We start from the raw sequence: 72,089 nt of genomic DNA on the forward strand, positions 1-72,089 counted from the left end.
GTGTCTGTTCAACTAGTATAGAATAGAATGCATTTTATTGTCACTATGCGCATGTACAATGACTTTAAAAGCAGCTCCTTCTCTAGTGCAGACATGCAATAGAAAACCGAATAAAATAATTTAGAAAATTAATAAAAATAGTGCAAATAGATAAATAAGGGAATACATAATATTAGGTGCATTGTTGACTATGTACATGTGCAAAAATGTAAGAATGGCAGTGTGGATTAGTTCACATTTTATAATACCTATAAATATTTTACAGATGGAGTGGTTTACAGCAGTGCTTCTCAAATATTTTCTGTTACGCACCCCTAGGAAGAAGAAAATATTTCGCCAAAGGGTGGCTACCAAATTTAATAAATATTCATACTGACCTCTTTCAAGTTGCACAAGCATTGATAGCACAGTAAAAAAGTAACAGCTTAGTCGGCAAAATTTTACTGTAAAAATAACAGTGGTACTGTTTTTCAATTTGCAGCAATGCAATATAAAACAAATGGCCAAAGATTTTACGGGAAAAAATTGGTAGCTCAGTCACCATATTTTATTGTAAAAATGTATAGATTTTGTTTTCACAGGCTAACTAGTTGCATCTGAATTTGAAACAACTGCTGTATGGTAAAGTTGTGAATTTATGACGCTCTGTAGAGAAGGATAATCTTGGTCGCCATGCTTCAGCCACGTCCTATAACGAAAACCTAAAAGCTTCGAAATGTAACGTCCTCCATATGTTTAATCTGTGCAGGTAAAGTTTGAAAGCAAATGGATTAAATATCTAGGATGAACTGGTTCTAGAACAACACCTGGACGTGGTGAAAATCTGCAGAAAATGACCTTTTTGATTGTTTTTTAGGTTTAAAATGTACATAAAAATGCAGAGCTGCATGTTAACTGAATTATGTAACAGTCTCTACTACCTTATATTCATATATGGCAGTATGAGGCTAAGCGCTTCACTCGTGGTGCTGTTGAATGACAAAAATTGCTGTTTGGCCCGAGGACTATTAGCACATTTTCACTTTGGCCTTTTGGGCACCCGTGGTTTGGAGAGTGGATAATATAACAACTGTTGGTGTGTCAGTATTGAAGAGGAGGGCTGCTTGATCCATAATTTGGTGGTGTCGATACCAAGGGTAGTATCAGTATATTATTGATACTAGAGTGATTAGGTCCATCTTTTTATTTTCTCAAAATCTTTTTTTTTGTTTTTGTTATTGTTTACAAACTCAGACTTTGAAGGCAAAAAACAAAGGAGTAGGTAAAATATATATTTTTTAACTTTTAGTTAGTAATTGCGTATTTTTGACTTTGTTTTGCTCAAACAATTGTATGTAATAAAAGAACATAAGGAACTAATTTATATATTGTGTTGATATTGTTAAACTGCGATAGCACTCACCATAAATACATTAAAAAAAACAATGTTATCACGCGTGATCGATGTTGGTATCAGCCGATCTTACTCATGGATGATCAGAATTGTCAGCATTAGTATGGACATTATTGCATTATAATATTTAAGATATAATGATATTTGACTGTAGAATCACAAAACAATGCAAAAAAAATCCCATTATTTTTACTTAATCATGACAAATGTGTGACGTATTCTATAGAGTCTAAAAAAACATACAGTACATAATTTTAAAAATGGCCACTTAGACACAGTAATCTTATATAACAACAAGTGAAGTGAAGTGAATTATACTTATATAGCGCTTTTCTCTAGTGACTCAAAGCGCTTTACATAGTGAAACCCAATATCTAAGTTACATTTAAACCAGTGTGGGTGGCACTGGGAACAGGTGGGTAAAGTGTCTTGCCCAAGGACACAACGGCAGTGACTAGGATGGCGGAAGCGGGAATCGAACCTGGAACCCTGAAGTTGCTGGCACGGCCACTCTACCAACCGAGCTATATTTGTTCTAACATGCCAGAGGCTGTTCACCTTGGAGACCTGCTGCTAACAAAAACTAAAACCTTCAAAGTGATGTTAATGTCCTATTTAAACCAGTAATTGTGATTTCCAGATTTTAGGTCTAACTTGTTTGAACCATGATGTGAAAGGGGAGATGTATTGATCATTTGAAATGTCAAAATCAAGTTTATTGCAACAATAACTTCAATAACAGAGAGGTCTCTGTCAGTGACGCTCCTGTACCTTGAATAGGCTGCCAGATAGCGACTGATGCTCCTTGGTCATGATGATGCCTGCCTGTTTTTCCCAGGTATGTCCGAGGAGGCCATCATGGAGCTGAACCTGCCTACTGGTATCCCCATCGTGTACGAGTTGGACAAAAACCTGAAACCCATAGGAAGCATGCAGTTTCTGGGAGACGAGGAGACAGTGCAGAAGGCCATGGCGGCTGTGGCTGCTCAGGGCAAAGTCAAGAAATAAAGTAGAGCAGGTTTGTGTGTTGTTTCCATCAACCCCGTGCTGTGCAGTTCCAAAAAGAAAACTAGTCTACAGGCCAGTTTAGCGTTGTCATCCTAACATACCTAACTCATGCACACACACACTGCACTTTTTTAAGTCATCTATATTTTTGGACGTAGCAAGATTTTAAAGCATGAATATTCATGATGTATGTATTGACCAAACAGCAGAACCTTGTAGGTAACTTCATTGAAAGTGTATGACTCACCATATTGTAACACACAAGACCAAGTTGATTATTTGTGTATTTTCTTTTTGCTGTGACACTGAACTGAATAATAAATGTTGTACGAGCTATTATGTGTCGCAAACCTATTTCAGTGTCACTTTCCTCCGCTATGAGTCTGTCAAAAAATCATACAAGAAATATTTATTTAACTTCTAACAGCATTTTCCTATTGAGAAATGCCTTCATGGATCAAATGTCTTCCTCCTAAATATATTTTTATAAAATACAGAAATGTAATAAATAAAGACACTGGTACAAGTATGGATAATAAAAAAATGCAGAATATTTAAGATACCACTGGGTGTAAAAAGCACTATAAAAAACATAGGGTCTGATTTACTAAGATCCAAATACCATGTGCTAAAAAGTGTGTGCAATCTATCCATTCATCCATTTTCTACCGTTTGTCCCTTTTGGGGTGGCGGGGGGTGCTGGAGCCTATCTCAGCTGCATTCGGGCAGAAGGCGGCGTACACCCTGGACAAGTCGCCACCTCATCACAGGGCCAATCACAGACAGACAACATTCACACTCACATTCACACACTAGGGCCAATTTAGTGTTGCCAATCAACCTATTCCCAGGTGCATGTCTTTGGAGGTGGGAGGAAGCCAGAGTACCCGGAGGGAACCCACGCAGTCACGGGGAGAACATGCAAACTCCACACAGAAAGATCCCGAGCTCGGATTGAACTCAGAACTACTCAGGACCTTCATATTGTGAGGCACATGCACTAACCCCTGTGCCATATCTATATAATCATTGGAGAGAGGCTGCACTTTCTCCACTCAAAACGCAAAAAATGCATAGTTAAACTTTTTTTTTTGTCATACAACAAAAGTGTTCATAATATTGTAACCTATTTTTATGGACTTGCCTCTTTGTGATGTTAAATTCCTGTTATAAGCTGTCATACAGTATATGCCATGAGCTCTTATTTTGAAGGCGCTAAGAGCGGAAATGGTGTGACACGTTGTGATGGAGTGGAGTTTTTGGAAGCGAAAGGCGACTGCTATAAACCCTCGGTTACAATATATACCGGTATTTTATGTTAAAAAAGCAAACGAAATACTAAAGGACACCAAAACAGTTTTATTGAGCTCCTTGGCCATGTGTGGATCTGTCAGTTTGCATGTCCTTCTGACACGTGATATATAAAAGGCAAAAATAGTGCTCGAAAATGGTGGTGAGTGATGATAAAATCACATTTCGCGTGCTAAATAATTATTGTTATATAATTATTATATAATATGTTTTTTGTATTTTTGGGCCAATATGGCTCTTTCAACGTTCTGGATTAGTCCCTCAACAGAGACGGCGGTCTTAATTTTACTTGCTTCCGGGGTAAATACCAACCAATCAGAATTAATCAAATCGCTTAGTCATAGGTTTATAACCATGCTTCCGGGTAAAACCAACCAATAGGAATGAGCCTCATCCTTTCGTCATAGCCAATCGTCTGACGACGAGCCCTTCTCCAAACATGTCGCCCATGAAGCTGTGTGTTCCTGGTGAGTGTCTTACATATGTTGGCGTTTAATGTTAGAATTTGATGCATAATCCTCCTTAAATAGTATACAAATTGTATTTTAAGAAGTTACGACTTTCGTGGATCTCCAAAACCGACACTGTAGATGTACGCCACGATAACTTGCTACCACCACGCGTGAGCTAGTTTTGCTTTTACGTAGTTTAAGAATTCTGCCAAACAACAATTGACGTTTATTGAGCGTGGTTACGATATTTACACGGAATACAACTTAGTCATTTTGTATTACCACTCCGGGTGTAAAGTGTTGACTTAATTTTAACAAGGGGTTTCCTCAGCAGCAGCAGCCCTGCCCATCGCTCCAGGCAGGATAACAACATTCCTTTCTCAATATTGTGGACTCTATTTGCAAATCATTGCAAGTACTGTACATACAAATATGCGTTACTAATACACTACTACATTGCTTCTCAAACGTTTTTCAACCAAGTACCACCTCCAGAAAAAACGTGGCTCTCCAAGTACCATTATAATGGCCAACGTTAAGATACAGTAGCGTTGTAGGCCCAAGTATTCATTTAAAACAAGGCAGAAGTATGTTTAATACTTTTGGCCACTGCAACATTGCACACGGTTTGAACAGTAACACTGTGTATAGGAAAATAAAACACTGCACTTTAATCAAGTAATTCTTTGGTGTACCACTAGATCAGTGCTTCTTAACCTGGGTACGTACGATCGAACCCTAGGGGTTCGGTGAGTCGGCCTCGGGGGTTCGGCGGAGGTCAAGACACACCCGACTCATCGTATAAATAAAACCTCTCCCTATCGGCGTATTATGGATAGCCCCAAGTAAGGCTGGGCGATATGGCCTTTTATTAATATCTCAATATTTTTAGGCCATGTCACGATACACAATATATATCTCAATATTTTGTCTTAGCCTTAATTTAACACTTGATGCATATAATCACAGCAGTATGATGATTCTGGTTCATACTGCATTAATATATGCTCATTTTGAACTTTCATGCAGAGAGGGAAATCACAACTAAGTCAATTGACCAAAACTGTATTTATTAAACAGTTATTAAGCAGTGGCACAAACATTCATGTCATTTCAAAACAGAAAGTGCAGGATTGTCAGAGACATTTTAAAACAAGCTATTAGTGCACTTTTGTGCAAGATGTCACTAAGATGACATATCAAAACAACACTAAATTAAAGTGCACTTTTTGTACAGAACGCCACTACAATAGTTTTAAAACAAATAAAGTGCACTTTTGTGCATGATGTCACACAAGATATTTCAAAAACTTTAAACTAAAAATTAACTGCATAATAGGAAATCAAATTGGGTATGTCCCTCGCTATGTGGTAGGTTCCTGCGAACGTTATCTCCTTCTGTTGTTGATTATTTTTTTCATACGGTGTTGATCTGGAAATGGAAGACGCCAGGCTTAATTGGGTCAGTGCTGGTTTCTTTGGCATTTTGTTGGGTGTGGCACCGGCCGGAGATGTTGACATGCAGAGTTTCAAGCGCTCCTTATTCTCTAGCGGATGACTTTTCAAATGATGCTACAAATTATTAGTGCTGCTACTTTTTGTAGCAACGCTTTTGCCACATACTTGACGTATCACGGTTGTCTGTTCAACATCTTCCCGCTTGAAGCCAAACCACCGCCAGACGATGGACCCTGTGCTGTTTTTGAGCATTCAGTGGAGCACATGTGAGCAACATCAGACGTGCACACTATGGCCACACCAGCAGCACAAATGTCCCAAACCTGACTAAATAACAAGTTAAATGTTTTATTATTATAATGAAATGACAGCAGTCATTTCCATGAGATTATTTTCTAATATAAGTGTGTTGGCCCACTTACAATGACAATAACAAAAAATATAGTTTTTCATGAGCTGTGTACTAGTAATGTATGTCTGGGTGGGGTTCCTGCTTTGGAAATAATTTGTACCCCTCTCAGATATCGCATTTAGTTCCCACTAAAACATTCACATGTTGCACAATAAGATGTAAGCATGAGACCATGTGTACATTCCTGTAACTTTTCTGTTTGTAAAATATATATTTATTAATATTTCTATAATATAATAACATAATTTAATGACTAATATTTCTAAATTAAGATTCTTAATAAATGACACTAGAATAAGCACACATTTGAATGGTAAAACTTAGTGTAATGACCTGGAATTACACATTATGTGCGGTGTTGAAGTTAACCGACTTTTTGTGTGGCTGTAAACGCATCACTGGTAATGTGCAAGTGAGAAAGAGATAGCGGCTGCTGTTGATATGACAGATGACAAAGTTGTTTTTGGTCTGGTTTGTACGGAAGAAAAATGACCAGTTTTGCTCGATAGAAATTGTTTACCAATTTTTTGGTCATGTGTTTATGGCCGACAATAAAGAGTTTTGCTCCATAAAGTGATCGATGGAATTCATGTCCTCATTAAAGCGTCTCAACAGACGTTACAATAATTGAACAGTGATGACGAAAACTGGTTTCTGTGTCGTGGCCGCGTGTCGTCAGTTACATTGAAAATTGTTACCTGAACTGGTCTCTCAAAGGCAACAGCAGAAGTCACACTGATTTGCAGGTGTGTAATTTGTTGTGAGTTCATGCCCTGTGTTGGTTTTGTTCTTTGAACAAGGTGATGTTCATGCATGGTTCATTTTGTGCACCAGTAAAAAAAACATATAACTTTGTCTTGAATTTGAAAATGTTTTATTTTTGATTTTTCACTAAAGAGTGGTTTGGTGAATGCGCAAATGAAACTAGTGGGGTTCGGTACCTCCAACAAGGTTAAGAACCACTGCACTAGATGAAGCCGGTACGCGTACCACAGTTTGAGAATCACAGCACTACTAGATTGTTGTCGTATTTCAGATTACTACGAAATACTTGTATGTTTTTACCAGTTGCCTTGATACAACAAAGTCACTTCAACACCATCTAGTAAGAAACCTTAGTCTTTGTGTGGTAGTAGTTTTCCACCTCTTCATTGGCTGCTGACACGTCGAGGCTGCTCTAGACTTCATGTAGAATTTAGCACCATACTTGTCCAATTGCAAATCTGTTTTCCCTTCCTTCTGACACATACTTTATATTTAACACAGTTACTCTCTGTCCAGAGACGTAACTGATAAATGTAATTTATTTCAATTTCTTCCTGTCTTTCCTTCTCTTGTTTGAGTTCAGGTGACAAACTGTGCAGTGTAGAAGACTGCACTCCTGGCACAGGTGTGTACCTGCGGCATGGCTACATCTACTCCTCGCTCGCAGGCTATGTGCTCAAGAAGAACGAGGGCGAGGAGGTGAGTGATGTGTGGAGGTGGAGAAAGCTGCAGAGGCATTCACACGTGTGGGAGTGTTTCATGCCATTGCGGAAAGTGGAGCTTGGGATGGAACAAGCATCACTGTTGGAGTGGCAGGTCTTCATCCTCTTAAACAGAAATACAGTGGTACCTCAACTTAGGAGTGTTTAAGATAAGCGCTGTCTCTCAGCTAATTGGTATTCTTCAAGTTGCAAGCAAAAATTGGAGTTACAATTATCCGCGCCATATTTGGCGTAGCAAGGGCCATTGTGAACCCCGTAACATCCGCCCAAAACATCTGGTCTTACTTGCTAGTATTAGCTTTTAGCCATTGTTCCTCAATGGTAGGAAGAAAGAGAGTGTGAAGGACAGTGCTGAGAAGAAGAAGCGGATGATATTTATTGAGTCAAAGAAAGATATCATCAAAAAAATGAACAACTTAGTGAAGCAATTTAGGCGTGATACTTGTCTGCACAATACTGAAGCGGAATGAGTCTAATGCCAGCCAAGAATGTTAAAATATTATCTAAACGGTGGACATTTATCTATGAAAATGTGGAAAAGCTGCTGATGGTGTGTATCACGGTGAATCAGTTTGAAGGAGATACCGTAGAAGTCCACTCTCCAAGCTCTCTGCTGTACATCAGTGGTGTTTAAAATGTTTTCGTTGTTGGCCACATCAGAGTTATGACTGCCATCACGGTGACGTTTGTAACAGTGAATAATGTATGAATACCGGTATATATGTAGAAGGATTTACTTCATGATATCGTTACACAATTGCCTATGCATTTGGTTATCACATATATTTTTACATACACTAAAACTGTAGATTTTGCGGTAAAACAGGCAGCTTAGTCGTCAGAATTTTACAGTAAAATGTATACGTTTTTGTAGCATATTACTGTAAATGGACAAGAAATAGCCCCGCTGTTTTTTATGGTAAATTTCCGGCGACTGAGCTGCCGGTATTTTACCGTAAAATCTGTTGTCGTTTTTACAGTGTACAATTTGATAGATAACTTGCTTTGAAATCATAAGTCAAGCGGATATTCAGGTATTTATTTTCATTTTAACAAAAAATGTTTGGAATGTTTGATAATATAATATTTGTTTTCTAATTTCTTTATTCATATTTTGCAATATTAGCATTTGACAGATATGCAACTGCATAAAGTACATGTATTTATTTCTTTTAATCAAAATTGAGATAGATAAATAGAAAAGTACTTTATTGACTCATATTATTTCTCGGCTTTTGCAAGCCATATAAAATGATGGCCCCCCCCGGGCCTTGAGTTTCACATCTGGGGTCTACATTTTTATTACATTACTTCATAAAACCATTATAGTTGTTGGTACATTCCATTGTGATGTTTTTCATACAATACTTCTTATTTATCCATCCATCCATTTTCTACCGCTTGTCCCTCTCGGGGTGGCTAGAGTTAGTTATTCCTTATAAAAGGCATGTAACATGTTAAAATTGTGATGTTTGGGTGGCCTGAATCAAATTGATTTCAGTTCATTTCAGTGGGATAAGTGGGACAAGTGATTTAAAAGCTGCGTCACAGAACCAATTGAGCTCATAAGTTTGCGTGCTGCTGTAAATGGTATCATCAATCAATGGATTGCAGACCGAGTCCAAACCCAGGCGCTGTTCTATACAGTCCTAGACATATAGTCCAGAAATTATTGAAGTATTTTAAGATTTAACAGGACGCTTCTATTTTGACTGGTGCATCTATTATAGCCTTTACGGTACTGATTGATTGGATCATGAAGTCCACTGACCAATTGCATACGAGTTAAGCCATCCCAGGTGGTGCTACTCAGCCAATCAAATTGGTGCATTTCAGGTGCTGAAAATACAGAAAGTGCAAAGCGAAGTGAGTGACACGGAAGAGAAAGAGTGAGCGTGGCCAATATGGTTAAAAGGAAAAACAGACATCATGAAAAAAAATATACAGATGCTGTCTTAAGAAGAGAAAAATGGACAAAGCCTTGAAGGGAAACGGCGTGGCTCAGTTGAAAGAGCGGCTGTGCCAGCAACGTGAAGGTTTCAGGTTTGATTCCTGCTTCCGCCTTCCTAGTCACTGCTGTTGTGTGACACTCTACCTACCTACTCCCAGTGCCACCCACACTGGTTTGAATGTAGCTTAAAGATGTAGATAATGGCTTCCACTATGTACAGCGTTTTGAGTCACCAAAAAGCGCTATATAAATGTAATTCACGTCACACTTTAAAAAGAAATTGCCTATCATTCACAATTCTTATGTAAGAAAATAACACTTTTTTTATGCATTCTAACTTGTAAATAAATGGAGCCTACAGAAGTCACTCTATTCTGCCTATAAAGTGCTTAAAACAATCCAAACACCTTCATTAAGGGTAATGCTGTAAATCTACGTAATGTAGTAACAGGGACATTCATAATATTTTGTAGTATTTTGCTCATTTTAAACATATGGTGGCGCATTAATTTCATAAACGCATCACATCGTTCGCTTTTTCCCCGCCAGTACATCACTGATTGTTACTCACTGCAGACTTCATGACAGATAATAAAAGATCACTTACCGTACAATGTCTGCTGTCATTAGGATGCTGACTGATTCTTTGCAAAGAAAAAAGGGGGGTGAAACCAAGCGCAGACCAAGCAACTCTTTGTGACTTTCTCGCCATTTCCAGGTCTCAATTGGATGCCAAAATTGACCTACTCAACCTGTCGAATTAAGAATAAACCTAACGAGGAAGCAGTTCACCAGGTACACCCTGGACAAGTCGCCACTTCATCACAGGGCCCGATGATGTCAACATAGCCTCATAAGCTAGTTAGCTCTCTGTGACAAGGTCCTGCTAAAATAGTTCTTATAATAACAGTATCTTGGTTCATTTTCAAGTCATGAAATGTAAATGGAGTATTGTTGGCACTTTTTGGATGCTTTTATGGGCGGAACGAAGTACCTCCCCATGGCTCCATTGTTGGCTGACTTTTATTTACGAGTTGGGATGTATTAAAAAAATATATTCGTCATGTCTCTTATAATGATCGTGAACGATAGGCAAATTTCCCAAAAAGAGTGCAGTTCCCTTTTAAAGCCAGAGGAGACAGACTTCTCTAAGTGTATGACACGTCGGGCCTTTAAAATAAAAACATTGCACAGTACATCCTGTCCGACTGCACTGAACAAAATAAGGGTCTCAGAAAAGTAACTTGCACCATTTTTATCTCATATGAAGTGGTAAAGTGTCAGTTGAATACGACTGACTTAAACGGTTTGTTTTTTATATTTTCTTCCAGCTACCAGTCATTTCCGTCGTGAGAGAAACAGAAACCCAACTACTGCCTGATGTCGGAGCAATAGTCACTTGTAAGGTAATAATCACCCGCTGTTTTTAAAAATACTCAAAGTTTTTGCGGTAGTACTTAAATAAGCAGCAGAGGCAATGCATCTATTATAGAGACAATATTTCAGCATTAGGCCAGCAAAGACACTTTGTCAAATATTGTATTGCTTTAATCAGCATTAGCTAACCAAAATGTGTGTATGCACCACTCATAGTAAGAGTATTGCTGGGTTGCAATCACGTGACCTAGAAGCACATCCAGGCACTTCTGGGTTTCAGGCGATGGTCGAGAGCCCTATTAGGCTACTGTTTTATTTACCTGCATCAGTGCAGATTTTGGCGTATTTTGAAAGGTTTAGATGCAAAGGTATAAGCGATCATGAAAAAAATATTTAAAATGGGATGGAGTGGATTTATACACTCTTAAGAAAAAAAAAATATATACTGTACATAAAAAAAGAAAGATCATAACCATTTATCACCAAGAGGTTACTGCTACCTCACTTCACTTGACAAAATATTTAGAGAAGAAGAGATTGTGTTTACATCTGGAGGGGTCCACAAATTAAGCATTAATCAGTGAAAAGACAATGTCGGACTTATTCGTGCATCAGTAAGTAACGTATTTGATTGACATAACGAGTGCTGTGCTGCTGTGATCGAGATGCTAAGACAATGGATACGTTTGTTTGCAGTTGATTTCCTGCTACAAATATTAGTCTGTCATCTACAATTCATGTCTGCAGTTGTTTTTATAGAAACATGACGAAGTTCATAATTTTTCTAATTATTTAGCTATAGATGTATCATGTCCCTGTTGTTCAAGCAGTGTTTGCTATGGTATCAAGATTCAGTATATGCGGTTGAGCCTACGACATATGTATTCAGTTAAATTAATGCTATTAAGGATATTTTCTTGATGCTAACAAATATCACCAAAGACGCTATAATGTGGTCATCCGTGTCGAATAAAGTACAACAACTAGGCTTTCAGTTTCTGTTACGAAAATGGACAATGAAAATACGGTGGATTGGACCACAATCACAATATTTATTACTAGGAATTAACATGAGGTTAGTTTATTTGCACAAGCAGGTCTGCGTAGTTATATTTAGGCATAGCAATCACAAAAGAACACAAACTAATGCGATCTCTTGTCCTTTTGTTACATTTAGTTCTGCTCTCAAACACTGCTAATATAGTAGAGAATAAACTCGATTGCATCACAGAAAGTTTCTCAAACAAATCAAATGTTCAAACAAACGTTTTACAAAGTGATCACTGCAGACACAAGGATGGTCCGATTGTATTCCACAAAATAACCAAAGTGATATTTTTAAGAGCCATTTCCTTCGACGCACTTTCTTTTTTTCCTGGCTTTATTACCTTTATGAACCACTTCTTTCGGGATTCTATGAAAGCTCTTTCCTATCTCTATTTGAACGACTGGAACACCCAAGAACAGAACAGCAATACGACATTTGTTTTGATGCTACGCTCAAGATGCTTAACCATCATGTGAAATAAGCCGTGAAGAAGAAAAACGGATGTGACGTCATATGCAACCTGGCAATTCAAAGCTATCAAAAAATTATCAAATAGATATAAAACAAATACTGCTTCTTTTGTTCAACTGGGATATATTTTCAATAACTGTATATATGAGAAAATGGAAAATGAAGGAAATCAGTCAGTTTATACGCTTCAGTCCTTTCATTTCTAAAAGATTAGCTCTTGCCAAATACAGTGGTACCTCGCTTTTTGTACACACCACATTTAATGTGTTTCAGCCTTTAATGAAAATTCTGTCCCGGTTTTTGTATACTGTCTTGGTTGTCATGCGGCCGACCATTGCGCATAACAAAATAGTCTGTTGGCCAGTCTATCATTTTCACAGAATCAAGTACACAACAAAGAACTTCAAACGTTGGTGACTCTGTGTCTGTACTTTTTTTTATTGAGTACAACTGCAAAAATAAGCCACCATTTTGCCAAATAGAGTTGCAAGTGCTAGCATTTTGATAAAGGAGGTGAGAAACACTATTGAATTCAAGAAATAACTTGTAGAAAAAAACAAATGTGGCCTCAGTGTAGCTTTTCCCACCTGTTAGCTCCAACAAGGGTCTTCAATAAATGTCAATTCTCATTTATCCATTCTGTTGATAAGTATTTTACATTATTTTCTGCATGTAAAACTATATTTACTCTCTATAAAATGTGTTTTGTGTTCATATTTTTGAGGTTTGGATTAATGGGATTTATGTAATTTTTTTATGGGTAAAAAATGTAATGTATTTTTGTGCATGTCGGTCTTTGTCTGAATTTTTTGGAATGGATGACAACAAAAACTAAATGTATTAGTCGATGGATTTACATATTGAAACGTGATTTGTAAAATCCAGAGTTACGTCACCTTGTTGTTTGATGGTACAGGTAACCAGCATAAACCCCAGGTTTGCTAAGGTTCACATCCTTTATGTTGGCTCCACCCCGCTGAAGGATCGCTTCAGAGGAACTATCAGGTACATCTTACCTCGTTATTCCAGGGTTTCCGCGGGTCATTGAAAAGCAATAAAAGTCATTGAAGGCTTTAAATTTCATTAAAAAGGATAAATTCGATGTCTACAAAATTTAATGACGTAAAATCACAAATGCTATGAGCTAATTAAAGGCAGGCAGCAGTTAACGGAACTACAGAAAAATGATTTAATTGAATTAAATTCTCAGATTAAACAGTTCAGTGAGAAAATTCGAATTCGCTAAAGAGTAACAGTTAATGTAAACCTTTCAACTGATTATCATTATCAAATGCTTACAATTTTTTTCATAATGGCAGTTGTATGGTTTACATTACATATAATAACTATCTTCAGTTGGATCTGAGCAATAAATCTGTTTTAAGTGGCCTTAAAAAGCATTACCGTATTTTTCGTAGTATAGGGCACACTGGATTATAAAGTGCATTAAAATGGTTATTATGATTTTTCCCCCCACATTTAAAACACTTCCTTGTGGTCTACATAACATAATGGTGGTTTTTAGCGTTTCCTACTGACAGATATAAGCTACATTGATTTAGAAATGGCAACCGCGAAGGATGAATGCAGCACAACAAGAGGATAGAGAAAAAGAAGGAGCTTATTGACTACATCAGGGGTGCCCACGCTTTTTCCGCAGGCGAGTTACTTTTCAAATGACCTTTCTTTCATGAAGACAAAAATACAAGTTGGTGTATTACCTGATTTTGATGACTTGCTTTGATTGGAATCAGACAGCAAAAAAAGTCTTCCTTTCTGTACAATACCACATAAACGCGTTGGTTTTTGCCATCTTCAATATTGTTTTTACCGGTATACACTTTACAAGAAACACATAGATGGTAAATCCCTAGCTTGCTAGCTTGTGTGTGCTGGCTTTCTGAGACTCTTATTTTGTTACGAGGGCAGGATAGAGCAGCACTTTTATTGTGAAGACAGGAACTGTGCGGTCGGTCTCTAAGCTTTTGACGCCAGCTACGGCGCAAGAGTCTGTTGAAATAAAAAGTGATGAACTTGACATAGTGATGATCGCTAATTTTAGGTCTATTTTTTTTTATGCCTGGTTGGCGATCGAATGACACCCGCCGCAATCGACTGGTAGCTCACGATCGACGTAATGGGCACCCCTGGACTAAATTGACGGGCTACAACGGCGGCTCTGCACAAAGCACTTTGGGTAAAGCTTTACCATATATGGATAATCCGCAGGCGTCATCCTGCAGTCCACACATCTGTGTGACTGCCATCTATTGGTCACACTCATTATACCTAGACCAGGGGATGTCAAATGTACGGCCTGCGGGCCTGAACAGGTTTTATCCGGCCCGCGGGATGAGTTTGCTAAGTATAAAAATGAGCCGAAATGTTTGAATGAAAGAAACCGCTGTTCTAAATGTGTCCACTAGATGTAGACAATAGCGATTCTTTGTATCTTTGTAGATGATGCTACATATGTACAAAATAAACCACATGATGGTAGTGCACCAGTCGAGGAAAATGAGCAAACTACATAAATAACGTCCTGTAATCTGATTTTGATAATTTTTTCATCTTGATAGATTGAAAATGAACACCAATGAGTTGAGTTATTCAGAAAATGACAAATAAAGAAAGAATACTATTAACCGCAACATGTAAGTGTAAAAAAACCCAACAACATTATGGTTTGTACATTTTCAGAATGTGCTTTTTCTATTTTTTAACAAAACAATCTGAAGTTGTCTTTATTTTTAAGTTATCGCGCCGTGATTTTTTTTCCAGAGCGGCCCACTTGGGAGTAGATTTTTCTCCATGTGGCCCCCGATCTAAAATGAGTTTGACACCCCTGGCCTAGACGAAATAAAATTTTCGAGATGGGTAAACACGAGCAGAATTACAATTGCACTGTCATTTTTTGGTGAAAATAAAAGGATTGTAATTGTGCCTTATAGTCCGAAACATACGGCAAATTAGATTTGCTGATTCCCACAGAAACCCTGCATTTACTGTGTAATAATATAATAATACAACTCATTATTGTGTGAATCTGTAGGAAAGAAGATGTGCGAGCGACCGAGAAAGACAAGGTTTGCTTTGCTACTTTGTGTTATACAATATCATGTAAAATGTCATTTTATTTAAGATATGTGTCTGTCTCAACCTGACAGGTGGAGACGTACAAAAGTTTCAGACCTGGAGACATTGTCCTGGCCAAAGTGGTATCCTTTGTTGTCTTGTGTGTGCTCTAATGCAGTGGTGTGCCGTCAGGGCCAGCAAGGCCTTCTCTGCTGGCCTAACATAAATCATGATCATAAATTAATACAAGTTCATTTGATTTGTTATTTACTTTTCATAAATATAGAAAAGTATTCATCATATTCTCTTCATGTCATATTAGGCTCCAGTGTTGCTTTTTTTAAGTTAGAGTAGCTAGTTGCCAGCGCTGTTTGAATTCTGAACCAACATTAGCGGCGGCTGTGTAGTTTAACGAACGGAGGACATTCAGTTAACAGACAGTTGCGATAGCCGATCAGATCACAAGTTGTTGACAGTAGCCTTACGTTGAGCGTGACTGTGATTGGACACTCACTTGTCACTTCAAAATAACCAATCACAAGTTGTGATTTACGAAAGCAGAAAGTGGCACCGGAGCCATACCCGGCCAGCGGAGAAATCAGCGGTACTCACTTTTTTAACCAACAAAGAATTAGAGCAAAACGTTGATTAGGTGGCAGATATATATTTGCAAGGGCTTTTCCAAGAATGATATTTAAAGAGAAACTAAATCTTGTGAAACAAGGTTGGCCGTCCCCGGAAACAAGTCAAGCTGTCCTGGCAGTGAAATGGTTTTCCTGCCACTTCCACTCGAATCAACCAACTACGAGCGGTACCAACGGCTTATACGGCATCAAATAGCCGTTACAAATTGTGAGTTTAAATATATTTTTTCACATTCAATATTTTTTTTTTTTACAATTATTTTTGTTTTGAAAGTACCACGTCCGATACGGGTGTATTGATTTTTAAATGTGCCCAAAAATAGCCCGTTTTGTACACTGGTGACAAATTGAGGTGATTCAATACGCAGTAGTGCGCAAGTGTGTTTCTGTATAGTATTTTTCAAGCCGTGGTCATGTGGCAACATAAATTATGGTATTCATTGAAGTAGGACTAAGTAGGACATCACTGAAGGCCTAGGTGGGAAACGCACGGCTCGCCACTGCTCTAATATGTTTGTGAAATCATACATTTTTAGTGACTACTAAATATAGTGCTGATGTATTGTTGATGAACTTTGTGAGATGCTGTACCGTTGTGTGTGTTGTCCTTTACCCGGGCCGTGACAGATCTCACTGGGTGACGTGCAGTCCAACTACCTGCTGACCACAGCTGAGAACGAGCTGGGAGTAGTGGTGGCCCACAGTGAAGCAGGTAGACTTTTACATGCTTTTTCAAAACTCATTTCAAACACACTCAAGTAAGATTAGTGACTTTTCGACAACAGTTTCAAAGCCAACTCTTTTGTCAAGTCGGATTATATAGTTTAAGCAACATTTGTAACTGTGCAGTCAGTGGTTTAGAACTGATTCATACTAATACCTCCCCATTGAAGTAGGTCATGAGTGACTACATTATAGAAACACCTTAGAGCAGTTTTACATGCATGGTAATGCATACCAATATGTGGTTCATTTGATCTTATTGGCCCTGTGTTCCAATCATTACACTAGCGCTTGAAGTAAGTGTCCAGCCAAAATGGTCCCATTTATTGTGCAAAAGTGTGAATCAAAGAGATTCTATCCAGATGGGCATTCTTTGGTGGCAAGTTGGATGGATTCGGTTTTGGGTGGAGGTATGATAGACGGTGGCAACATACAACACCTGAACAGCGTGCAGTCAAGAGTATTGTTAGTGGTAAAAACTGTCTTACCTCCTGTTACCAGTACTGCTATATTGGGACCCCAAGCAAAATAAAGTAGACCATCCATCCATCCGTTTTCTACCGCTTGTCCCTTTCGGGGTCGTGGGGGGTGCCAGAGCCTATCCGAGCTGCATTCGGGCGGAAGGCGGGGTACACCCTGGTGGTTCTCAAACTTTTTTCACCAAGTACCACCTCAGAAAACGTAATAGCCAACATTAAAATACAATAGTAGAATCCATTTCATTAAAACAAGGCAGTGGTTTTATTTAACAAGTATATTACAACATTTTGGCCGCTGTAACATTGCACAGTTTGAACAGTAATATTCAAGTGATTTTTTTGGCGTACCACTAGATAGGCTCCGCGTACAACAGTTTGAGAGTCACTGAACTAGACACAAACAAAGCATAAATGGCTCCTCCAGCAGTTTAAGTCACTTGATTTAAAAAAAACAACCCAAAATGAGTCTGTTTCTATCTTGTCCTTATAAAATCATTTTTTACTCTACAAACTGTTTTAAGTTACATCATTTTGGGGGGGTCTCCAAATGTCACCATTGTCTAATTGGCCTTATTTATTTAATTTTTTAAGATAAAACTAGTTAACTCTTTTATTTAAAGACACATCTTCGTTATCAGCATCAATATTTAATGTTGTTGTTGTTACATGATAGTCAATATGTATTTAAATGTATAATCACCTTATCACACAATTGCCTATGTTTTTAATTGCTATTTTCACGTAAAATATGGTAGATAACTTTCTTTTAGCTCATAAGTCTAGCAGATATTTAAGTTTCCGTATTTTAACAGAAAAACGTTTGAAGTACCGTATTTTCCGCACTATAAGGCGCACCGGATTATAAAGCGCACCTTCAATGAATGGCCTATTTTATAACTTTGTTCATATATAAGGCGCATAGAATAGACGCTACAGTAGAGGCTGGGGTTACGTTATGCATCCATTAGATGGAGCTGCGTCAACAAAACAAATAGTGATTGTACTGACACTTCTACTTGCTGCTCTCGGTTCAACAACCCACTGTTCGAGTTTGTCCTCCAACTGTAGCCATCTCGCTTTGTTCCCTCGGAAACTCTGTTTAGTCTTTTTTACTTGGCGCAGGTCATCACGTTGCGTCCTCCATTTCCGCACCATTGATTCGTTAATGTTAAATTCTCTCGCTGCTGCTCTATTCCCGTGTTCTACTGCGTGACTGATCGCCACTCTGCGTCGTAAGCGTGTGCATTTTTGGGTCTTTACATAAAGTTCAGGTCTCGCAACTACGGGACTTCATTTTCCCCCGTAGAAGAAGCGCTTCTTCAACGGTAAGCAGCCGCCGACTTCATTTTACCGTATATACCATATATATATATATCATACCGTTGCGAGACCTGTTGTGGCTCAATATTGGTCCATATATAAGGTGCACCGAATTATAAGGCGCACTGTCAGCTTTTGAGGAAATTGGAGGTTTTTAGGTGCGCCTTATAGTGCGGAAAATAAGGTATATGATAAGACTAATGCAATGGATGCCGAGTAGATGCGGCTAACAATGTGAGTCCAGCCCAAGGGGAGGTCATCAGTGGGATCCTATTGCATGTAGATGTCATGAACTGATGCATAGAGGAGTGGTCTACCCCTGGTCCCCACTTGGAACAGCTTGCCGCGGAAACTGATCCGTGGCCACCTGATCTGGCACCCAGGTTGCTCTTATTTTTAATTTTCGTCTTTTTTTGTTTGCTGCACATCATAATTGGCTTACATCTATACTTCAGACACCTGTGGTTTGCGAAGTGTTAACTTACTAGACAACCAAAGAGTCTCCAAGCTGTCTTTTTAGCATTATGCTAGTCATGACTCCCGCTAGTTAAAGGCTGGGCCGCCCTAGTGGAACCGTGCCGCATACGACAGTACATGTGGAGTTATGTACTCAACAAAAAAAGGTGAAATAATTGAAAACATGTTTTATATTCTAGTTTTTTCAAAAAAGCCACCCTTTGCGCTGCACACTCTTGGCATTCTCTCGATGAGCTTCAAGAGGTAGTCACCTGAAATGGTTTTCACTGCACATGTGTGCTTGAAGCTCATCGAGAGAATGCCAAGTGTGCAAAGCAGTAATCAGAGCAAAGGGTGGCTATTTTTTGTTAAGTACATAACTCCACATGTGTTCATTCAGTTTTGATGCCTTCAGTGACAATCTACAATGTAAATAGTCATGAAAATAAAGAAAACCGAATGTGTGTCCAAACTTTTGGCCTGTACTGTACATACCACACCATTCAGGGCTGACAAGTAGCACCACATCTATTTGGGGCCGCCACAAATAAATTAATGTAAGGCAATTGCTAAATTGTACTAAGCAACCTAAATAAGTTTTATCACTTTCAGGTCCATTTCCAGTACCATCTTGATGGCAGTTTATACTGTTTGCACTTCAAAGGCATATTTTTCCAAGTTCAAAAAGGTGTATTCTCAGTAGTGGTATTGTAAGAAGTGTTTCCCTCTACACCAGGTGCACAGATGATTCCCATCAGCTGGTGCGAGATGCAGTGTCCTCTGACACATGCAAAAGAGTTCCGCAAAGTGGCGCGGGTCCAGCCGGAGTATCTGCAGGCCTAAAAGCTCTTATGGACGTCTTTCCCCTCCACAAGGAACACACAGCTTCCCTTCTCCTCATCCCTGGGTGACCAAGGAGGTTTCCTCTTTAAGATGAGACTGAATGACGAGTGTTCAGACACTGATACAACCTTACAACCAAACACGTTGGTCAAGAGCTTGTTTCCAGCTTATCAATTATGTTGCAGTCTAGTGTTGAATACTACATTTTTTATTTTTGTACCCCACCAATCAGGTAGATTGCACCAAAAAAACCATACTCTTATCTTGCGGTCTGGACTGCAACATAAAACCTTTTTAGGGGCGTCTCAGATTGTACTTTGGAATTTCTGGTGCTCCTTTTTCCCCCACAACATCCATTGATTCTATTTTTTAGGTGAAGTCACAAAAATTTGGCATAAAAAATAAAAGTAAATATTTTTCAGCACATTATGAGCCTATGACAAATGAGCAGAATTGTTTTAAGAATAAAATGAAGAACACTTGTAACTTTGCTGCAGATGTCTGCAAGAGTGAAATAAAATGGAAAAAGTTTTAAGTTCTTTGGCCCTTTTTTGTGTATTTAGCAAATGGTCAGCGTCCATAATTGTCTGTCAAACAAAGAGCTTATGAATTGTACAGTGTGTATATTTACAAGCAAGGTTTATTCAATCAATCTATTTTCTACCGCTTGTCCTTTGACATAAAATACTGCAAAGTTAAAACAATATTGAGAAGACCTACACAGCAGCGCTCAGTCATCAAAGTGGACTGACCGACGTGTGCTAATGTCAATATAGAATTTTTTATTGAACGGTGCACTAAACCCAAGTCCTGCACCTCTGCTGTTATGGTCCATTCTGCGCGAGTGGGCACGCTCAAACTCTTGCACCAGTCCTTGCTGTAAATGCTCCTGCGTGTCCTTACACAGTGCCATATTTGTTTTGGCTGTGCTGGTAGTGGCAGGAGGGGGCTTCTTGAAGCCTCCCATCAACCTGAGGAACTTCTGCTGCTGTTGGGAGCTTTCAAACTGGGCGGTGCCCCACTGACCAAACCCCTGTGGAAAGAAGATTTGGGATTAGAACGTTCTGCAATTACTGTATTTTCCAGACTAAAGAGCGCACCGGCATATAAACTGCACCCACTTAATTTAAAAAAAGAAAAATATATTTGCATGTATTAGCAGGCTCCGGACTATAAGCAGCATATATATGCGTTGTGAAATGAGTTATTTACTCAGAAAAAAATTGTACCGTATTTTTCGGACTATAAATCGCAGTTTTTTTTCATAGTTTGGTTGGGGGCGCGACTTATACTCAGGAGTGACTTATGTGTGAAATTAACACATTACCGTAAAATATCAAATATTATTTAGCTCATTCACGTAAGAGACAAGACGTATAAGATTTCATGGGATTTAGCGATTAGGAGTGACAGATTGTTTGGTAAACGTATTGCATGTTCTATATGTTATAGTTATTCGAATGACTCTTACCATATGTTTCGTTAACATACCAGGCACGTTCTCAGTTGGTTATTTATGCGTCATATAACGTACACTTATTCAGCCTGTTGTTCACTATTCTTTATTTATTTTAAATTGCCTTTCAAATGTCTATTCTTGGTGTTGGGTTTTATCAAATAAATTTCCCCCAAAAATGCGACTTACATAAAGACGAAACGGCACTTCTACTTACGGTTGTAAACTCTAAACAGAAAGGCCCTGCAGTTAGTAAACTCATCCAAAAGATGGCACAATAGCACACACAAACACGTTTTCAGTGTCTTTTCTTTGGAAAAAAAATTAAAAATAGCTTTATTTCCGTCAGTGAAGAAAAATCCATAAATTAGCTGCACCGTTTTATAAGCTGCAGGTTTCAAAGCAAAGGAAAAGAGTAGTAGTCTGGAATTTATGGTAAATGGGTTGTGATAATCAAACCAAAAGTTAAGAAAAATATGTCTTACCGATGGCTGGTCCACTGGTTCAGGCTGTGAGGCCTTGTCAATCTCCATCTGTAAAGCCTGTCGTCTTTCCTGTGACAAAGCACACAGCCATTACACCTGGCTGGCTATCAATAATCATGAGCCCACAGAATCATCCTGGTAGTAAACACCATCCAACCACGTTTATCCCATTGGGTTGAGTTTCTTCTTGCTCTGATGTGGGATCTGAGCCGAGGATGTCGTTGTGGCTTTGAGACACTCGTGATTTTGGGCTATATAAGTAAACATTGATTGATTATATTTACAAACTACTTAAAGTATGTTTCCATGCACTAAATTAATCTAACTTGTCAAATAAGTCGTTTTTTCCTATTTTCATACGCATACGTGTAGTCCCAGTTAACGTACTGCATCTCTAATTCAAATGTTGGCATACGCTGTGTTAGGGGGCGATTGTGGTCATTTCAGCTTGTTTAGCTATGTGGGATTGTGGGTAGAAGAAGAGAATGCTACTTGCTAAAAATAAGATAGTAGCTGTCACCAGCAGAATCTCTGGGATCTAACAAAGAACTATAACTATTCTGTGTTGTCGGCAGTGTTGGGTTAGTTACTGAAAACCAGTTACTAGTTACAGTTACTAGTTACTTTATTTAAAAAGTAACTCAGTTACTTACACCAAAAAGTAATGCGTTACTGTGAAAAGTAACTATTTAGTTACTTTTATTTTCTTATTTTTTTAAGGCTCTCATTAATGGCCTTTTAGCCTTCATTTCAGTACTGTTATTGCACTGGAGAATAATACAATGTGTTGATCATCTTGACATGCATTTGCATCACTGAACTCTGCTAAGCAATGTGGTCTACATACAACACACAAAGACAAAGATATGTTTCAAAGGGCCAATTTATTTTGGGCCAGAACAAATTGACAAAACTATTTTAAATAGCTGCAACATAACATACATAAGTAACCAACAGCATAATAACATGTCACAACATAGCTGTAAACCTGGCTTCACCCAAAGAAGGCACACATGACATGATTATATGTCATGTCACTATGTACAGCACACACACTGCTATACACATGCCTAACCAGGCGTTTTTTTCTCTCAAGGAATTGTGAAATAAAATCATGTCTTCAGTAAAGCCCAGAACACTCTACGCATTTCCCAAGTTTTAGTTTAGAGAAAAGGAAAGATTGGCCTGGCCCACTAGGATCCCTCTTTATGTTTGTGAACTTTATAGTCTATACATTTAGAGTGATGTGATAATCAAACACTCTAGAAGTCTAGAATGAAAGAGTATACCTTCAGTGCTGAATGATGAGCAGAGGCAGAGTTTGGAGTGTCTTCTTTAGCTCGCTTTCCATGTTTATGTGCTCACTGTCCACTGTGTCCAGGAACTTGGAAAATGTTTTCGTGCCATTTGCCGTTTGACGCCCGCTATCATGCTAATTAGCTGCCTGAAAGCGGGTGACTCCACTGTAGAAATAGCCTGCATGTCTTCTAGCACGTACGCTGCAATGGTTCTATCAATGTTGTCCTGGCTAGCAGTCCCTCCGTTAAAATCCTTAGGTGAATGTGGAGGTGAAGTGTGTCTCTCTTTACTAGCTTTGTCGAAGCATGTTGCTTTTGTAGGTGTTTCAGCAGATTTGAATTGCTGTTTTGGGCAGTAGATGGGATCTTTGATCCAAGACACAACTTACATTTAACTAAAATGTTATTTTCTTTGTGCTCGACAAAAAAAAAGGAGTGAGAATATCTCCATGTTAAGAAACTCGGCTTCGGCTCCGCCATGATGTCTTGTTAGTAAACACAGACACGACCCCCCCCCCCCCACACACACACACACACACACAGCGCGCCTCTTCTCTTCCTTGTGACACAGGAAGAATCAGAAGGACAACACCGCAACTCTCCAATAAAACACACTCAGATCTTCTCAGTTTCTAGCCGATACTATATAAAAAATAACGTAAAATAACGCAGTAACGCATCATGTAGTAACGGTAACTGAGTTACTGAATATATAAAATGACGCGTTAGACTACTAGTTACCGCCGTTACAGTTACGGTAGTCCCAACACTTGTTGTCGGTAATGTTTTAATGTGTTTACATGACATTTGCTTTAGTTCTTATAGTTACTCTGGTCATCGGAGACACATAAAAAGATTGCCATTGTTGAAGTGCAGTGGTTTTCAAACTATTATCACCAAGTACCACCTCAGAAAAAACTCGGCTCTCCAAATACCATCACAATGACCAACATTCAAATACAGTCGCGTAGTAGGCCTAAGTATTAATTAAAACCGAGGCAGAGGTTTTATTTAAGAAGTATATAAGTATATTTATTATTTTGGCCACTAACATTACACACAGTTTGAACAGTAACACTGAATGAATATAGGAAAATAAAAATAAAACACTGTACATGATTTAAGTGATTCTTTGGCGTACCCCTAGTTGGAGCCCACATACCACAGTCTGAGAGTCACTGTTGGAGTGGTTTGCCCTGACTATTTACATACAAACAGCTCAGTGAATTATTTTTAATTGCTGGTTTACGTGTCAATGACGTCTAAATTGTAATTCTTACATCACTAAATAAAATAATATCAACAACATTGCTTGTGGATGTTTTTAATAAATGAGATTGGGTTGTTTATTGTTGTGTACTTGTCCCTAACAAAACACATACCCATTGTATTTTACTCTGTACAGCTTTCACTGAGTAATCAAACGTTTTAGTGTTAAAAGTCCAGCTGCTATATTTTAAATTTGTATACTTATTGGTGTAAAGGGTGTTGAAATATTGCTGTTAGTGTGGACATGGCCTAAGGTGAAATACTGCATACATTTAGTTTTACTGCCAATATAGTCATGTGCAAAAGTATTGGGATACCATTTGGACTAGAATGTTCAGGAATTCTGTTGTGACCATAGAATTTGAATTTGAAGACCAATCTTGTTATGCCATCATGCACATGATTGTTCTGAAGATGATTTATTTCATGGTAAATTTAAAGATTTTTTTCCCACAGGTCTACGATACACTGGCAGTTACTCCAAAGCCATTTTTTAAAGGGCATAAAAACATTTTGGGTCCATATTTTCTTTGACTTTCTTTGCCCAAATCTTTCAAACAACTTCAGCCATAAACAAACACACCAAACCTGTAAAGGCCTTTTGATCAAAGTATGTCACATTTGTCAATTAGTATACATTTGCACAACATGAGTTAGTTGACTAATTTAAACCTGTGACATGATCTAAACAGAAGGCCTTTAAAAGGGTCAAATTTTAAGAGAACATTGCATGTTTGATATTTTAGTTGTTAACTGAATTTTATTGACAAATAGCAACAAAAGTAAAAAACAACAACTCATGAATCCAACATTTTTTACACCCTTCAAAATAATTAGTCCTGTTTTGCTTTAGAGGTAATTAAATGTAATGTATTATGTGTGTATTAAAGTATTAGGCACATGTACTACTAAACCAGTGGTGATCTAGGATGTTTTCACACTAATGTATTGTACATTTAAAGTATTATTTTATTGTGGCGAATGTCATGTGAGAATTCTGAGGATTTTTGTTGAATATCATTCAGTTTATATTCTTATTTATTAAATGTACAGGCTCCACTCACCTGATTGATGGTGACCTCATCTACGTTTCCAGTCCTGGCTGACAAGAAGACCACATCCACTTGAGGAGCATCCTGAAACTTGAAGCCCAAAAAGTTTAACCAACAAAGAAGACAGAAAGGTAAGAATGTAGAAGACAGAACAATTAAATGCAGATGACAGAAAGGTAAGAATGTAGAAGACAGAAAAGTAGAGTGTAGAAGACAGAAAGGTAGAATGTAGAAGACAGAAAAGTAAGAATGTCGAAGACAGAAAAGTAGAATGTAGAAGACAGAAAAGTAGAACGTAGAAGACAGAAAAGTAGAATGTAGAAGACAGAAAGGTAGAATGTAGAAGACAGAAAGGTAGAATGTGGAAGACAGAAAGGTAGAATGTAGAAGACAGAAAGGTAGAATGTGGAAGACAGAAAGGTAGAATGTAGAAGACAGAAAAGTAGAATGTAGAAGACAGAAAAGTAGAATGTCGAAGACAGAAAACTCACCAGCTGGTCTTCCACCTCTTCTTTAATTGCCTTTGTTTTCTGACCAGAGCTCATCCTTTTGTTCTTCTTTATGCTTTTCTTGCTTAGTTTCGTGTACACACCTTCTTCACACACTTTTTGATTTTTCTTCTTTTTTTTTGCAGATTGTGTCTCTTCTTCTGTGCTGACCCCAGAATATTTTCTTTTACCTTTTTCTGCTTTTGTCTTTGGAGTTGTCTTAGCTTGCTTGTTCTTTGCCGGTTTTTCATTATCACCTTCTACTTTGCCTGCTTTCTTCTTTTTCTTCTTATTCTGCTTCAGCTCCTCCACCTCCTGAGTGTCTGATGCTAATGCACACTCCGCTAACTGGACTTGTTTCTTCTTTTCGTTTGTCGTTATTTCCTTCTTTGCTTTGTCTTTTTTCCTCTTTGTCCTGTGTTTCATTTGGTCTTCTGCAATCACACCTGCCATCATATTTTTCTCTTTCTTGGACACCTTTTCTTCTTCCTCCTCCATCTTTACATGTTCATGTTTCATGTGTGTCCCCTTGTCCTTTACCTTGTTTTTGTTCTTCTTCTCACTCTTTGGCTCTTCTTGTTGGAGCCACTCTTTCTTTTTAATATCTTCTTTTTCATCGGAAATTTCAAAGCCGTTTGTTTGAATATGTTTATTTTTGTCTTTTTTTACTTTTTTAGGCACCTTCTCTACTTTTTCCTCCATCTTTACATATTCATGTTTCATTTGTGTCCCCTTATCCTTTACCTTGTTGTTCTTTTTCTTCTTCTCACTCTTTGGCTCTTCTTGTTGGAGCCACTCTTCCTTTTTAATATCTTCTTTTTCATCGGACATTTCAAAGCCGTTTGTTTGAATACGTTTATTTTTGTCTTTTTTGACTTTTTTAGGCACCTTCTCTACTTCTTCCTCCATCTTTACATGTTCATTTTTCATTTGTGTCGCCCAATCCTTTACCTTGTTGCTCTTCTTCTCACTCTTTGGATCTTCATGTTGGAACCACTCTTTCTTTTTAATATCTTTTGTGTCATCGGAAATGTCAGAACTGTCTGTTTGAATACGTTTATTTTTGTCTTTCTTTGCCAAGCCATCTTCCTCTACTAAAACTTTTTTATGTTTAGTTTTATTCTTCAACTTTTTCTCTGGACTTGTTTTCTCCTTTTTGACTGGTCCTGGTGTAGTTCCCATTTGTTTGTCAGCCGTCTCATTCTTTTTAATCTTCTGTTTGTGCCTTTTTTCATTATTTCCATCCAAAACATCAGAACCATTTTCCGGATTCCAAGAGTCAGTGACAGATTTCTTATTTTTCTTCTTCTCTTGCAAGTCGCCCACTCCATCCAAACACTCCTCTGCTTCCATTGTCCAGTTCTCTTTTTTTACTTTCTTCTTTTTCTTGTAGTCAGCAGTGGCATTTTTGATTTTACAAGGCGACGTTTGTTCTTTTTTGTGTTTCTTATTCTTCTGAAGATTCTCACCGGCCTCGTCCTCAACCTTCATTTTCTCCTCGTCGTTTGATGTGCTTACAGAAGAACTCCTTGGGTTTTTCTGAGCAAATAAATATAGCAATATTTTATACATTACATTTGTTTTCCTAATTTGACTGCAGTGGTTGTGTGCATGCAACAAACCTCACAATGCTGCTTAGGTAGAGATTCTTGATCAATGTCTTTTTGCAGAGCAAATCTCTTCACCTATGTGGGGAACAAAACCAAACTTAAAGACCTGCCACCAAATATAATTAACATTTAACTTTTCAAAAGGCCCAAAAACTCTTATGAATCTTGTCTGGCGAGTCGCAACAACAGGCATGTGATTTGAACTTAATGAAAAAGACTAAAAATAAGCTGGGGGTCCAGGGGCCAGAGGTCCCCAGCAAGGTCCAGCGAGGTGCCTTGGTGGGGGTGACAAGGGGGGCAATGAAAATTAAATTTAGCATTTAGACAGGCTACACTGTAGCAAAAGTCATCACATGTCTGCCAAAATCATGTGTGTTCTTAAATAGGTATTCCACATCTTCCATGTCGATTGCAGTTTTGATTTGGGCTTACATGGTAAACAACTCAAATTAATGTGTTGGGCATTGTTTTATCCAGACGCATACATTTGTCCAAATGTGGCCAAGTAGACGCATTATGGATTTCCTGGACGTCGTCTACATCGCTAATCGCTTGTCAGCCAGAGAGGATCGGCGTTAGTGATCGGCATTAAAAGGCAATAATCTACGATTATTCTTTTCACAAAAATCGATCAGTGGCTGATCAAACGGCACATACCTAGTTCATGCTTTTGGGCATGAGCTTTCACGTTTTGGAAGCTTCTAAATGCTGTGTTTTACAGTATTTTGTGTCAGTTGATACTGTGTGACGTCACAATGTGATAGACGTACATTTTCGGGCATTTCTCATGTCTTTCAGCCAACCTCCTCCCCGTCAGCTTCAGGCTGTGAGATGGTTGTGACCGTTTCCTGCAGCCTCTGGTGTTATTCCATCTAGTTTCAACCCCCTACCGCATGCTTTGATGTCTATAAATTAAGTACTTCTGTTTTTATTTTTCCACGGGACTGTTTTGTTGAGGTGGACGACTACGAAATCGATTAGCCACTAAACTCTGACGGGATAAGACGACGCCATTGCGACATTCGTACACGCACAATAACACAGATGTGTGACATAATTACTAGTAAAAGCAGCCTTTTCTTATGCAGCTCTGTACCGATACAAGAGTAGGCAGGTGTACGTAATGTTGTGATCGGTGAATCTATATACTGTTATTGAAGATTAATCTCGACCGTGTCTGAAAAAAAGTTTCTAAATGTTTGTTTTGTTTATTGAAATAGATTATTTACCAAAAAAAAAAAATGGTATCAGTGACGGCATGCACGAATGTAGCTGCTATAAAATCAGTTGACAAGAAGTGACGTGGTCCTTGCGCATACGTAGGGCAATCGCGTCTTCTGGTACGGATCGTGTTGTGACAGGCAGCTAAACCTCCGCTATGGTGGCCAATACCAGACAATCAGTACACTGAGCGAGAGCGTGGGGATGGCTTAAAAACATCTTTTTAATAATCGGTTAATAAAAGTTGTAGATTTTCTTTAAATCTTAGTAAAAAAGACTCACGATTCTGACGTGAATTAATTTTTTTCTCTACCCGTACCGACTATATTTTTAAACAGTAGTATTCTTGTACTGATTAAGTGTCTGGATGAAAATGCAAAAAAAATATTTAGATTAGGGCTGGGCGATACATCAAGTTTGTAAGATGTATCGATATATTTTTAAACAAGATATGAATGAAGAAATAACGTAATATCTATATAATTTATTTCACGTTAAAATTACCATCCCCATCCATCCATCCATTTGCTACCGCTTATTCCCTTCGGGGTCGCGGGGGGCGCTGGAGCCTATTTCAGCTACAATTGGGCGGAAGGCGGGGTACACCCTGGACAAGTCGCCACCTCATCGCAGGGCAAACACAGATAGACAGACAACATTCACACTCACATTCACACACAATTTAGTGTTGCCAATCAACCTATCCCCAGGTGCATGTCTTGTAAAAATGACCAAACATCGCTTATTTGTTGTGTTCCTTGTTCTACCCCGCTAGTCACTCCCTCTCATGGGCTACTAAACAACCTCCCCTTCCTTCTTCCAAGACATGCTTGGTTGGTTGTTTACTATGATGAGTCACAATTGGTTAGGGACAGGCCAATCAGAGGCGAGATAGGGCGGGTCATGGAACCAGGAAGGGAAATCACAACAGACATCCCAAATGACAACGAGAAAGTCATAGAAGAGAAGAAGGAATTTTCAAGCGGGCGATTTATATATTTAAAAAAACTAGTGGAAGCTGGCAGAGGGATTCTCTTCCTTACATTTTTCTTTTAGCGTTGTAGACCACGTCCAGGAAACCCACAATGCATCTACTTGGACACATTTGGACAAATGTATGCCTCTGGATAAAACATTCATTTGAGTTGTTTACCATATAAGCCTAAATCAAAACTGTTTCCATTTGCATATTTCGCACGAGAAATGCTGCCAAAAATGTATGCCGAAGTGAGGAAGATCATAGATACATAATTCTATTTATGTTATGTAATTCTGTGCTACTTAAACAGTTTCTTTTCTGTGCTGTTAATACCCATCTTGACTAACTGGGTTAATAAAAGTGTCACTGACTGTTTACAGTACAGTTGTCATTCACTTCACAGGAAAATACATTGAGATATATATCGGATATCGAGTTTAAGTAAAAATATATCGAGACAAACTTTTTTGTCCACATCGCCCAGCCCTAATGAAAATATTTTTTGTTTTAATGAATATTTATTATTGTCACAGTCTTGCGTCTTTTCTGGCTAAAAGCTACCAATTAAACTGTTGCATTTGGCTATGAACTCTAAATATGTCCAAGGTATGACTGCAAATGCGTTTTATTGAACCCTGCGATGAGGTGGCTACTTGTCCAGGGTGTACCCTACCTACTGCCCGAATGCAGCTGAGATAGGCTCCAGCACCCCCCCGCGACCCCAGAAAGGACAAGCGGTAGAAAATGGATGGATGGATGGAACCTTACATAATTTACCCACTATGGACTGGACTCTCACATTATTAACTAGATCCACTCGACATCCATTGCACCGGTCGCCCCACATCTGCGGTCCCCTCCAAGGTTTCTCATTGTAGCCCATTGGGTTGAGTTTTTCCTTGCCCTGATGTGGGATCTGAGCCGAAGATGTCGTTGTGGCTTGTGCAGCCCTTTGAGACACTCGTGATTTAGGGCTATATAAATAAACTTTGATTGATTGATTGATTTACCTGATCAATAGTGATCTTCCTGGATGCTGGTGCAGTACTTTCACGTACAAATATCACGTCCTCGTCGGAATCCGTCTGAAATGAATACAAACTGCCATGAAGTTCACTGGCTGCTCTCTCCCCTCCCTAGATGAACTGTACAGTGCCAGGTGCCTCAAAAAGGCCCAAAACATCATAAGGGACCCATCTCACCCTGGACATCAACTTTTTGAACTGCTGCCCTCAGGCAGAAGATACAGGACAATAAAATGCCGGACAAACAGACTTAAGAACACTTTTTACCCGATAGCAATAGTGTCGCTGAACACAAGACGACAATAATGAGCTGTGTGCTTGGTATTTTTATGTATTTTTATCTATGTTCTTATGTGTTATGAATTTGCACTAAATTAGTTTTGCTTGCAATTTCGTTGTACAATGTACAATGACAAAGATATATTCTATTCTATTCAATATAGCTGTTTTTATTCTCTCTATACTTGATGTCAATAGGCTGTAGTTGTTTTAAGAGCCTCTTGTTTGTTCAGCATATCAACTTAGCATAAGCTGAATAAAAATAATAGTGAGTATACCAATCATTAACAATCAATTAGCAACGTCAATGAGGCGACTTCATCATTTTGTCACAGACAATAAGGGACAAGAGGTAGAAAATAGATGGAAGACATGCACCTGGGGATAGGTTGACTGGCAACACTACATTGGCCCTAGTGTGTGAATGTTGTCTGTCTATCTGTGTTGGCCCTGTGATGAGGTGGCGACTTGTCCAAGGTGTACACTGCCTTCCGCCCGAATGCAGCTGAGATAGGCTAGCAACCCCCGCGACCCCGAAAGGGACAAGCGGTAGGAAATGGATGGATGGATGTTCTCTTACTACACCTTGTTATTACATGGCTGGCTGTTCGGCTTTGAATTAATGTTTAGTCGCATTGTGAACATGTTTTCGTTGTACACCATTTTAAAAAAACCTCTTGTTATCGTTGTTAGAAGAAGGGGTTTATTGATTTGAACCATGCTAGCTAGCTCTTAGCATGGTGAAGCTAAGCAGCAGAACCCGCCAAAAGGTAATTGTTGTCTTTACAAACACACGACGACACACATGTAATAACATTGCGTACAAAGTATTATAATGTAAACACGACAGTTCTTTTTCACTTACTTTGAAAACTTTGTTTAATTCACGTGGAGAAAGGTCGACCTTCGCAACCAGGAAGTAGATTGTTCAGCTTCCGGTTAGCAACGAGATGAGCGTGCAGAGCAACGACGTTCAGTTTTATCCAAATGTTTTTTTTAGATTGTTTTATGCAATCAGTGCATTCATTGCGATTTTTTGTGTCATTTGGTGCAATTACAATAAAAACAAAAGTATTAACGCTGTTTTAGTTTTAAGTTTGCTTTGTTTTGAGTAAAAAGTACACAACAATAATAACGATGATAATAAAAACAATAACAATATTATATACTTATGTTATTATTAATAAAATAAAATCCATCCATCCATCCATCTTCTTCCGCTTATCCGAGGTCGTGTCGCGGGGGCAGCAGCCTAAGTAGAGAAGCCCAGACTTCCCTCTCCCCAGCCACTTCGTCCAGCTCCTGCCTGGGGATCCCGAGGCGTTCCCAGGCCAGCCAGGGGTCATAGTCTTCCTTGGTCTTCCCCGTGTCCTCTTACCGGTCGGACGTGCCCTAAACACCTCCCTAGGGAGGCGTTCGGGTGGCATCCTGACCAGATGTCCGAACCACCTCATCTGGCTCCTCTCCATGTGGAGGAGCAGCGGCTATACTTTGAGCTCCTCCCGGATATTCCGCCACTTGTACCCGTGATCTTGTCTTTTTGGTCATAAAATAATTATATTTAAATGTTTTGAATTTTAAGTTTAGTTTACTTTGAATAAAATAAATGAATAAACAAACAATAACAAATATGATGATAATGATAATATCAACAATAATTCTGATAAACTCTTTGAACTGTATTGAAAATTAGAAAGCTCATTCATCTCTTTATGTGAATTGCAATGTATTTAACTATTTATTGAAAACTATATTATTTATTACTTATGGAGTTAAATTGTGTATTAATTGAAAACAGACAGTGAATTAAATGTTGTAGTAATTGCTAGGAAATGGAAAAGGAATAGGATTAAATAAGCTCTGCTTCTTTTTACTTCTTTTCGGACATGTTGTAATGAAAAACTGGAAATAGGTAACTGTAACTGTATGCATGTTCGAAATAAAGTAAAACTATAACTATATATATATATATATATATATATATATATATATATATATATATATATATATATATATATATATATATATATATATATATATATATATATATATATATATATATATATATATATAAATATATACATATATATATATACATACATAATTATATATATTATGTCATATATATATACATAATTATATATATTATGTCATATATAGATATATATACATATATATATATACAGTATATATATATATATATATATATATATATACACACACATATACATATATACACACATATACATATATATATATATTTATATATGTGTATATATATATATACACACACACACACATATATATATATATATATATATATATATATATATATATATATATATATACATACACACATATATATACATATATATATGTATATATATATATATATATATATATATATATATACATACACACATATATATATACATATATATATATATATATATGTATATATATATATATATATATATATATATATATATATATATACATACGCACATATATATATATATATATATATATATATATATATATATATATATATATATATATATACACACATATATATATATATACATATATACATACACACATATATATATATATACGTATATATATATATATATATATATATATATATATATATATATATATATATATATATATATATATATATATATATATATATATATATATATATATATATATATATATATATATATATATATGTTAGGTCAGGAAAAATATAATCTGATTATATAACAGGCTTGTAGGGATGATATAGCCTCTGTGTTTTTTCCTGACCTAATGTATATTCCGCTCTACCCCGGTATTGAGCACTGTATAACGGATAAACCACAGAAACCTCGCCTATATATATAAATATATATATATATATATATATATATATATATTTACACTAATTATTAATAATAAGAATTCAAGCCATGGTTTATGACTTAAAAAACCAGCAATAGAAAAATTGAATAAATAATTAGTTTATGGCATATCATAAAGACATTGGGAGATAGCAAATGAAGGCAACATTTAGAAGAAAATGTGCACTGATGTATTAGTCTTACTCTGTGCAAATCACAATACAAACATTCATGTTATGCTGCCATAAAACGGTGACAGTGCAATCAATTGCCATTAGATCATTAAAGGTAAATACCAGCGGTTTTTACATTTGAATAACAAAATTGATCAAAAGTAAGTTATATCATTCTAGTACATAACAATCATGTAATGATGACATTTGCAGGATATAAACTTGGAGCAAAAATGTCACTCACAAAAGCAACATTACAGTAAACTGAACAATAGCTCATTAATTAGTCAGCAAAACAGATTCGGTCCAAAATGTTCCCAGTGATTTGATTACAATGACCTTTTGGTGAAAATGCTCTCTCCACGTAAGCTTATTGTTATTCATACATTTGAATACTCACACCAATAGTCAGTATGTGTATGGCAGTAGTGTAAACAAGTTTCCTCTTAACCTTAAGCACAAAAAATAAATACAACTGTTACATGTTTGCAGCAACACTGTAAGAGTAGCAGGTCGTCCACACGCTTTCACTTTTGGAATCCTTAGCTTAAACACTCTAAAACTGGTTGATACGACGTCAAACACAGTCAAATTATTGATGAGGACCAGCTTCCCATCGGGACAATATTTCTCTTTTGTATTTTCCCACTCAGTATGGACGTTAAAATCTTATAAAACACTGAAAATCCTGACAAAATACATACAATTGTATTTTTTTTTTTACAAAATCTCAAATATTACTACATAGAAACCAAATTAGTTCTAATAAAGTGCAAAATTACAGCATCCAAGATAGCTTAAACCTCGTACTGTATGTCATATATACAGTTTATTTATACAGTATATTCACTGGTCACACCATTAGGTACACCTGCAGATAAGCATTCGATTCACAAAAAGGTTGTTATTGTGGTTGCATCATGCTGACTGTGTTTACTTTGATAAATACTTTGGTGCATAAGAGGAAAATATATTTTTGATACAGCTGTTGTTTTGGGCGTAACATTCTGCAGGTGTGCCTAATGTTGTGGCTGGGGAATGTCGTAATAAATGGCTTTTTATGTTACCCATCTTTCTGTTACATTCATGTGCGCACGATGTAGGATTTGGAGACCCCTGAACAAGCGCTCTATAATGTCATTCAGATAATAACTCTTAAAGGAAGAGCCAAAAGGCGAGAAAAAAACAGTGTGAGACATTCAAAGGACAGTTGAGATGTACAGGTAAGTGGGGGGAATTCATGTCCTGCAGTTTTTATTGGTCCTCCTCCAATACTTCCTGTCACTGTATTTGATTATCCATCTTATATGATATGTTTTGACGTTCAGTCATTTCTCCCGGTTAGGCATCAGAACACGAAGGAGCAGACGATAGCTTTACCAGAGGCGTCTTCCAGTGTAATTAATCGGCGCCGTGGGCATCTATAAGGTGGTGACAAGGGAGTGGTCAGGTGAGTCCATTTGTGTAGTTGTTGACAACAGGTATTTAAAAAAAAAAAAAAGGGAGTTTACTTACCGATCCGCCATTCATGACAAGAGCCATTTCAGTTGGTTGGTAGACATGACCCCTGAAAGCGATGCCGGGGCGAATACTCCCACGGCCGCTTTGGTAGTTTCCACTGCGGAGAGCTGAACACAGCAAAGTTACAGGTTTCAATCATCATAACGAGAACGTGTTCCGTCTTCTCTTCTAAATTCACTTAAGTCAGGGGTGTCAAAAGTACGGCCCGGGGGCCGGATCAGGCCCGCAAACAGGTTTTATCCAGCCCGCGGGATGAGTTTGCTAAGTATAAAAATTAACCTGAGATTTTTTAATGAAAGAAACTGCTGTCCACTGGATGTCGCAATGGCAAATCTTTGTATCTTTATTGATGATGCTACATATGTACAAAATAAACCACATGATGTTAGTACATCAGTCGAGGAAAGTGATCAAACTACATAAATAATAGAGCTGTGAATCTTTGGGTGTCCCACGATTCGATTGAATATCGATTCTTGGCCTCACGATTCGATTCAAAATCAATTTTTTTTTCAATTCAACACGATTCTCGATTCAAAAACGATTTTTTCCCAATTCAAAACGATTCTCTATTCATTCAATACATAGGATTTCAGAAGGATCTACCCCAGTCTGCTGACATGCAAGCAGAGTAGTAGATTTTTGTAAAAAGCTTTTATAATTGTAAAGGACAATGTTTTATCAACTTATTGCAATAATGTAAATTTGTTTTAACTATTAAATGAACCAAAAATATGACTTATTTTATCTTTGTGAAAATATTGGACACAGTGTGTTGTCAAGCTTATGAGATGCGATGCAAGTGTAAGCCACTGTGACACTATTGTTCTTTTTTAAATTTGTATAAATGTCTAATGATAATGTCAATGAGGGATTTTTAATCACTGCTATGTTGAAATTGTAACTAATATTGATACTGTTGTTGATAATATTCATTTTTGTTTCACTACTTTTGGTTTGTTCTGTGTCGTGTTTGTGTCTCCTCTCAATTGCTCTGTTTATTGCAGTTCTGAGTGTTGCTAGGTCGGGTTTGGTTTTGGAATTGGATTGCATTGTTATGGTAAATGATATAAATGATAAATGGGTTATACTTGTATAGCGCTTTTCTACCTTCAAGGTACTCAAAGCGCTTTGACAGTATTTCCACATTCACCCATTCACACACACATTCACACACTGATGGCGGGAGCTGCCATGCAAGGCGCTAAGCAGCAGCCATCAGGAGCAAGGGTGAAGTGTCTTGCCCAAGGACACAACGGACGTGACTAGGATGGTAGAAGGTGGGGATTGAACCCCAGTAACCAGCAACCCTCCGATTGCTGACACGGCCACTCTACCAACTTCGCCACACCGTGGTATTGCTGTGTATTGTTTTGTTGGATTGATTAATTAAAAAAAAAACAATTCTTTTTTTTAATAATAATAATAATAAATAAATAAATACAAAAAATAAAATCGATTTAAAAAAAATGAGAATCGATTCTGAATGGCACAACGTGAGAATCGCGATTCGAATTCGAATCGATTTTTTCCCCACACTCCTAATAAATAACATACTGTAATTAGACTTTGATATAATTTTTGTATCTTGATAGATTGAAAATGAACACCAATGAGTTGACTGACGAACATTATCACATAATTTATTCAGAAAACATATAAAACGACAAATAAGGACAGAATACTATTAATCGCAACATGTAAGTGTAAAAAAAACAACAACAACATTATGATTTGTACAATTTCAGAATGTGCTTGTTCTATTTTTAAACAAAGAAAACAATCTGAAGTTGTCTTGATTTTTAAGTCATCGTGCCGTGATTTTACCAGTCCGGCCCACTTGGGAGTACATTTTCCATGTGGCCCCCGATCTAAAATTAGTTTGATGCCCCTGACTTAAGTGATGTACAGTGGTACTTCGGTTTTCATACCCCTTTTTGTATAATGCGGTTTTCAACAAAAATTTTGGTTAAAAGTTTTTCCCGTCTTCTGTATTTTGGCCAAACATTGCTCCTAACAAACTATTCAGTTTGCCTCTGTATCATTCCGCCAGAATCAAGTGCGCAAACCACGCATTGGTGACTGAGTCTTTGTGCATTTTTTTATTTTTTATAACTGCAAAACAATTCAATATGACCCAAATATAGTTACATGTGCCATCACTTTGATAAAAAGGTGAGAAAAACTATTGAGTTCAAGAAAAACATCGTAGCAAAGTACAGTGGATCTACGATTTACGGACTGGAATGGTTCTTGAACAGGGATCGTAAATAAAAGTTTGTATATCGAAGCAAATTTCTTCATAAGAAACAATGAAAACATCAATAATGGCAAGTTTGTACATTTTGAACACAACTTTAAGCGCTATACAGTACTGTATATCAAACAAACATAAAAAAGGGATGATGGATCAATTGTATATTTAATAAGCTAAACTGTTCTCTTCCTATGCAGCCGCCCTGCCGACACGCACACACACTGTCACTAGCCCTGTGGTGCACTCACAGTTGGAAATCACAAAACTCCTTAACTTTACCAGGCAGGTTGTTACAATTTTTAGGAATAAAAAAAAAAAAATCTTCTTGGCGTGGGGTGGTAGGGGTGCGAGGAGGCAGTGTCGACAACACTGTAGATACTTCCTGAATGTGTCAAACCGCACATTGCTTGTGCAGTACTTTCTTTGGAGTCATATTGGTGCTGTAAACAAACACTTAAAAAGCCCACAATTACAAACGTAATAGCACACTAGCTAACGACAGTACTGCTAATGGCTGTGCTGCCTGGCACAAAATGGCTATGCTGCGGAGCACACAATGGGTGGATGAAACGTTTGAACACTGAAACAAGGTTCACACACCAAAGCATATTTTTTTTATTCGGTCTGCGGTCCGTGAATCGAAAGTTTGTGCAATGAGAGATTCGTAAATCGAGGTTCCTCTGTATGACAATGACGTTCGCATGGCTCTCACCTGCCCTACTTTCTTTTCGCTCATCACCGTCTTCAACAACAGGTGTCTTCAATAAACATAAATTGACGTCGTAAAATCTTCAATAATCCATTTCATTTGTCATTTAAATGTATTTCATTATTTGCTGTAAAACGTGTTTTATGGTAATATGTGTGGACGTTTGGAAGGGATTCATTTGATTTACTTTATTTTTTATTAGGAAAAACTGTTTTAATACAATCTTTGGAACGGATTGCTAACAAAAATCGAAGAGCAGAACCACTGTAAGCATAAGCGGGAAGCAAGCAATAATTATAACTAACTATAGCAATAATAGCAATAATTATTATTATTACTAATAACTATTGGATGAATTGTCACATTTGACAAATGATTGCGGAAAAATTAGTTTTCCTTGTCATAACAATAATATTTTCAGTATCTGCATGGTGTAAATATGCCCTGTGACTGGCTGGCGACCTGTCCAGGCTGCCTCTTTCCCCAAGTCAACTGTGATAGGCTCCAGCTCACCCATGACTTATTGTAAATTAATTGACACATTTAAATACAGTATGTAAATACTTTAACTCTGAATAGATAACTTTTTAAGTACAAAATCCAAAACCAGTGAAGTTGGCACGTTGTGTAATTCGTAAACAAAAACAGAATACAATGCTTTGCAACTTTTCAACTTATATTCAATTGAATAGACTGCAAAGACAAGATATTTAATAATCGAACTGAGAAAAGTATTTTTTTTTTTCAAATAATCATTAATTTATAATTTAATGGCAGCAACACATTGCAAAAAAGTTGGCACAGGGGCATTTTTACCACTGTGTTACATGGCCTTTCCTTTAAACAACAATCAGTAAACGTTTGAGAACTGAGGAGATCGATTTTTTAAGCTTTTCAGGTGGAATTCTTTCCCATTCTTGCTTGATGTACAGCTTAAGTTGTTCAACAGTCCGGGGTCTCTGTCAGGGACGTGCACATGATTATAGAGGGGCAGGGGCTCAAAGTCAGAAAAGGGCAGGAATTTTTTTTTTGGTCCTTTACACAATATGGAAATTAATGTAAAATTAAATTTGCTAACAGGAAGCTAACTACTTAGCTGTGTGTCCTTTGTAGGTAAAAGTGATTGCCATTTCTTTTGTGTCAACAAATTATGGTCATAATGAGTTAATTCACATTATCATAGGCTTGGAAGACATGAAAAGCAACAAAACACTGGTTTATTATTAGGCTATTTATTGTTAAAGATAAGCACTTTAATATTGAACATTGAACAGTGCAACATGAACTTTGAAAAAAAATACAAAAATAAATACCCAAATGGAAAAAACTTCAATGTGAAAATCTGTCCTTCCCTTAACTTGATGAAAACACCATCAAGTTGTAACTTATGGTCTTTCCCACTTAATGGTCAGACTAAACAACTGAAACGCAATACAGGGCCAAAAATATGGACCAGGGGCCAGTAGAGGGCTGTATCCTTTCTTTTTTTGGCATTGTGCTGCAGGCATAATCAACATGAATCAAGTTTAAATACAGATGGTAATATTCCTAACAGATAACCTACATCTTATATCCCCAGAATGCTGAAATTATTATTATTAAAAAAATAAAAATAATAAATAAATAAATAAATAATAATAATAATAATAATTATTATCATTATCATTATTCTTATTATTATTATTGTTATTATTATCATTATTATTATTATTATTTTGTTAACCCACACAGTAATAGCAAAGTCACAATAAACTTTATATCTAAAACTCTACTGTGAGAAAAATGTGATCCGCCGTAAACACAGTGCATTTTATTTTGAAAATTAACCCGGTGTTTTATTTTGTACACTACTTCTTGTCCCGCAGATCCGCTCTGCTCTGTGCGGACTTGATGTGCCGTGCTCAATTGATGCGCTGTGCTCCGACGTCCGGCAAAAACAGAAGCTGACACATTGAATAATAGAATAATACAGCGTTTTTCTGCAATATTACCCATATTAGATGCTGAATAAGTGGACGGCGACTAGACCATAACTCACAGGTTCAAGTTGCTCCACTGTCACGTCTCAGGGGCGCAGTAACTTGGCTCGCTCTCCTCTCACTTACTCACTCACTCGAACTCAAACAACCCAGTATTACAAAAAAACGTGGAGTTTTTGTACCGCTGTTTTTTTGTTTGTTTGTTTGTTTTTTTACATCCCTGACAGGAATTTATTAATGTTGTTTAAAGAAAAAAAAAAAGAAAAAAAACACACACACACAGGCAGAGGGCACTTTTTAAGACGAGGCAAAAAAGGGAAGGGGCTCAGGCACCCATAGGGCCCTATGTGTGCACGTGTCTGGTCTCTGTTGTGGTATTTTAGGCTTCATAATGCGCCACACATTTTCAATGGGAGACAGGTCTGGACTACAGACAGGCCAGTCTAGTACCTGCACTCTTTTACTACAAAGCCACGCTGTTGTAACACGTAGCTTGGCATTGTCTTGCTGAAATAAACAGGGGGGTCCATGATAACGTTGCTTGGATGGCAACCTATGTTGCTCCAAAACCTGTATGTACAAACCCCGTTTCCATATGAGTTGGGAAATTGTGTTAGATGTAAATATAAACGGAATACAATGATTTGCAAATTCTTTTCAACCCATATTCAATTGAATGCACTACAAAGACAAGATATTTGATGTTCAAACTCCATCCATCCATTTTCTACCGCTTGTCCCTTTTGGGGTCGCGGGGGATGCTGGAGCCTATCTCTGCTGCATTCGGGCGGAAGGCGGGGTACAAACTCATAAACTTTTTTTTTTTTTTTGCAAATAATAATTAACTTAGAATTTCATGGCTGCAACACATGCCAAAGTAGTTGGGAAAGGGCATGTTCACCACTGTGTTACATGGCCTTTCCTTTTAACAACACTCAGTAAACGTTTGGGAACTGAGGAGACACATTTTTTAAGCTTCTCAGGTGGAATTCTTTCCCATTCTTGCTTGATGTACAGCTTAAGTTGTTCAACAGTCCGGGGTCTCTGTTGTGGTATTTTAGGCTTAGTAATGCGCCACACATTTTCAATGGGACACAGGTCTGGACTACAGACAGGCCAGTCTAGTACCCGCACTCTTTTACTATGAAGCCACACTGTTGTAACACGTGGCTTGGCATTGTCTTGCTGAAATAAACAGGGGCGTCCATGATAACGTTGCTTGGATGGCAACATATGTTGCTCCAAAACCTGTATGTACCTTTCAGCATTAATGGTGCCTTCACAGATGTGTAAGTTACCCATGTCTTGGGCACTAATACACCCCCATACCATCACAGATGCTGGCTTTTCAACTTTGCACCTATAACAGTCCGCATGGTTCTTTTCCTCTTTGTTCCGGAGGACAAGACGTCCACAGTTTTCAAAAACAATATAAAATGTGGACTCGTCAGACCACAGAACACTTTTCCACATTGCATCAGTCCATCTTAGATGAGCTTGGGCCCAGTGAAGCCAGCGGCGCTTCTGGGTGTTGCTGATAAATGGCTTTCGCTTTGCATATTAGAGTTTTAACTTGCACTTACAGATGTAGCGACAAACTGTAGTTAGTGACAGGGATTTTCTGAAGTGTTCCTGAGCCCATGTGGTGATATCCTTTACACACTGATGTCGCTTTTTGATGCAGCACCGCCAGAGGCATCAAAGTCACGGGCATTGCCTCTTACGTGCAGTGATTTCTCCAGATTCTCTGAACCTTTTGATGATATTACGGACAATAGATGGTGAAATCCCTAAATCCTTGCAATAGCTCGTTGAGAAATGTTGTTCTTAAACTGTTCGACAATTTTCTCACGCATTTGTTTACAAAGTGGTGGCCCTCGCCCCGTCCTTGTTTGTGAATGACTGAGCATTTCATGGAAGCTGCTATTATACCCAATCATGGCACCCACCTGTTCCCAATTCCTGTTCACCTGTGGGATGTTCCAAATAAGTCTTTGAGGAGCATTCCTCAACCTTCTCAGTCTTTTTTTCCACTCGTGCCAGCTTTTTTGAAACATGTTGCAGGCATCAAATTCTAAATGAGCTAATATTTGCAAAAAATAACAACATTTTCTAGTTCGAACGTTAAGTATCTTGTCTTTGCAGTCTATTCAATTGAATATAGGTTGGAAAGGATTTGCAAATCATTGTATTCTGTTTTTATTTACCATTTACACAACGTGCCAACTTCACTGGTTTTGGGGTTTGTGTAATACATACGCTCTATTGGAGCAACGAGATGTTGTTTCTACACATTTCACGTATCTTTGGGCCTAAGCTGCTAACACACACTTTTTTTTATAAGTATTCACTCAGTAGTAAAACAGCCAAAAGCAAACAACAAATTTCCATCTCAAGAATACATGCAGTACTGCAAGGCTTTCTTTATTCCATTGCCTTCACCTGAGTTGTCCTTGGAGCGTATTATTTTGTTCTCTATCAGTGTCTCCTTCAAAGTGGAAACTGAAATGACTCATCCCTTAGCCTAAAAGACTATTAGGTAATCAGATAAATCAAGGGGTTTCTGTTGCATGAACATTAAACACATTGTGAGGGAAAGAACGCGCATGTCACTGATCTGGTAGACGTCTTGATTTTGTATGCTTGTCAGTTAACACTGTTTATGTTTGTACTATGTTGGTCATATTTGAGTATAGATATATATCCTACTAATGAATTGTTTTTAAATTTTACAAAAAAACATTATGATGGAAATATGATTGGATATTCTACAAATCAGCAAGTATTCTGACCCCCACAGACTAATCTCACCAGAAAGCACAGGATTTAAAGTTAAAGTACCAATGATTGTCACACGCACACAAGGTGTGGTGAAATTATTCTCTGCATTTGACCCATCACCCTTGATCAGCCCCTGGGAGGTGAGGGGAGCAGTGGGGAGCAGCGGGCAGCAGCGGTGGCTGGCGCCCGGGAATCATTGGTCCTATCTAGAGATGTCCGATAACATCGGACCGCCGATATTATCAGCCGATAAATGCTTTAAAAAGCAATATCGGAAATCATCGGTATCGGTTTCCAAAAGTAAAATTTGTGACTTTCTAAAACGCCGCTGTGTACACGAACGCAGGAAGATGTACAGAGCCCCAATTAATCCTTCAAGGCGCTGCCTTTGCGTACTGACCCAGTCACATAATATCTACGGCTTGACACACGCACTAGCGGATGCAAGCATACTTGATCAACAGCCATACAGGTCACACTGAGGGTGGCCGTATAAAGAGGTTTAACACTGTTACAAATATGCGCCACACTGTGAACCCACACCAAACAAGAATGACAAACACATTTCGGGAGAACATCCGCACCGTAACACAACATAAACACAACAGAACAAATACCCACAACCCCTTGCAGATGCTTGTTTTCATTCAGAAAAATCTACCTCTCACACGTGATGACAAGGAGAAAAAGAATTAGCCCACTCTTTCAGCTTCATCTGTTGCAAAAATAGACTCATAATCTGGACTGAGTGAAGCTGTTTTATTTATGTTTTGTGCCTTTTTCCCCATGCACTTTAAAGGATGGCTGTGTTATCTACTAGTCTAGACTGAAGCAGTTTTTTTTATTTTTGTGCCTTTCTTGTTTTTATTTGCACATTTTTGTTACTCATACGAATACGTTAAGAACAGGGCAGATTGAGCCCAGTTTATAGTACACTCTGGACTGAAGCTGTGTGCCTTCATTGTTTTTGTAGCTGTTGTTTTGAGGCATGTTTAAAAAAAAAAAAAAAACATTTTGTGAAAGTCAAAGTACAGTGTTTCCTATAGTTGTAGTGGGTATCAGGATTATTTCAGGGAGAGCATGTCCCACATTTCAAGCTGCTGTTTTGAGGCATGTTAAAAATAATGCACTTTGTGACTTCAATAATAAATATGGCAAGTGACATGTTGGCATTTTTTTCCATAACTTGAGTTGATTTATTTTGGAAAACCTTGTTACATTGTTTAATGCATCCAGCGGGGCATCACAACAAAATTAGGCATAGTGATGTGTTAATTCCACGACTATATATATCGGTATCGGTTGATATCGGTATCGGTAATTAAGAGTTGGACAATATCGGAATATCGGATATCGGCAAAAAAGCCATTATCGGACATCCCTTGTCCTATCCTTTTTTTTAAAAAGTACCCCAAGACTCTGGTAATTGATGTGGTTAAAACATACCTGTCACAGAATCATTGTCCTCGTTTTAAATTTCTCAACCAAGATCACAAGTTTGTCAAAGGACTTCAGTGACAAAGTTGTAGACCTGCGCAAGACTGAACACATTAATTAGATGACACGTATTTATTATGCAGCGTACGTTTGACTTTGGATTGATTTTGAGTCTTTGAATTTTATTCATATTATGAGTTGTCTCAGTTATCGTTAAGAACATGCGAGGTGTGAGAACGTGCGTGTGCATGGAATTGTGCTTTCTTATGATGCCAAAGAAGAGGAAGCTCTTTTATTGTGGAAAGGTGTTGGACTTCAGCTGAGACGTGGGTCCAAACACCGTAGGATTGGACTACTCACACCAAACCCTTAATGTCTCTCTCTCTGTTATGACTAGGGATGGGTACCTTTCGCATTTGAATCGATTCCTCTTCTCAATGGTATACATGTTTCGTACTTTTGTGTGTGTTAAAATGTGTTAAGTGTTTATGTTTGTAAAAAAAATAAAGATTTTTTATTTAATCTACTATTTAAGACTGAGCTGTGCTGTCCAGTTATCTTGTTTTTTTTACACTTTTATGTCTCATTTGCAACCACTGTACTGTGCTGTGTTATATAGTGGACTTTACACGCAGTTGCGATTCCAAGACATTAGATGGCAGTAGTGTATAGGCTACAATGTGTTTAAATTTTAAGTGCCGTATTATCAAGCACACTTAAAATCCTTTCATTTTCTCAAAAATCGACAGTGCGCCTTATAACCCGTTGCGCCTAATGTACGTGTTGTGCTTACCGACCTCGAAGCATTTTTATTTGGTAGACGGTGCAATTATAAGTCCGACCAGTAAATGGCAGTCCCACATAAGTAATACGTGGTGACTGCAAGTTGACGGCTGTTCAATAAATGACGCGAGCAAGTACCCGTAAGCAAGCAACACCAAAGCTTTGATGTTTAATTGAGAATATAGAACATTACACACGGCGCTTTAAAAATCTGTCAAAATGCTTTAGTAGGACTTTGGTAAGGTTGCGGCTACCCTACTCAAACATACTGTGCTTCAACATACGGGTATTATCATGGTGTGTGTAACGGGCCCCAAAATGGCATCTATTAGGACAGTGATTTTCAACCACTGTGGCACACTAGTGTGCCGTGGGAAATTATGCAACTTCACCTAATTAGTCCCAAAAATATTTTTTTGCAACTCAATAATCATAATAATGTGCCGTTGTCTAGTGCCTGTGCTGTGTAGAGCTTGGCAGGGTAATCTTGTAATACTCCATATCGGTAGGTGGCAGCAGGTAGTTCATTGCTTTGTAGAAGTTGGAACGCGTGGATGATGGTTTGTCGTGATCCCAATATGCAGAGCACAGCGGGAGACAGTGTGCAGGTAAAAAAGTATGTAACGCCTAAACCAAAAATGAACAAAAGGCAAGTCCCGCTAGGAAAAGGCACTGAAGCATAGGGATGGCTATGTCAAACAAAAGCAAAACTGAACTGGCTACAAAGTCAACAAAAACAGAATGCTGGACGACAGCAAAAACTTACAGCGTGTGGAGCAAAGACGGCGTCCACAAAGTACATCCCATACATGACATGACAATCAACAATGTCCCCACAAAGAAGGATAGCGTATGCACAACAAACAAAGCAGGTGCAGGCAATAGCACTCAAAGGAAGGCGTGAAGCTGCAACAGGAGAACACCAACAAAACAGGAAAAGTCACCAAAATAACAGCGCAAGACAGGAACTAAAGCACTACACACAGGAAACAACAACAAACTCAAAATAAGGCACGACAACCTGGTGGAGTTTCATTTTTTAACCTTTTCTGCTGGTGGTTTGCCTCCATATTTTTTTAATTAAAAAAACGTGCCTTGGCTCAAAAAAGGTTGAAAAACACTGTATCAGGAGACATATTATCTGGTGTTTTGTTTTGACCTATTATGCAAAACCAACTTTTCTGACCTAATGGTACCTACTAATTAGGGGTGTAAAAAAAAACAAAAAAATTCAGATTAATTATGATTCTTTTGTAATGATTCATAATTGCTAAAAAAAAAAAAAATGCAAACATTTATATTCAAAAAAAATTTTGTTGTTGTTTTTTTCTTCCAATCAGTCCTGTCCAGCCATATTGTTGATGTATATGTCCATATTTGCTGTACAGATTTACTTTACAAAAGAGAAGTGTTGGATACGCCTCGTGTTGTCCCATTTGTATTTGACTTTATTAAATGTTTGGGAAGCATTTTATTAAGGCAAATGAGTTTCTTTGAAGTAATATAGACATTGATCAGAGCTGTTTATCTATTTTATGGAGGAATGTAGTTATCATACAACTGGCATCCAATGTTATTAAAAAAACCATAGTGGGACGATCTGTCACATTTACGTCTGGTTATGCTTCCTTATTTGTTTATTTCCTGAGTAGTGCTCTTATTTTCAGTTCCTTTTCCTGCACGTCTCCCTCAGCGCTTTCCCCCCTCACCTGCCGCTGATTGTCAGACTGGCCACACCTGTCAGTGGTTTCCAATTAGACTTCTTTATAAATCGGCCTGCCCTGCACACAGGGCTCAATGATTGTTCCATGTTCGTGCACGTCCCAGTTGCACTATTTCCTTTTGGCATAAAAGTCATGTTTACCTGCATCTTGGGCTTCAAGACCAACAAAACCTGACATATAAATTTTGAATCGATATTGAATTGTTACCACCAAGAATCAAATCAAATTGTGTGGTGCCCCAAGATTCACAGCCCTACTGTTGATGTGTGTTTGCGATCTACATAAGTCTTAAAAGTTTGCGAGCGTCCGACATTGTAGTCGTCGCTGTAGTCAATAAGCCCCTTCTTCTCTACCCTCTTGTTGGGGGGTATTCATCCTCCGCTATTGCTATTTCTAATAAAAAGTAGTATGTAGTTCCTACTTAATCGGTCAGTAGTTTCGCTATGGAAGTGCTAAAAACTACCGGTACAACAAATACAACAGGGAGAAGACGCTGTCGAAGTGGAGGCACGTAAATAAGACCGTCCATTAAACGGCGCACCCTGAAGACACGGTCAGAAAGCGGCTTGAAGATTGGCTGTAAAACAATCTATGTAAGATTTTGACAAAAGAACCACACATCTTATGTAGACCACAAGGAAATTGTCAGGCTTGTCACTGACAGGTTGGTTATGTTTTAGTTTTTCCTTTGTGTTTGTGTTTTATTTTCCCGTCAGCTCTCTTATTTTGGTTCAGTTTCCTGCTTGTCTCCCTGAGAGTTTCCCCTCACCTGCGGCTTATTGGCAGCCTGGCCACACCTGTTGTCAATCAGCCGGCTACTATTTATACCTGCTTCCCTCCAGTCAGTGCTGGAGTATTGTCAGCTGTTTCCTGGTTCTTGTTTGCTGTATGCTGTTAGCTGTTTCCAGTTTGCCTGGTTCCTTAATCCTGTTTTCCTGCATTTTATTTCTGACACTAAAAGTCATGTTTTCCTGCAGCAAGCTTTCCATCTCTGCATCTTGGGGTCTGTCACCAGCACTTCCTGACAGAAATGTTTTAAATGTAGAAAAAAAAATCTTAATATGACCCCTTTAATGCGTCCTATAATCCGGTGCGTCTTGTGTATCAAAATACACCTGAATAGACCCGCTCATCGGCCGTGTGCCTTATAATCCGGTGCACCCTATGGTCGGAAAATTCCAGTATTGTATTTATTACACACTAGCTGTATGATTGTAACGTGCATCTTAGTTATAGTTTTGATTAGCAAATGTGAAGGTGTTGATATATATATATATATATATATATATATATATATATATATATATATATATGTAAAATCGAGAATCTTAATCGGTAACATGTTCTAGGAAGAATTCATGTAAATTAGCAACTAGCTAGCATATTTTGAAAAGTGGAGTTTTAGTATATATTTAAGTTGATTCTTCATGGAAAACTGTACCTGTGCTTAAAGGCAGTCCGGCTCAAGTGCTGCTTGAGTGCTTGTTTCCCGGCAAAGCGTTTGAGCCGATGCCAATCTGTAACCAGACGTGATGCTACGAGAAATGAAGGTATCGAAATATGGCACTGTTTGATTCTACCAACGAATTCCGGTACCCATCCCTAGTTACGACAAACTTGCTGTAACATAATCCGGACTGTTTATACCTTTTGTAAGCGGGTAAACTTAAAAAATAATACATTTTTTACACTGTACGTATTTACTTACGCACAATTAAACATAATCCATGTTTTGAGATTTTCTCCTTGTACTGGATCTAATTCAAATGTCCCATACTCGCCATACAACAAGGGATCTCCTATTGCTCTAAAAGTCACTACACATGTTTTAATTAGTGCTGTGTAATGATTGCATTTTTACCAGAATAATCCCACTTTTAAATTCGGGATAATCATGATTAATCACAGGTTATTACTCACTTGCATAAATTAAATAAACTTAAAGAATAGTCCTACATTTGTACACAAATGCAATTGTATTTTCAGAATGTCCTTCAGAAACATTCTTTAGAATGTTTAACTAGAATGCACACCATTTTGAATGGGATTGTGCTGAAAAGTTTAATTTCCCCTCGGGGATTAATAAAGTATTTCTGATTCTGATTCTGATTTATTTACTCAACACTTTGTAACAGTTCTGGCTAAAGTTCAGGCAGTGTTTATTTTGAAGGAACATTTTCCAGTGAGCACACCAGTCGGAGTGGCTTCACTCATTTGTGCACTGACGTATGCTTTGATCTGAACCTTTCAGCCTTTCAGGTGACCATCCGAAGTTAAGGTAAAAGAGCATGTACGGTCAAAATAAGTTGCGTGCGTAATATGCGTGTATACATGTACATGGTTAATGCGATCATTTTTGCGATTAATTGCATGAGTCAACTCGTTATTTTGGTACCGTATTTTCCGGACTATAAGGTACACTTAAAATCCTTTTTTTCCCCTCAGAACTCGACAGTGCGCCTTATAACCCGGTGCGCCTAATATATGGAATAATCCTGGTTTTGCTTACCGACCTCAAAGCATTTTTTGTGGTACATGTTGTAATGATAAGTGTGACCAGTACATGGCAGTCAAACATAAGAGATATCTGCAGACTGCACTATGATGGTGTTATTGGGGTCGCTGGAGCCTATCGCAGCTGCATTTGGGCGGAAGGCGGGGTACACCCTGGACAAGTCGCCACCTCATCGCAGGGCCAATACAGATAGACAGGCAACATTCACACTCACATTCACACATTAGGGTCAATTTAGTGTTGCCAATCAACCTATCCCCAGGTGCATGTCTTTGGAGGTGGGAGGAAGCCGGAGTACCTGGAGGGAACCCACGCAGTCACGGGGAGAACATGCAAACTCCACACAGAAAGATCCCGAGCGCAGGATCGAACCCAGGGCCTTCGTATTGTGAGGCAGACGCACTAACCCCTCTTCCACCATGCTGTCCACATTTGATATGTTAAATTGAAAATATAGAACATTACACACAGCGCTCAAAAATCTTTAAAAATGTTTTAGTACGACTTTGGTAAGCTGTGAAGCCGTACGGCTTGATGGATAATCGGTGCATTAAACATACGAGTATTATTATGGTGTGTGTATAAGGTTAGACATATTATCTGGCGTTTTGTTTCGCAAAATTATGCAAAATCAACTTTTCTTACTTTCTGGTAACTGCTGATCTGTATTTGGGATCTGCATCAATCCTGAAAAACTGCGTGTGTCCGCCTTTGCAGTCCGTGCCGACACCGTAGTCGATAAACTTCTTCTTTTTCTCTATCTTCTTGTTGTGGGACATTCATCCTCCACTGTTGCCATTTCTAATATAAAGTAGTGTAAAATTCTTACATATCTGTAAGTAAACTCGCCATGAAAGCGCTAAAACATACCGGTGTAGTGAGTTTACATTATTCACCCAAGGAACATTAGTTATTAGAGTTCCGGTCGGACGTTTTTTCACGGGACACATTTCCGGCCTTGTTGTTGTTTCCGGATGAGGAGATGCTGCTCTGTTATTTATTGAAGTAAAGTCTGAATGTCATTAAAACAGTTAGCTCCATCTTTTGACACTTCTTCCACTCCCGTCCTTGCACGCTACACCACTACAACAAAGATGACGGGAAGAATACGCTGCCGAAGGTGAGCCACGTAAATAAGACCGCCCACAAAACGGAGCATCCTGAAGCGACTGTCAGAAAGCGGCTTGAAGATTATCTGTAAAACATAATCTCTGCAACATTTTGACCAAAGAACCACCATTACATGTTATGTAGACCACAAGGAAGTGTTTTCAATTTCGAAAAAAATAATAATAATATGACTCCTCTAATGCGCCCTATAATTCGGTGCGCCTTTTGTAGGAAAAAAGATCGCAAATAGACCATTCATTGGCAGTGCGCCTTACAATCCGGTGCGCCCTATGGTTCGGAAAATACGGTACTTTGTATACATTGAAATGGCATTTAAAAAAGCACCATCAAATTCTCTGTGGTTTCCTAGCAACTGTACACTTACAGTTATTGTTTGCTCGCTCTCTGTGTCAAAAGTGTGACCTCCTATTGTTGTTACTGTATCAATCTTCAAGGTTAATATAGTTGGCTTCTCTTTCTTCCCCTCCATTTATCTGCTTTCTTTTGTATTTCAAGTTATCATTACATGTATGTATTGTTGCATTTGAAACAATTGTATTGTTCATAATAGAGGTAAATTATTGTTATTGTTCATTATCAATAGTGCTATTTCTATTGGTATTTGTATTGCTCCATTTGTAGTGTAATAATGTCCATTGTCATTTATGTATTATTATTTATTTCACTAACTGCTTATTTGCTATCACTTTCAGTATCATATTTGTACATATCCTATTTGCTGATGTAATTCTGTTGTTGTTGTTGTTGTTGTTGTTGTTGTTGTTGTTATTGTTGTCTTTGTTGTTGTTGTTGTCTCTCTGTCTTCCCTTTTTTTCTCTTTCCATCCCCTCCTGCTCCGGTCCGGCTGCACCAAATGATAATATAAATACATGAAATAAAGTCAAATACAAATAAGGCAACAAGAGAAGTATCCCACACTTCTCTTTTGTAAAGTAAATCTGTACAGCCGATATGAGCATCTACATCAACTATATGATTTGCCTGAGAAGCTGGACAGGACAAATAATAAATAAAATGTGACCTCCTATGTTTCACTTGATGGCACATCCAAACACAAACACTCACTGACACACTCAAAGCACGGGCGTACTTGCACTGTGCTCCTCCATAGAAAAGGCCTGGTTCTCCTGGAAGGCTTGGTGAGAATGTGCAGGGAGCTCGTCTCTGAAGTGCGGAGGAGGCGTCGTCTCGCTGGTGTCGAAGAAATCCTGCGTGCCGCATTGTGGACGGTTCCAGAGACACAGGTGGCTTTCTGGAATGGCGTGGAACAGCAGCAGGATCCATCCCTGAACGACGAGGGCCACCGCCAGAGCGGGCTCGTCCAGCAGACGATCCTCCGCCTTTCCGGCTCCTCCCCCTGACTTCCCCGCCTTCGCCCTGGGCCTCACTGCTTGGCTCCCGTAGAGATAGAAGCCAAGCCAGGCCACCCAAAGCAATGCTGATGCAAGACTAGCCAGGAAGAGCCACACTGCGTTACACTTCCATCTCCTTTTGTCGTTCTCTCCGTCCCTGTCCTCCTCACACTCAGGTGGCCCCTCGACCCCAAACTCTCCCCCGCACAACACCACCCCTAGAGAGAGCCCCATGGCAATGAGGAGCAGCCCGAGGGTGTAGCTGCACGTCAGAGCAAAGTCCAGAGGTGGGTATTCGCAGGCCGGGTGGCCCTCCCTGACTACAGTGAGAAGGACCCATTCAGCAGAGATGATCCCCTGAACCAAGGCCAAGGCCAAGCCCAGTGCAGCCAGCGAGCTACCAGATGGGCTCGACCTCCCGGCCACCAACCTCCTGAGCCTCAAGCCCTGGACCAACAAGCTGGAGAAGCACAGGGCAAAGAGGGGTCCCCAGAAGGCCCTGCGGATCACGCATAGGACCTGGTTCTTTCCCACAAGGAACGCAAGAGAGATGAGGAATATCCCTAGGAGCGTGCCCAGGAGCAGCAGAAGGGGGCCCACGCCAGAGCGCCTGGCCGGGTCGGAGATGGAGCGAAGTTTGACGAGCAGGAGCGCGGACAGGATCAGAGATGTGAGGCCCCCGCAGCAGGCCACCGCCTCCAGGACAACACCCCACACCGACTCCAAGTCACACAGCACTCTGTATGGAGGCTCCACATTCTCACTACACCCCAGTGGAGGCGGCGGTGACGGGTGCGACGTGCAACAGCCGACGAGTAGTGAGAGGACGACGGCGAAAGCGTAGGCAGCCATCTTTAAAGGGATGACAAGAAGAAGGAGAAACAGAACAAATTCATCATTGAGTACAGAATCCGCATCAAGCTGTCACATATCAGAAAGGAATATTCTCCTCTCTCCGAAACACACTCATGCACTCTCAGCACAGAACAGAACCGCTTTTAGCGCTGGGCAATAGTTTCCATGGCAACGGGAAACAGCGTGGGCTGACATGGCACACTGGGCTTTGAGAAGTGCGGCTTTGTGGGAACCAAAAACACATCCTTGTTGTGATGTATGGATCTGAATGTGAAAGTCTGCAGATTTAAAACAAATATTTTCATCTTCCAAATTAAATTGTGTCAAACTTACCTCGTAGGAATTCTTTACTCAAATTCTTAATAATTCATAATAAAGATGAGTCTCATTCTTCCATTCGTCATTTCGGCACCAGTTCAAATTCGACACAGTAAAATCCTCAGGCTGGCGGAGACCAAACGGCTTCCAAGTTCTGTCTTTAGAAAGATGATGTCCTGATTATCACATACTTTTTCAAATACGTGATGATCAGTTTTGTACTACAGTCCTTCATCCACAAATATCTCAAATGCCTCTTCCTCTCTCTTGCGCCCTCCGTCCTCCTCTTGCTCTCTGTCAGTCGGTCTGCTTCTTTCTCTCTCCCTGCTTCATGCTGACTGTGCGGAGGTGTCAACAGAGATGCAATCCCAGCTTTGCTGCGTGCTCACCCACACACGGGAAGCAGGGACTGCTGGTGCGCCTGTCTAACCAGGAAATAGCACGACTTCACATTCAAGGCGGTTCTTGTCCAGCTTGGCACTTCTACCTCAGATCAGTTCTCACTTGGACCGGAAAGGGGACAATTGTTCACCTCAGATGAAAACAATGATTGGCCAAGTCCTCACCTCAAAGGTGCCCGCTGAGAAAGAACTTGGAGTGAGGAAGGCAGATGGTCGGCGCTCTGAGGCCACGTTGCGATCCTTGTAGGAAATGTTACATAACAGGCTATCTGGCATTACACGGCCAAGTCTCCCATTTGGACGGACTAATCTCCTGCCCTGGAGATGAGCTGGAGAAGGTTCTGAAGGAGACCGTGGCGAGCAGCAAGAGCCATAGAACTTGGCAAACGAGCCACTTTGGATCAGGTTGGACTGTTGCTGGTGGAGTCGACATTAGTGACATATTATAGGCAGACACCCGGAGATGCCAAAGCTGGTTTGTGGTACGCAAATAAACTCAAGAGAGACACACAAACACATATAAGTAGAGAGCAGCCAGACATGAGAGTTTTAATCATTTTAATTGCATCATAGGAATCACAATAAAAAAACGCAGTAGGGAAAAGTATTTTGTGTTTCTCTTTTCCCTGCATTTCAATCTTTAGTACAGTAGCACCAAATTATGGGCCCCCGTACACAAGGATCCTATAAAGGGCCCCCCATCCCACCCTAAACCCAACATAGGGGCTTGAAAGTGTGACGAGGAAACGCAATGCATTGTGGGTCTTGCTTGACTCTGAATAGCTTATTTACAAGGCTGAATACCATACTATGTGCTTAAGTTTTGTTTTTGTCTTTAACAAGGTCAAAAGTACGTGTGCCTCGCAATTCGAAGGTCCTGGGTTCGACCCTGGGCTCGGGATCTTTCTGTGTGGAGTTTGCATGTTCTCCCGTGACTGCGTGGGTTGCCTTCGGGTACTCCGACTTCCTCCCACCTCCAAAGACTTGCACCTGGGGATAGGTTGATTGGCAACATTAAATTGGCCCTAGTGAGTGAATGTGAGTGTGAATGTTGTCTGTCTATCTGTGTTGGCCTGCAATGAGCTGCCGACTTGTCCAGGGTGTACCCCGCCTTTCACCCGTGTGCGGCTGACATAGGCTCCAGCACCACCCGCGACCCCAAAAGGGACAAGCGGTAGAAAATGGATGGATGGACATTGCTGAATACAAGACTGTGTGCTTAATTTTTGTTTTTTTTTCTTGAACAAGTTCAAAAGTACGTGTGCCTCGCAATACGAAGGTCCTGGGTTCGATCCTGGGCTCTGGATCTTTCTGTGTGGGCTCAAGCACCCCCCCCACCCCATGACCCTGTAATGGACAAGCGATAGAAAATGGACTGTGCGAACTTGAGCCATCATTAACAGCCACAATCTGAATTTTTTTTTAGGTGAGACTGCGAATCGCCTGTATGGCAGCCAGGAGATGATCAATCTTCACTTAATGCCACCACCTGGTACGTGTTGGTGTGTTTACGGCAATTTTCACACTGGTAATTTTGAACCTAGCATTTAGTAGAATGTTAGCATTAGCTAATCAATCAAGCGTTATTGCAGACTCCAACATCCAAATAGACAAAATAAATAATAAATAATACATTTGTGTAGAATGTACACTTCCAGAGACATAAGAACCACTAAAGAGATAACAAAGATTACAAGTGCTGACTAAACAGCTCATTATCTCTAATCTGGTAATCAAGTCATCACTTCAATCCGTCCAATAGGACCTTGTCAAGTATGGTCCAGCCCATAATCCCTCTATTGTCCTGCAGGTGTCTCATGACAATTGTCATGCACACAGAGGGTACAGGGGCTCAATGTGGTGTTCATGCTGTTGGATGTAAAGTTATCCAACACAAGAAATATGATATTATCTATGCATTTAAAAAAAATATATATATAAATATATATATATATATATATATATATACAGTCATGGTCAAAAGTTTATATACACTTGTAAAGAACATAATGTCATGGCTGTCTTGAGTTTCCAATAATTTCTATAACTCTTATTTTTTTGTGATAGAGTGATTGGTCACAAAAAACATTCATGAAGTTTGGTTCTTTTATGAATTTATTATGGGTCTACTGAAAATGTGACCAAATCTGCTGGGTCAAAAGTATACATACAGCAATGTTAATATTTCGTTATTATCTATCTATCTATCTATCTATCTATCTATCTATCTATCTATCTATCTATCTATCTATCTATCTATCTATCTATCTATCTATCTATCTATATATATATATATATATATATATATATATATATATATATATATATATATATATATATATATATATATATATATATATATATATATATATATATATATATATGTATAGATAGATACAGTATATAGATATATAAGTGTATATATATAGATATATATATGTATAGATAGATACAGTATATAGATATATAAGTGTATATATATAGATATATAAGTGTATATATATATATATATATATATATATATATATATATATATATATATATATATATATATATATACACTTATATATCTATATACTGTATCTATCTGTATAGATAGATACAGTATATATGTATATATATATATATATAGATATATACGTGTATATATATAGATGTATAAGTGTATATATATATATATGTATGTATATATGTATTTATATATACTGTATATATGCATATGTATATATGTATATGTAGGCGCAAACTGGCAGCCTCGCTTCCGTCAGTCTACCCCAGGGCAGATGTGGAGGTGTGAATGAATGGTGGTTTCCCACTTCTCCGTGAGCACTTTGAGTATCTAATAATAGAAAAGCGCTATATATATTTATATATGTATATGCATTAGATCCAAGTGTAGCTAATAACATACACAGAAACACAGAGATCACATTATTTTTATTATATTGTTGTGTAGCATAAATCATAACACAGGGGCACCTTAGTTTTCATTAGTAATTAGTTCCAACATAGACTGAATATTATAAAAATTACAGAAAAACTTCCTTAAATAACGCAATTATTCTGTTCCATACACCCCAACATTTCAACACAAAACAGGATAATACTGAAAATGATTATAGTTTCACACACAGAAAACAATGTGAAAACAGGTATTCATGACAAGTGAAACAGAAATAGACAACATTTCACATCATTTATGTAGAAGGAGAGACGTGGACACCATCTTGGTGAATTCAATAGTCATACTCGCCTTCTTTATCAAAGTGCTGACACACACTACACCACATATGAAGCTGAATGCTTAATGTATGCAGACGACACGGTTTTCTTCGTTTATGGTCACACCAAAGACATTGTTGCTGCTAAATTCACTAAAACAATGTCCTATGTTACAACTTGGTTGCAGGAGTGCTGTCTGCAGCTACACCTTTCTAAAACTGTAGGCATGTATGTAACTAAAACAAAAAAAGTATCATCCGACCCCGACATACATATTAACGGAGAAAGAATACAAATTGTCAGCCAATATAAATATATTAGGTTAATAATAGATTCAGAGCTTTCCTTTAAAGCCCATATTGGCAAATTGTGTAAAATAGTCAAGTTTAATCTCGCAAATTTTCGTGCAATTCGAAATGAAATTTCAACTGAAGCTGCAAAATTGTATTTGCCTTCGATGATTTTCAGCCACTTCAACCATTGCCTAACCAGCTGGTCTCAGGCTGGTCAGAGTTAAAAAAAAAAAACCCATTGGAAATCTTGTACAAACAAGCAATTAAAGTTATGGATAAAACACTTAGGCACTATCATCACTGTGCCATTCTAAAAAAATACAGTATTTTAAACTGGGACAGCCTTCACACATTTGCAGACTTAAAAGTGACCTATAAAGTACTGCATGAATTGTCTCCAGATCCTCTGGCAGAGTTCAGCCAAAGAAACAGCCGTGAGCGTGTCACTCGAGGCTCTGTCAGAGGTGACTGTTATATTCCTCTGCGCAGGAGCACTTTCAGTAAGTTGGCCTGGTCAGTAAGGAGTGCAAATGTGTGGAACTCAGTACCTGAGGAGGTTCAACTGGTCACAACTTACAAGGCCTTCACAAAACAATTGAAAATGTGGCTTATCAACGCCTACAGCTGCCCGCACTAAAAGATGAGCCTGTTTTGATGCTATGTGTAAAACCCTGAAGACTAGGCTATTTCAAGAATATAAGAAACTGTTTAACTCTCAGCTGTGCTTTTTCTTTTATGAATTCAATGATTCTTTCACACATCTCTTATGGCTTAACTACATGGTGCCAGGCACACCAGTTATCAATCAAGAACATTGAGTGTCTCTATAACCGCGCCTTGAAAGTCCTAGACAAGAAGAGTATACGATATCATCATTGCCAAATTCTAACCAAATACAATATTTTAAGTTTTACCGATTTCATTTTGTTTTACACAGTCAAACTGTTTTTTAAATGCTTAAATAACTCTGCTCCCCAATTGCTCTGCAAGGCAATTACAAGACTGCAAAGTGGTACCAGATCTACCACCCAAGCAACGTCAAAAGGCAACTGTTGCGTTCCATTCCGTAGAACATCTTTTGCCCAGACTGCCTTTTCCACTTTCAAAAAACAAACACAATTGTGGCTAGTTGAGCAACAATCATGTTCCCATGTTTAGTTTTTAGTAATTTTTACTAATTGGTTCTTATGTGGTTTGCACTTTGTCTGTGTTATTATTATAATAATTATTATTATTATTGGCTTTTATCTAGTTTGCACTTTGTCTGTATTATTACTATTATCATTATTATCGACTCCTCTTTGCCCCATTCTTTTTATTTTCCTATTTTAATGATGTTGGATCTGTGTTGTTGTTGTTGTTGTTGTTGTTGTTGTTGTTGTTGTTGTTGGGGACAAGTGTTGTAAATTAGTTTTGTCTACAAACACTATGATGCATACATTGGATGACTGTTTCAGATATCTATGTTTCTGTATCCGTCCCTATTTCAAATAAACCAGAAGTAAGTAAGTAAGATAAATGTTATGTTGTGATGTTGTATTTTATCATATCGTATATGTATTGTGTGCTTTTTTTTTCTTTTTCTCTCTCTTTCTTTTCTTTTTCAGGTAACACTTTAGTATGGGGAACATATTCTGGGGAACATATTCTAAGTAACAAAGACTTCATTTAGAGTCATTTGGACACTAGGGGAACATATAAGGGTTAGGGTTACTAATAAGCAATAATTCTGAGGTTATTGAGGGAAGACTCTTAGTTAATGGCTGGTTGTATAATAAGGCCATGCCGAATAAGGCATTAATAAGTACTTAATAATGACTAGTTAAGAGCCAATATGTTACTAATTTGCATGTTAATAAGCAACTAATTAATGGTGAATATGTTCCCCATACTAAAGTGTTACCATAAGGCATTAATAAGTACTTAATAATGACTAGTTAAGAGCCAATATGTTACTAATTTGCATGTTAATAAGCAACTAATTAATGGTGAATATGTTCCCCATACTAAAGTGTTACCATAAGGCATTAATAAGTACTTAATAATGACTAGTTAAGAGCCAATATGTTACTAATTTGCATGTTAATAAGCAACTAATTAATGGTGAATATGTTCCCCATACTAAAGTGTTACCCTTTTTCTTTTAAATTGTAATTTTACTGCCTTTTTTTACATCATGACTACAGATGAAAACTAGCCTTCTGGCTAATTCTGGCTTTTTTTAAAACCATGTGTAGTCACGTGTTTTATGAAATTGCATTGGCCCCCTTTGAAATAAACTAATCTTAATCTTAACGTAGAGCGAAACCATTCTTATTGGGGCATGTCTCACCTTAGAGGAGAACTACTTTGGATCCAGCACCATCCTCTCAGACTAGAGCTGCACTACCCTCTCTGTGAGCATAAACTGATGAGGCCTGTGGTGTAACTGGGCTAGTTGGCAAAAAACGATATAGAGCATATTTGCCAACCCTCCCGATTTTTCCGGGAGACTCCCGATTTCAGTGCCCCCCCCGAAAATCTCCCGGGGCAACCATTCTCCTGAATTTCTCCCGATTTTCACCCAGACAACAATATTAAGGGCATGCCGTGACGGCACTGCCTTTAGCGTCCTCTACAAGACGCGTCCGCTTTTTCACCATACAAACAGCGTGCCGGCCCAGTCACATGTTCTTCTGCATACACAAGAAAGTGACTGCAAGACATACTGTACTTGATCAGGGTGGCCGTATAAACAACTTTAACACTGTTACAAATATGCGCCACACTGTGAACCCACACCAAACAAGAATGACAAACACATTTCGGGAGAACATCCGCATCGTTACACAACATAAACACAACAGAACAAATACCCAGAATCCCTTGCATCCCTAACGCTTCCGGGCTACAATATACACCCCTGCTACCACCAAACACCGCCCCCCCCCAACCCGCCCCCCCCCACACCTCAACCCCAATTCCCTCTCCCAATCTCCCGAATTAGAAGGTCTCAAGGTTGGCAAGTATGATATAGAGTCAACGAAGGATGACGTCATAGTGGGCCGACTTCCGATCGCATCTTACGAAAAAACCGAGGTACTACTGTAGCAACAGCTATTAATGAAGTATATACTGTCTGCAGTGTGTTTTGAGATGGTATTGTGCAGAGGTGACTGTGTGTTACACTTGTTTATGTACATGGAGCACGGTGCCACAGGTGGAGCAGGAATGCTCCACATCCTTGCATGTATCAATGCACAACGGGATCCAAGCACAGGGCCATAAGCTGTGAGGGGAGAAGCACCAGAACAGAGTCAAAAAAATATGTTGTATTGATATGAACGTGTCGGTTTCAACTCACCACAACAGTACGAGCGTGACAACAATGATCCAAGTCAGCGTTCCATTTTTGTAGCGGGTTCGAGTAAGGCCGCGAGTATGGCAATTAATACACGTCACCTGTCCGGGAACATCTGTGAGCAGGCTCTGCGGTGCTACAATCCCAAAAACAAACAGATATAACCATAGTTGCCCATCTACTTTTCTGCCAGTGGGTGAATTAGTGTTGTCCCGATACCAATATTTTGGTACCGGTACCAAATGTATTTCGGTACTTTTCTAAATAAAGGGGACCGCAAAAAAATTTAATTATTGGCTTTATTTTAACAAAAAAATCTTAGGGTACATTAAACATATGTTTCTTATTGCAATTTTTTCCTTAAATAAAATAGTGAACATACTAGACAACTTGTCTGTAGTAGTATGTAAACAAACAAAGGCTCCTAATTTAGTCTGCTGACATATGCAGTAACATATTGTGTTGTTTATCGTTTGAATTTATTATTATGAATGGAAAACCCCTTGAGATGCCGCATCTCGTTTTCAAGGGGGCATTTAAAATGAACACAATACAGTACAACACAGGACAAGTTACACAACAAACAATTACAGACAATCATTAAAGACAATTTTGCTCAGATACCTCTCAGCTCACACAACTCTCTCAGAATTTACAATATTTACAATAGAATAACATATAATGCAGTAAAATAAATATAATATTATCAAATTAAATTCCAACCAAGGACATACTACATAGAGTGGCATTCAGTTTTAAGATAAACAAAAAGAGACATTCTATTATCAATATCAGTGGTAGAAAATGAATTATTAATCTACTTGTTCATTATCTGTTTTCTGTTTCAACATGTTCTATCTACACGTGTAATAATCACGTATTCTTCTGTTGTTTGATACCTTACATTAGTTTTGGATGATACCACAAATTTGGGTATCAATCCGATACCAAGTAGTTATAGGATCATACATTGGTCATCAGAGATGGGACCAAGTCATTGTTTTGCAAGTCACAAGTAAGTCTCAAGTCTTTGCCCTCAAGTCTCGAGTCAAGTCCCGAGTCAAGACAGGCAAGTCCCGAGTCAAGTCCAATGTCAAGACTGGAAAGTCTCCAGTCAAGTCCCAAGTCCTGCATTTTGAGATTTGACTCCTTTCAAGTCCTTTTAACCACAGACTAATATATTTACACAGATTGTGTATGCTTTTAAAACGCTGTATTTATTTATTAAAACAAGTGCATTTGAAATTGCAGGAAAAAAAGTAGTGCTGACATTGCACTTCATAATAGCACTATTAACCAGTCATTTTAAACATTTAACTCATTCCTTTACAGAATAAACACATTTGAAAAAACAAGTGCAACTGTACTTATTTGCACAAAAGTGTTAACATTGTATTTCCACGGCATATTGCATTGTAACTAGTTCCACAGCAGTTTCTATCCTGTTCTTACCTTATCTCATTGATCTCATCTCATACTGTATGTGTGTTGATGTGTGCGTACACATGAAAAACATAACAAATACATGAACATAACAATGAACAGAGTTGTACTTTTTAGATGTCAGGGCCCTATGCAATATGTACACATATTCTTAATATAGTATACATTTTAACTGACCTTTATTTGACTGTTTGTCTTTTTGTAGGTGGCTAAAATACGCGGTGCTGCTGACCGCCGTCTAACGTTACGTTACTGTGTGTGATACATTGACTAACGTAACGTTATGTGTAGGTACCTCATGCAACCCTGCTTAAAAAAAATCACTTGACAAAAAGTATGAATAAGATAGCGAACTGCAGTGGACGCAACAGATTGCCGTGTTTGCAATGACGTTATAACCATAGACATCTTATAAGTAGACGCAGCATTGGCTGCTGTGACGCGAGCAATTTGGCCGCCATCTTGAAGTGGTGACGAGGAGCCGGTGAGCAGCCTAAACTGACAGGTGACAGGTAGAAAACAAAGATGCCGGGCTGGTGTTCAGCGTTTTCCTGCTCAAATGAGAGGACTGTTGAAAATAGGAATCGGGGGATTACTTTTCACAAGTAAGATTTAACAATAACGTACGATTGGTTGTATTTTGTGAAAAGAATATTACCACAGAGTTGAGAAGGAGCAAAGATCTTCAATATTTGTATGTGAAAATCACAAAGAAATCTTCTGGGGGAGGATGACCCCCCAACAGTGGTTTGGTTTACAAACTTTCAGCACCACCTAAAACAAAATTCACCAGCCGCCACTGATTATGATGCATTCTCATTTTAGGCAAAATATAAGACAATACTTTCTTAACAGTATAATTGTAACCAGGAATAAGTCTTCAAGTAACAATATTCAAATACTAACATGTAAGACAGAATGTGGTTTTTTTCTGAATCCAGTGAAACAGATTGGTGGTTTTAGCTGATATAAAGACTTTCAGGTGTTTATATATGTTTATGTTTAAGTATTTGGCAGACGCTTTTTTCCAAAGCGATATACATAAAAAATACATATAAAACAATCACTGTAAACATGATCATTTAAGGGAAGAATGTAATACAAAATATCAATACAAAGTGTCAAGACAGAATAAACTCTCTGCTGCTGCAGCAACAGAGATACAGTCTATAGGTCCCTAAGATATATAGATATCTAATGTAATTCATACATTGTTTATGTAGGATATACGCATGTATATATAACCTAATCATATTGTTTCTTCAACTTAAAAATAGCTGACCGTTTTTTTCCCCCTTCTCTGGGATTATATTCCCAGTTTTGATCTCGGACGTCTGGTCACTTATAGCATATAAGAATATTCTATTACTGTTAAGCAAACTATGAATAATAAAACACGCCAAAACAGGTGTCCGTTATCATAGCTACACGTATGACAAAAAACCGCGTGAAAATCAGTGGTATTCAGTGAGGTAAAATGAATTAAATGAGCTGACAGTTCATTGCTCCTGCCAAACGAATTGCACTGAGTGGAGCGGATCACCACTCCAAGATGGCGGCCCCGCGTCTCGTCAGCGGCAATAGGCAGTAGCGCTCGATGCTGCGTCTACTTATAAGATGTCTATGGTTATAACGTTAGCAGTGAGTTTACAGCCTCACTGATTTAACTACACAGCAAATAAAAGTCACGTTACTTAGCCAATAAACGTTAGCTTACATTCAAAACTTACCCTTCTTTGTGAATCTTCAAATGTCGAACGAAGTTGGAAGTTGTTGCGTCTCCGTCTGTAATATTCGAATTGCCTGTTTAGCATACTGCAATTCGTTATTTGTTGACCAAGTCGTAGTTTTTATACCCGAACAAAACCAACTTTGGCATCATTTTTTCTCACTGGCGCGTTGTTTGACAACTCTTGTTCGGTGGTTGTCCTGCAATTTGATTGGATGAATGCTGTGGGATCAAAACAACGTAGATCTAATTTGATTGGCTATTGTACTTGTAGTGGTAGGCTATGCCTACATATCCCAGGGTGCTTTGGGGCTGGGGCTTACTTCCTGAATGACTAGTAAACATGACAGCAACGCTACCTCTCTGTGTCCCTGAGCCATTATTTATACATGGTGTCAGAGAGTGAAAAAGAACTCAAAAGTTATAACTTTATACTCCTGTGAAGCGGTGGATGTTATCTCTTCATGAATATAGCCTGGAGGAAGCTCAGTGCTGACAATAAAAACGGAGATAAGTGAAGAAAAGTTGCTAAGCTAGCGGAGCTACACAAACCTTTCCTGATCGACAACTAAGGGAATATACAATGGCATCTACACAAATATCACACCCAGAACCATTTGACTTCTTAAATCCGTCAGGATGGCCAAGATGGATCAGAAGGTTTGAGAGATTTCGTGTTGTATCTGGATTAACAGAGAAAGAAGAGGAGTATCAGGTGAATTCACTTCTCTATGCTATGGGAGATGCAGCAGATGATATTTTGGCAGTTTTACCGTTGACTGATGAAAACAAAAAGAAGTATGATACAGTTAAAGAAGCATTTGAGCAGCACTGTGTGGGAAAACACAATGTGATTTTTGAAAGGGCCCAGTTTAACATGAGGTTCCAACAAGATGGAGAGAGTGCAGAAGCATTCATCACCACTGTGCACAAGTTAGCAGAACATTGTAACTATAGAGATCTGAAGGAAGAGCTAATAAGAGACAGAATTGTGGTTGGAATAAATGACAGGAGGCTGTCAGAACAGCTACAGATGGACTCAGAATTGACCCTGGTGAAGACAATACAAAGAGTGAGACAAAGTGAAACTGTTAAGAAACAACAGACATTAATGTACAACACTGCTGGAGAAGGAGACTCCAAGATAAATTTAGATGCTGTTCAGACAAGGTTTCAGCGCCTGGGGAAAAAGCCTCAACACTCAAACAAAGGCCAAAGGTCAGACACTCAAGGAGAAAAAGAGTGTGGCCGATGTGGAAAAGGACGCAGACATGCATGGAAAGACTGCCCAGCTAAAGATGTAGAATGTCGCAAGTGTCGCAAAATTGGACATTATGCAGTGGCCTGTTTCAGAGGGAAAGCAGTAAACACAGTCACAGAGTGCCAGTCAGACGGTGACAATGATCAGGAGGACTATGCTTTTCTAGGTGAGGTGCAAACACAGACTACAAGGCCTTGGATGGAAAATATACTACTCAACGGGGAAGCCATTAATTTTAAAATCGACACAGGAGCTGACGTGACATCCATACCGGAAAGTGTCTTTAAACCAACACGAGATGGCAAGTTGGAGAAACCACTTAAGAAACTGTTTGGACCGGGACGCAACCCCCTGAATGTAAAGGGCTGTTTCCAGGGGAAAATGCTGGCAAAAGGCCTCTTTACAGACCAACATGTTTATGTTGTGGCAGGACTGACACAACCACTTCTGGGACTACCAGCCATAGAGGCCATGCAACTGGTTCACAGAGCAGAGGCTGTCACAGCGACACAGCCTGAAACAGATTTCAAAGCAGCGTATCCAGCGGTGTTCCATGGGCTTGGTGAGCTGAAGGAGCCGTACCGCATAGAGCTGAAAAAAGGAGCGACACCTTATGCTCTCTCAACACCCAGACGGGTCCCACTGCCACTGAGAGAGAAAGTGCGTGAAGAACTGGATAGAATGGAAACTATGGGAGTCATATCAAAAGTGACAGAACCAACGGCTTGGTGCTCTGGAATGGTTGTGGTTCCAAAACCAAAGCAGGACAAACTCAGGATCTGTGTAGATCTCACAAAGCTAAACAAAGCAGTGAAAAGAGAACGCCATATTCTTCCTTCCGTCGACCAAACACTTGCGATGATGTCAGAGGCAAAGGTTTTCACAAAACTAGATGCTCGATCTGGATTTTGGCAAATCCCATTAACCCCAAAATCACGACCATTAACCACATTCATCACTCCTTTTGGGAGATATCTGTTCAACCGCCTGCCCTTTGGGATCAAATCCGCTCCAGAACATTTTCAAAGAAGGATGTCACAAATGTTGGAGGATTTTGAGGGCGTGCTGTGTCATGCAGATGATGTTCTTGTGTATGGCCGTGACAGACAGGAACATGACCAAAGACTGCACAGTGTGCTCCAGAAAATGCAGGAGGAAGGCCTCACTTTGAACGAGAAGTGTGAGTTTGCTAAGGAGCACATGATCTTTGTTGGTCACAAGGTTTCGGCAAAAGGCATCGAGCCCGACCCAAACAAAACAAAAGCGATTCTTCAGATGCCAGAGCCTGAATGCGCGGAGGATGTGCGCCGCCTAATAGGCATGGCAAATTACCTGTCCAAATTCTTGCCACAACTGGCTACTGTCACCGTGCCCCTGAAAGACCTACTGAGGGAGAAAAATGAGTGGGTCTGGGGGGAACCTCAACAGACTGCTTTTCAAAAGCTGAAAGAAGGACTGAGCTCACCGACAGCACTTGCTAAATATTCAAATGCAGCAGAGACTCAAGTAGCAGCAGATGCATCAGCATACGGAATAGGTGCTGTTCTCACGCAGAAACAGGCTGATGGCTCATGGCAACCAGTGACGTTTATTTCAAGAGGACTGACAGATACAGAGAAGCGCTATGCGCAGATTGAAAAGGAGGCGCTGGCAGCAACATGGGCGTGCGAAAGACTGACCTCCTACGTGCAGGGTCTACACTTCACACTCCTGACAGACCATAAGCCCCTGGTCCCACTGTTGAGCACCAGAGGTTTGGATGATCTGCCACCAAGGGTTCTGAGATTTCGTCTGCGACTCCTGAGGTATGATTATGACATTGTTCATGTCCCAGGGAAAAACCTCATCACTGCAGACACGCTGTCTAGAGCGCCGCTTCAGGACAAGATGTCACCTGGTGACTTGGAACTTGAAAGAGAGGTCCAGGTGTTTGTGAATACTGTTGTGTCCTCACTCCCCGCTACAGACACACGATTGGAAGAAATTAAACGGGCACAACAAGCAGATGAAACATGCAAAACAGTGTCACACTACTGTCTGACAGAATGGCCGGAAAAACACACGCTGAGGCCAGACGTTGCCCCCTACTGGAAGGTCAGAGCAGACCTGTATCTTGCAGATGACCTTCTCATGAAAGGCGAGAGACTGGTGATACCACAAGCACTCAGAAGGGAGATCATGACTAAACTTCACGAAGGTCATCAAGGAATCTCCAAATGTCGCTCTAGAGCCAAGGAATCGGTATGGTGGCCTGGAATCACTGCCCACATCAGAGAGGCAGTGGACCAGTGTGAAACGTGCCAAAAATATAGAATCCAGTACAGAGAGCCGCTGATGGAGACCACAGTACCAGATCGCCCATGGCAAAAGGTGGGGATGGACCTGTTTGAATGGAGCAAAAAGACTTACCTGCTTATTGTTGATTATTTTTCTAGGTACATCGAGGTGGCAGAGCTCAGAGTTACGACATCTGAGGCCACCATTGGAGCTGTGAAAGATGCTTTTAGTCATCATGGTTACGCACAGACCGTGGTTTCTGACAATGGGCCCCAGTTTTCGTCGGAGGCATTCAGAGCATTTGCAAAAGAGTGCAGCTTCACACATGTCACGAGCAGTCCTCGCTACCCACAAGCGAATGGTGAAGCGGAGCGTGCTGTTCAAACTGTCAAGAAGCTGTGGGAAAAAGACACTGACCAAGTCAGGGCACTACTGGCATACAGAGCCACACCGCTAGAGCACGGATTCTCACCAGCGCAGTTGCTGATGGGGAGGAACCTGCGCACATCGCTGCCGCAGCCTTCAAGCAAGCTGGACCCTAAATGGCCCGAGCTGCAGGAGTTTCGCCAGAAGGATGAGGAAGGGCGACGCAAGCAAGCTGCAAACTACAACCACCACCACCGTTCCCGTGCGCTCCCAGAGCTCCCGTCTGGACAGAAAGTGTGGGTCACCACGGAAGCGACCCCTGGGACTGTATTGGGAAATGCCCACACACCAAGGTCATACTTGGTAGAGACTGACAGGGGCGTTCTGAGGAGAAACAGAATCCACCTCAGAGCCACAGGTACTCCTCCTGGACAACCACAAGTCACCAGGTCAGGCAGAGTGACAAAGGCTCCTGAGAGACTTGATTTGTAGAACTCTAAAGTATTTCAAGTTCTTGTTTGTGAAAAAAAAAAAAAAAAAAAAAAAAAAAAAAAAAAAAAAAAAAAAAAAAAAAGAAATGTAAGCGTTTTGTAGAACTCTAAAGTATTTCAAGTTCTTGTTTGTGGAAAAAAAAAAAAAAAAAAAAAAAAAAAGAAGTGTAAGCGAAAGATGATTGTAATACTATGTCAGAGTTATTCATTTACAGTGGTCTAAGTTCATCTAAAATGTTTGAATAAGTTTGCTTATTAGTTTGTGTTTGAATATGTTGTTGCTGAACTAAGAAGGGGAGGTGTAGTGGTAGGCTATGCCTACATATCCCAGGGTGCTTTGGGGCTGGGGCTTACTTCCTGAATGACTAGTAAACATGACAGCAACGCTACCTCTCTGTGTCCCTGAGCCATTATTTATACAGTACTGAGAGCACACATGCTGATAGAGAGACAGACAAGTACAAAATGAAAGATATGGAGCGCTCCTGAATAACTTTTTAATCTTTGGGTTTTGGGGAGAGTAGCGAGTCTTGTCAAGTCAAAAGGCTCAATTCCAAGTGAAGTCACAAGTCATTGATGTTAAAGTCTAAGTCGAGTTGCAAGTCTCTTTACATTTTGTCAAGTCGAGTCTAAAGTCATCAAATTCATGACTCGAGTCTGACTCGAGTCCAAGTCATGTGACTCGAGTCCACACCTCTGTTGGTCATATTCAAAGTACTCATGTGTCCAGGGACTTATTTCCTCAGTTTATAAACATAATATAAATTTTTTAAAAACGAAAGAAGATTTTTGTGGTGTTAAAAAATATCGATGTAATCATAGTAGTAGCGACTAGATACGCTATAGTACGTGGTATCATTACAGTGGATGTTAAGTGCCGATCCACCAATGGCGTTTGTTTATATTGTAGCGTTCCGGAAGAGTTGGTGCTGCAGGGAATTCTGTGAATTTGTTCTGTAGTGTTTAGTGTGGTTTCACTATATGGCACGTGTTTATGACAGTGTTGGCATTGTTCATACGGCCACTCTTAGTGTGACATGTATGGCTGTTGAATAAGTATGCCCTTTATTCGCTCGTGTGCAGTGTGTCAAAGTCAAGATGATTGCGTCTTTAGTCCATTATTGGGCACAATGAAATCTTGGTTAGACTTTGTTGATTAGAGACTATATGATATGTAACTTTTATTTTATGTAAAACGGACCAAACTCGCCACAAAATTAACAACAACAAGAATGACGGGATCGGCGCATATGGATATAACATAAAGAAAACACAGGTCACTCTGACATAAAAGCAAAAAGACTCACCAGGGTGCACAACCTGAAGCTGAGGTACAGCATACTGGGTAACAGGTACTTCAACTGAAAAATGAAGTAATACTTAAAGATATATGCTTATATACAGATTGTTAGATGGATTTCTCTGATGTCTCACCAGTATGCACAGCAAGCTGACTTTGGTGGGTTACCACAGTTTCGTGGGGACCAGGGTATGGTGGGGATGGGATAGTGAATGGATCAACTTCTGGCACCTGCATGATGTGGCGTGCTAGAGAGAGTGCAATTAATGGAAAATTTTAGACAAAAAGAATAAAAGCTCCAACATATTACGATAAAGTAAGCTGCTTAATTGAACATCTCTTCCTTTATCAACGATGCTTAATGTTTAATATTACTCAAATACAAAGGACCTGGTCTACTACAAATAACAAGGGATGTGCGATACCACTGATATTCTTTGCGATTGGATACCATTCAAGCTGGTATCGGCGATACAGCCATTTGAGACACTCGTGATTTAGGGCTACACTGCAAAAAGTCAGTGTTCAAAAACAAGAAAAAAATATACAAAAATTAGGGGTATTTTATTTGAACTAAGCAAAATTATCTGCCAATAGAACAAGAACATTTGGCTTGTCAAGACTTTCCAAAACAAGTAAAATTAGCTAAACTCAATGAACCCAAAAATACCTTAAAATGAATAACTTTTTAATCTTTGGGTTTTGGGGAGAGTAGCGAGTCTTGTCAAGTCAAAAGGCTCAAGTCCAAGTGAAGTCACAAGTCATTGATGTTAAAGTCTAAGTCGAGTTGCAAGTCTCTTTACATTTTGTCAAGTCGAGTCTAAAGTCATTAAATTGATGACTCGAGTCTGACTCGAGTCCAAGTCATGTGACTCGAGTCCACACCTCTGTTGGTCGTATTCAAAGTACTCATGTGTCCAGGGACACATTTCCTCAGTTTATAAACATAATATACATTTTAAAAAAACGAAAGAAGATTTTTGTGGTGTTAAAAAATATCGATGTAATCATAGTAGTATCGACTAGATACGCTATAGTACGTGGTATCATTACAGTGGATGTTAAGTGTAGATCCACCAAAGGCGTTTGTTTATATTGTAGCGTTCCGGAAGAGTTGGTGCTGCAGGGAATTCTGTGAATTTGTTCTGTAGTGTTTAGTGTGGTTTCACTATATGGCACGTGTTTATGACAGTGTTGGCATTGTTCATACGGCCACTCTTAGCGTGACATGTATGGCTGTTGAATAAGTATGCCCTTTATTCGCTCGTGTGCAGTGTGTCAAAGTCAAGATGATAGCGTCTTTAGTCCATTATTGGGCACAATGAAATCTTGGTTAGACTTTGTTGATTAGAGACTATATGATATGTAACTTTTATTTGATGTAAAACGGACCAAACTCGCCACAAAATTAACAACATGATTGACGGGATCGGCGCATATGGATATAACATAAAGAAAACACAGGTCACTCTGACATAAAAGCAAAAAGAATCACCAGGGTGCACAACCTGAAGCTGATGTACAGCATACTGGGTAACAGGTACTTCAACTGAAAAATGAAGATATATGCTTATATACAGATTGTTAGATGGATTTCTCTGATGTCTCACCAGAACGCACGGCAAGCTGACGTTGGTCGGTTACCACAGTTTCGTGGGGACCAGGGTATTGTGGGGATGGGATAGCGACTGGATCAACTTCTGGCACCTGCATGATGTGGCGTGCTAGAGAGAGTGCAATTAACGGAACATTTTAGACAAAAACAATAAAAGCTCCAACATATTACGATAAATTAAGCTGCTTAAGTGAACATCTCTTCCTTTATCAACGATGCTTAATGTTTAATATTACTCAAATACAAAGGACCTGGTCTACTACAAATAACAAGGGACGTGCGATACCACTGATATTCTTTGCGATCGGATACCATTCAAGCTGGTATCGGCGATACAGCCCTTTGAGACACTCGTGATTTAGGGCTACACTGCAAAAAGTCAGTGTTCAAAAACAAGAAAAAGAAATACAAAAATTAGGGGTATTTTATTTGAACTATTTGCCAATAGAACAAGAAAATTTGGCTTGTCAAGACTTTCCACGACAAGTAAAATTAGCTAACCTCAATGAACCCAAAAATACCTTAAAATAAGTATATTCTCACTAATAACAACTGTACTACTACATGAGTACGTATTTTCTATTGTTTCATTGAAAATAAAACAGCAAAGTCCATTTGGCTGTCATCTGTTTTAATTATGAGACACAATTGTGTCAAAGTCATGATTTTTTTTTTTTACATGCTTGAAATAAGAAATTATTACTTTAAAAAAGTACTTTTATACTTGTGAGTGTTGATGACACAGCTTTGCAACAGTTGATATTCTAGTTTCAAGCATGTTTTACTCAATATCAACTTGTACGTCTTTGTCATTGCCTGAAATAAATAAATAAATGAAAAAAATGAAATGAATATAGGTCA

General features: G+C 38.8%; 5 protein-coding genes across 5 annotated transcripts in view; 3 read left to right on the plus strand and 2 right to left on the minus strand.

The window, feature by feature from the left end:
* LOC133639793 (phosphoglycerate mutase 1) overlaps positions 1-2,737 on the plus strand; it is an 8,020-nt gene extending 5,283 nt beyond the window's left edge. Inside the window, exon 4 of the mRNA XM_062033404.1 lies at positions 2,232-2,737. Coding sequence (XP_061889388.1) covers positions 2,232-2,401 — 170 coding nt within the window. The 3' untranslated portion in view covers positions 2,402-2,737. The remainder of the gene's footprint in view (positions 1-2,231) is intronic.
* Positions 2,738-4,079: 1,342 nt separating this feature from the next.
* On the plus strand, positions 4,080-20,443 carry exosc1 (exosome component 1). Its single transcript, XM_062033031.1, has 8 exons — positions 4,080-4,179; positions 7,383-7,498; positions 10,804-10,878; positions 13,285-13,373; positions 15,421-15,454; positions 15,536-15,586; positions 16,715-16,799; positions 19,802-20,443. The coding sequence occupies exons 1-8, from the start codon at positions 4,152-4,154 to the stop codon at positions 19,906-19,908; spliced, it is 585 nt and encodes a 194-aa protein (XP_061889015.1). The 5' UTR covers positions 4,080-4,151; the 3' UTR covers positions 19,909-20,443.
* Positions 20,101-32,044, minus strand: knop1 (lysine-rich nucleolar protein 1). Its single transcript, XM_062033030.1, has 7 exons — positions 31,936-32,044; positions 30,777-30,851; positions 27,579-27,641; positions 25,960-27,495; positions 25,481-25,558; positions 21,850-21,918; positions 20,101-20,941 (listed from the first exon to the last, which is right to left on the minus strand). The coding sequence occupies exons 4-7, from the start codon at positions 27,445-27,447 to the stop codon at positions 20,639-20,641; spliced, it is 1,938 nt and encodes a 645-aa protein (XP_061889014.1). The 5' UTR covers positions 27,448-27,495; positions 27,579-27,641; positions 30,777-30,851; positions 31,936-32,044; the 3' UTR covers positions 20,101-20,638.
* Positions 32,045-34,065: 2,021 nt separating this feature from the next.
* gprc5bb (G protein-coupled receptor, class C, group 5, member Bb) lies at positions 34,066-53,876 on the minus strand. The gene is made up of 4 exons (XM_062032491.1): positions 53,506-53,876; positions 52,056-53,169; positions 35,644-35,756; positions 34,066-35,549 (listed from the first exon to the last, which is right to left on the minus strand). Exons 2-4 carry the CDS (start codon positions 53,167-53,169, stop codon positions 35,505-35,507), a joined length of 1,272 nt encoding a protein of 423 aa, XP_061888475.1. The 5' UTR covers positions 53,506-53,876; the 3' UTR covers positions 34,066-35,504.
* Positions 53,877-64,251: 10,375 nt separating this feature from the next.
* Positions 64,252-67,790, plus strand: LOC133639243 (uncharacterized protein K02A2.6-like). The gene is made up of 2 exons (XM_062032420.1): positions 64,252-67,549; positions 67,615-67,790. Exons 1-2 carry the CDS (start codon positions 64,502-64,504, stop codon positions 67,651-67,653), a joined length of 3,087 nt encoding a protein of 1,028 aa, XP_061888404.1. The 5' UTR covers positions 64,252-64,501; the 3' UTR covers positions 67,654-67,790.
* The last annotated feature ends 4,299 nt before the right edge of the window (positions 67,791-72,089 follow it).

The sequence above is a fragment of the Entelurus aequoreus genome, linkage group LG22 (assembly GCF_033978785.1).
Source record: "Entelurus aequoreus isolate RoL-2023_Sb linkage group LG22, RoL_Eaeq_v1.1, whole genome shotgun sequence".
Taxonomy (NCBI): domain Eukaryota; kingdom Metazoa; phylum Chordata; class Actinopteri; order Syngnathiformes; family Syngnathidae; genus Entelurus; species Entelurus aequoreus.

Bases quoted from the DNA above. Each gene is read 5' to 3' on its own strand.
- LOC133639243 (XM_062032420.1), top strand. From the start codon at position 64,502: ATGGCATCTACACAAATATCACACCCAGAACCATTTGACTTCTTAAAT. The intron at 67,550-67,614 runs GTGGGGATGGAC...TTATTTTTCTAG, and splicing joins CAGATCGCCCATGGCAAAAG to GTACATCGAGGTGGCAGAGC.
- gprc5bb (XM_062032491.1), bottom strand. From the start codon at position 53,169: ATGGCTGCCTACGCTTTCGCCGTCGTCCTCTCACTACTCGTCGGCTGT. The intron at 35,757-52,055 runs GTACGCCCGTGC...TGCTGTGTTCAG, and splicing joins TATGGAGGAGCACAGTGCAA to CTCTCCGCAGTGGAAACTAC. The intron at 35,550-35,643 runs GTAAGTAAACTC...ACCACCTTATAG, and splicing joins TTGTCATGAATGGCGGATCG to ATGCCCACGGCGCCGATTAA.
- knop1 (XM_062033030.1), bottom strand. From the start codon at position 27,447: ATGAAGGTTGAGGACGAGGCCGGTGAGAATCTTCAGAAGAATAAGAAA. The intron at 25,559-25,959 runs GTGAGTTTTCTG...TTGGGCTTCAAG, and splicing joins AAGAGGTGGAAGACCAGCTG to TTTCAGGATGCTCCTCAAGT. The intron at 21,919-25,480 runs GTGAGTGGAGCC...GCTTTGTCACAG, and splicing joins ATGAGGTCACCATCAATCAG to GAAAGACGACAGGCTTTACA.
- exosc1 (XM_062033031.1), top strand. From the start codon at position 4,152: ATGTCGCCCATGAAGCTGTGTGTTCCTG. The intron at 10,879-13,284 runs GTAATAATCACC...TTGATGGTACAG, and splicing joins GAGCAATAGTCACTTGTAAG to GTAACCAGCATAAACCCCAG. The intron at 15,455-15,535 runs GTTTGCTTTGCT...TCAACCTGACAG, and splicing joins GAGCGACCGAGAAAGACAAG to GTGGAGACGTACAAAAGTTT.